The sequence below is a fragment of the Tinamus guttatus genome, unplaced genomic scaffold (genome assembly GCF_059628265.1).
Source record: "Tinamus guttatus ecotype Peru unplaced genomic scaffold, ASM5962826v1 Tinamus_guttatus_pri_ptg000048l, whole genome shotgun sequence".
Classification (NCBI taxonomy): domain Eukaryota; kingdom Metazoa; phylum Chordata; class Aves; order Tinamiformes; family Tinamidae; genus Tinamus; species Tinamus guttatus.
In genome coordinates, this window is record NW_028288582.1 from 3214510 (window position 1) to 3285336 (window position 70827).

Genomic DNA, 70827 nt, shown 5'->3' on the forward strand with positions numbered 1-70827 from the left:
GCACTTCTTATATAAGCCACTCATCTCTTGTAGCTGAGGCTCTGAGGAAAGCATGAACACCTACAAAATTCAGCAAAGCCACGAATGTTAGCAACAGTGCCTGGATATTGCCCTTGCTTTCAGTGTAGCCTTCTGGGCCCAGCCAGACACTGGGATCCTGTTGTTTGCAGAGTGCGAGTCCATCATATGATGGAAGGAGGATTAGTTTGATGTTTGTTCATGCACAAGGTAGAGAAAAGATAGGTAACGTGGGTGCAGTGTGACAAGATAGTGAACTGGCTTTCACCAACAACATGAAAAGTCAGAAAGACAAGAATGTACTGCTCTGAAGGTATACAGGTGTGGTTATTTGAGAGCTTGGTTATATATATGTGGTCTTTTCTAACACTGACACCAAGTATCCGGTAGTCTTGGGCTTTGTTGTCCTTGCCAAGGTGCAGATTGAATATGAGTCTGCGTTTTCCATGTCTCCTAGCTGGGGCAGGTAGCTCAGCCAGGGTGTTCCATGGAGGGAGTGAGATGAGCTCCTGAAATGGAAGATTGCAAGTGCCAAATGAAGCTGTTTTTCTAAACCATCTTCTCTTTCTATTGCTTTTGTTGAGGCTTTCAGTAAAAGCGGTTCATGGATATGAGATCATGTGAATGTTGCTGTTGATGCCTGCCCAAGAGAGTCTAGTTAGAAACAAGAAAGAACGAATTAAAGATTAGAGCAGCTTTGGGAACAGTTGCTGGACCGGTTTTATGGCTCCTGCTGCTTTTTAAACCATTTGAAAGTAGACCTATCTTTACCAGTGACCCCCCAGTCTCCCAGCACGGCCAGCTGAACTCGTGGTTGACCTTGCAGAAGTGAAAGGATCTGGGAAGTATGGACCTATCTATGCATATACACAAGCACAGCAAGGGTATCCAGGCCTAGCCACATCATTGCCACATCGTTACCATTACCACAAAGGATAACAAGGAGGGGATGGTTTGCTTAGTTTGGCACTGAGCACTGTGCTTCCCAAACCACATGCTCTGCACCACTTGCTGATGGTCCATGCAGAGCCGTTTGTGCAGACTCCATCATAATGGAGTATGTGGGGGAAGGAGGAATAACAGGAACCGGATGACTCCTCAAAATGTTTCTAAAATAACTCCATTGTGTTAAGCAGCTAGATGTGCTCTCCCACTGCTAGTTTCCATGCGAGTAATTGCTGTGATTGACCCTGGCTCCCTTGGCTGCTGCAGACAGGGTGGCAGGATTGCAGGAGGAGTGGGGCCTCCATCTACTGGGTCTGCTCCATGAGAAGGGCTTGACAGCATTGGTGGGTGAGTTCCTGTGTGGTGTGAACTGCTGTTTCTCCAGCCTTTTGAACTTGTGGTTTCCTTTTGGCTCCTCTTGTCTTCATGCAAGCCAATGAATGGCAGCAGCTCAATTACAGAATGTGCTGTAATTTCTGACTGCAGGTTTATACATTCATTCCCCTAATCCAATAATTACAGATGTTTTTCACGCCTCTGCCTTCAGAGAACCCGGTTGCTGCTACTAATACTACTTTTCTAAGACTCCAACCATCTGTGAGTTTCCTTATGCCCTCTTTGTAACCCTCAGTTTAAGAAATGCAAATATAAGCAGTAAAAGTTATTCATTAGTGGCTTATTGTGCCACTGCTCATCACAGAGCTGTGGCTTGTGAGCCTGTTGTGGCATGTGGCTGTTTAATTGCCAAGGACCTTATTTTGATTGGGAGGATTTTACTGGCTTCAGGGGAGTGACCCTGGAGTTAGAGGTGTGCCAAGACAGAATCGAGCTCTCTGATACATCCAGGGCAGATATTCTGGTCAAGGAAGGAGTTTCCATTTCTCCTTCCCGAAAATTCCCTCAAGATGGGAACCGAAAGAGGCAAAAGCATCTATGCATGAAGCCCCAGGTTCCCAGTTTTGCGAGCTCTGGATGTATGTGAAGAAACCACACTTCCAAATTCAAGACTTTTTTTGAAAGAGGCTCAGCTGTTTTAAGCAACTAGCATCAAGCACACGTAGTAACTTCTGTTGCTGCCCCTTTCTGCTTCTTCCAGCTTCCCTGAAACTGTGGGGATCCATAATTAATTGCTGCAATTTTTGTAGCAAAAGGAGAGCATGCAACAAAGGACTGGGAAGAACAGAGAAAACAGCATGGGGTTAAATACCCTGACCACAACCATTTCTGTCATTTGGAAATCAGTTTTTACAACTAATTTGGCACAACATCAGGAACAGTGAGCTGCCTGCAAAGACATGAGGGAATTATGTTAGGGAAGGAGGAATAAACCTGCAGGCCTCCCCAGCACACACTCAGCCCTGTGAAGCAGGGTGCGTCGCTGTCTGTTTGATCCCATCTTCAGTTTTACGTCACCCTTTCAGGGGATACAGGATCAGAGCTTTGCAGCAGTGGGTTTATAACCCTTCCGTTTGTAACCCATGAATGTTTTCCAGTGAGATGTATATACTTTATTGACATAAACTGCTAGGTCTTCCTCTCTTTCCCCGGGAGTTTTTGAATCACCAGCTGCAAACTATTATGACAAAACACATGAGCACTTGGAAAGTGCCTTTCTGTTCCTTTTTTTGTTTATAATTCAGCTGTGTAAGTAACATTTTTATAGCATGTAGGCCAAAAAAGTACCAACACGTTGTGTATTTTTGTTTTGTTTTACCGTACGGAAACTGGGTCAGCAGCAAAGCTTGCAAATGACGTGAACCTTGAGCACCCTCGGTGAACTTTTCCAATAACGTGTCCATATGAGCCACAGATCAGCAGAACAGCTCCGAGTGCACTTGAACTGGCAAAGGGGTTTCGTCGTAGCAGCCCATGCTTATCCTTTGCGATGAGAGTGGAAGAGCTTTATTAGCATTTTATTAAGCATGATTCTGGCAGCCGCAGGAGGAGCCGGGTGTTGAGAGTGTTCCCAGAATTAGGATGGAGGATTCCTTGGCCCAGTGCTCCCACTCCCGCCTTCACTGGAGGCTGTTTGGCTTCTCTGTTTTACACAGGAGCTAATTGGACTGAAGAGAAAATCAAGTTTATGGTGATATTTCGTTATCTCAGAGAAAGCTCATAATCATCATACTCTTCCAAGCCCTTCTTTCCTCATTTCATGGGCTTGCCTTTGCACTGACCCTTGATGATCCGGGCATCAGCTTGGACTCCAGCTTTACTCCTGGCTTAAGAGCCAGGCTTTATGGCGTGTCCGTAGTACAGCATTTCCTACGTGCCCCCCACAAATACAGCTCCTGTGCATGGATCAGAGGTCCTCCAAGTGGGAATGAAAGGCTGGGTGCTCTCTTTATGACATCAGGAAATTAAATAATTATCAGTGGTTTAATTAAAATTTGAGACAGGTGGAAGGCAGGAATCAACCTCTCCTGGTTGTATGGTGTGTCTAAAAGGTAACATAGTGCCAGCTGAGTTTTTGTTGTAGGAGACTGAATTTGGCAAACTTCCCAAGCTGCTAATAAAGCTTTTTGGTATCATTTTTTTAACAGTGACAGAAGGGCTGCATCTTTCTAAGCTGGTGAGATGCAAAGATGTCTTCTGATCATCAGAAGCTTGGGAGCTCTCTGCGTTTCCATGCTGGATAGTACGTTTCCAAGCTCGGAGGTGAGGCTGGCATTTTACTCATTTAGTGTTTCAGTTATTATATGCCTGAACACTGTTTTTAACCTCTGGTCTACAAGACTTTACAGGGCCTGGAAGTCGTTTGGCCCATATTAGGGGACTTAAATTTGGAATTTCATGCATATACCTGAATAAAGGAAATCTCTGTAGGGAAGCACATTTAATGGCAATTTTTTAGGGACCTGCCCATCGAGAAGATTCAAGCATGTTGCTAATATGATAAGCCTATGCCTTCTTGTAGTTCTTGAAATTCGGCTCATAGTTGTCTTTCTCTTTTTTTGCTATGCTGTAATTGCACCTCTCATTGGGAACGCTGCTCAAGTAGTAATGGTTCTATAAAGAAAAGGGCGTATAGATTGTAGCTGGCATATAGTAAAGGTTATGATGGTTTCTGTGAGAGGCCTAACATTGATTCTTTTAGCTATCTGATTTTCCAAGGGAAGAAAAAACAACTCTGAGTTAAGCAAGCTATTCTGTTTGAAAATTCTTGTGGTTAGTTTTAGAAGATGAAATTTGAAGTGGATCCACTAAATTGTTTTTTTTTTTTTTTCTCTCTCTCTCTTTTTTGGATGACTGCTTTTAAAAAGAAATGGATTTTCCTTTCCCACACATTTCAAATGCTCTCTCAGTTCTTTTTTTCCCCCCCTAATGCAAGCTGAAATTGTTAAAGTATTTAAAAGTAAAAATCTGTAATATTGAAAAGGCTGTGTTGTGAAGTGTATGATAAACACCCCGTTAAAGCAGTGCCTGCTAATTAAGGGAGAGAGCTCCTGGGAAGCAGCAAGCCTTTAACGCAGATCAACCTTCTTTGACCCTCTCTAGAGCTTGTAAAAAATGTTGCCCGACTAAACTTGTCTGCAGCTCGTTACACACTTTATCCATCTGCTGCGAGACCAGAATTAAGCAATTTATAGCTCGATGGAACTCCAGTTGTTCAGTGTGTCTCTGACTGCAGCATCTTGAGTAAAAGAGGTCACGGGAGCAAAGGGAAAGACTTGGCAGAGTTGGGCACTGTTCAAATTCTGTTACTTCTGTTACTCTGGTCAGTGGTTGGATCATGTGTTGGGCAGATACAGTGATGAAAAGATTCAGATTCTTGTGGTGATATTGCATCAATGTCTGCCCGTTGCCTACCTGCTGAAATCAAAAGATTTGTTTTGGACATCCAGCTTTAATTTAGGTTTAATCCAAGGTTCCCAGGTCTTGGTTAGAATTACGGATGTGCGTATGTGTCATTTTTGCCCCCAGTACTGATAGGAAGATATTCAGGACCTTCACCTGATACGTAAAAGATGGCAGTTCAACTCCCAGCTTATTGAGATGACTTGGGTGATCACATTCTAGCCCTACACGTGATTTAAAATCACTGCATTAAATCTGTTCCAAAACTGGAATCTCACTTGGAAAACTCTCTCAGCCTTTGCGATCAGGACAACCAGCTCCCGATCATGGGGACTGTTGTGCTGCACTGTGATATTTGTGGGAGGAAGTGGGCATAGTTCTGTTGAACCTGAAGAGCATTACTTGGAAATATAATAACAAAACAAGCTAATGATTCCCTAAGAAAAAGATCAGAACCCCGTTCGGTTTCTTGGGTTACTTTTTTTTGATCATGCTTCATTTTAGCTCCCATACATTATATTTACATTGGTTAGCTATCACTCATGCTTGCATCCCTCCAAGCATCACTGCTGTCATGATGGAGGTAGAAGGTTAAGTTCTGTTTTCATGTGAGCTCAAAGATCCCGTTGCTGCTGCCTCTATAAAGTGAGAGGTTGAAAATTTATCCTATATGCAGTACTTAGACCAAATTACCTCCCTCCATGCCTGGGTGAATCTCAGTGTCCAAAGTATCATTTCCTCCCAGTGACTTTTATGGTGCTGGGGACTTTGCAATAACAAATCTGCACTGTCCTGAAAACATGTCATTTGGCAGGTGTAATAAGCTTAGGTCTGCGAGAAAATAACCAAATTACACAAAGCAGAGAGGTTGGACAAGGGCAGAGCTGGAAAGAGGCAGGTCAGTGAAGGGAACAGCTCACCTGGGAGGTTATGCCATGACATGGTTCTTTGCCAAAGATTTAATGCGTAGCAGGGTCCTCAGGCTGAGCCAGCGGCCAGTGGTTGACAGATGGAGACTGGAACAACATGTGCCCTGAGCCAGAAAGGTTTGTTACAGTCATCAGCATTTAAAACGGCTTTAATCACCTAAATTCATTTATTGCCTTTGTTAGGACTGTAATTTTAACTACTTATTGGAGCTGATAATGACCTTCTTGAAAGTGTCTGCAGAATACACAGGAGGAAGGTCAATGTTGCTGAGCAAAATTATTCAGCACGGGTGGTTCAAAAGGGAAAGACCTTCTGGTATCACCTGGTCTGCTGCCCCTCTGCCCCCAGAGGTGAGATCTCCTTAGTCCGTGCTCATTTAAATACCCAAAACAGGGAGGTTTTCACTACATTTCTCTGGAAGCTGTTTCACAAGGTAATAGACTTTGCTGCTGAGGTTATTTTCTTTCCTGCCATACTGTATTTTTCCTTTTATAGTTTAATTACTCCTAGCTAAGCTTTTGTCTTTGTGCTGAATAGTTGTTTCTTGGGGAGTGAAACATTGACAGTGTAGAATCCTCTAAATTCAGCAAGACACAGATTAACAGTAGTATTGACTATTTTTGTTTCTTTTCAGTTGCCTTTTAGCCCCAAATCTGCATGTATTTAATTCTTTCCTTCAAAAAGCATTATTCTATTTTAGGTTTTGTCCTCCTTCTATAAGTTCATCAAAGAAATTCTCATCTTATTGGGGAAGAGAGAATGTGGGAAGATATATACTAGACCCCAGAAAAAAATAAATTTCTATGGGTTATGAAAACAAAAAGACTGGTATTCCTATTTAGGATTAGATGAGATTTTTAAAAAAGCAAGATACTGTTAATCCATCTCCATCCCCAACTTTAGAAAAATCACATACCACAGTTTATCTCAGTCCAAAATGTTAATACTCACTATTCTACAAATATGTACTTAGTCCAGATATAAAACTACTTTAATAACAATTAAAATACACCAATTTATAATTGTCTTATGATTAAGAGGTGCTATAAAGATCTGGGTTGTGTCTACTTTCATAGTAACTTACTCCAGCCACCGAGAGTTATAACAAATATATGGACATCATACATCATTTGCTAACTCTCCTGTTTCTAGTAATCTCCTATCTCCAATATTCTACCTCCTACGTTTTGTTCACTCTGTGAAGGGAAAAAGAAGTTTGAGTTGTGTTATAGCTCTGTTAGACAGAGAGGGCTTCTTAGATGGTTTTTTTTGGAGCATTAGAAATAATTGTCTGCCATGGGCCCATTCTGCTAACTTCAGGCCTGTCACTTTAACCAAGCTAAACCTAATTCTCTCCTAACTCCCCCCACCTGGCTGTGATAAGGATAAGGACGTGGTGGAAGTTGAGGCCAGGAAGTTCTTTTGCTTTTTGGCCGCGGGTTGTTTTGTATTTTGGTTGACAGCTGTAAGCAGAACATGTGTGTGCTTTGAAGAGGTACTTTTGCTCGGATGCCCTATGTTTACGTATTTACTTAAGGTGATAGCAATCGAATGAAAGCTTTCCAGAGTTCTGCTAGAATATATATAGAATTTGTCCATAATTTCTGGATTTCTAGTGGGATTCTGAAATGGATAGAAGTCTTTTTTTTTTTTTTTTTCCGACTTTCCTCTTTCATTTGAACATCTTAGGTACATAGTGTGTTGACATAGCATTGATGGACAAGCCATTTACAGTAATCTCTTATGATGCTTATTCTATAGCTTCCTGCATTGTAAGTGACATGCTGGCAAAGCTGAGCAACTGATCATCAGATCCCGGCATGGTGTTAGACATGGCTTCTGAGGCTGCTCAAAATTTCCTTCAGCCGCTGTCTTCTTGGATCTCTCAAATATATGAAGCTATCCAACAAGCAGGAGACTCTATCTCCGCGTCACTGCTGAGCCTGAGCGGAGCAGGTCGTAAGTCAGAGGGTGAGAAGAGGAACCAGGACTTGGAGGATAACGCAGGCATTGGTGAGCTTTACTCTGAGGACTCGGACGATGAAAGGCACCTGGACTTGTGGGATGAGGAGTACTTGCATCCTGGAGTAGATGGCCACGTTCCACACACGGGTCCAGGTTCTGCTGCTCAAGGCCTCCCTTGTGGCTCTGATGTGGCTCTGCAGAGGCAAAAACGGGTTAAAGTTGCCACCAGCTTGACAGAGCAGCGTGCTGAAAGCCCCAGGCCTTTGGCAGCCAGTGGATCGGACCGGGCTGGTGAGGATGTCCAGCCGCTCGAGGAGCTTCCTACCACTGCAGAGGACAAAGGTCTGCCCCACGTGAGGACAAGTGACCAGCAGCCCAGCATCAGCACGGGTGGCTCCTTAAACCATCATAAGGGCAAGGCAAGCTTAGCAGGTAAGCAGCTAGCCAGCACCCTGGCAATCTTATCCAGGCCTCTTGGGCATTAATTTGATTTACTTGTTAATCTGCTTATTTCCTTCTCTGTCATCTCTGTTTCTCACAGCTAAGGAAAAACCCCAGCAAAAACCCCAAAGAAAAATCCAACCCTTCTGTGTTGTGTTTCTGATTTTCCTCTTTCCTGCAACTAATCTCACTGAAATAAATGGCAATCTCCAGGGTGGAACACCATGTGTTTAAAAGGCAATCAGGCCCCATTGCACTAGCAAAGAGTAGTTTGTTCCCCTCGTGTTTGGCTTAAGGTATAGGGACCCTTCAGTGGGGGTGTTTAGCCTTAAGCCTTTGCTTAGAGAACCATCTGCCTTTGCGTCATTGCTATTAAAGATATATATAATCTCAAACCTTGTTTCGTTGTGCCAGGAATCTCAAGATATTACTGTGCCATGTGCTGTGAAATGCTGTACTAAAAAGCTAGCCGTATCTCATGATTTTATGGATGAAAGGTTCCCAAATTGCTTTCTTCTCCTCCCACCTCCCCCACAGCGTTTCAAATAAGTCTGAAGAGGACAGTAGGCAGGAGGCTGGGAATGAGAACCAGTTTTGATTTTAGTTTGAAACAATTTAACTTCGGTTCAGGATAACTAAGTGACATGAATTAATTGTGTAGGACTCGGTCTCAGCCACCTGACTCCTACTCAGCAGATATTGCAAGTGTGGCTTGAGGATCCTCAAGTCCCAGAGGGACTGGGGAAGGTGCATGTCCCAACAGCGTGATGCAGGACAGCAGGGAGCCCCAGCTGATCCCACCTTTGCATTGTCATGGGTTTAAGCCACTCTTAACTCTTTTAAGCTATAAAGTTGTTTCTGCAAAGGAGGAAGGGGGAGGGGGATATGAAGCTAGTAAAAAGCTCCCTAAAGATCTCCAGAGCTTGGTTTCAAGTATCTGCATAATTTTCTTTGGAAATAAGAGGTAGATGCTCTTGAAAAGATTTGCCTTAAAAGAGTTTTTCATGGCTTTTGGTTTCTGGAGAAGTCCTGTTTACCTAGCCTTGCTGTGCAGCCAGCAGAAAATCAGCCTGTTTGTTTTTGTATTTAATAGTAATCCCGGACTGAGGGGGTATAAACCTTGCGGGTGTTCCATGCTGAATGTTAAAATTAGCTCCTTTCTTTATTACTGTTCCTCTCATTGTTATGGCCAGGCAAATAATTGGGAAGTGCTTTGGGACAGGCTGTTCCGTCTCCCAGACTGGGGCTGCTCGTGTCATGTCCCACAGGAGTCATTGTGGATTCTCAGGTGAAGACCCCAGAGCTGCATCTGTTAGAGCAGAGAGTCCAACCTTCCACCTGCCTCGTTTCTTACCTTTTGGTCTTCACAGACCCCTTCCCTACGCCCTGCTTGACTGGTATCTTGATGCCAGGGTGCGTGCACAAGCACGGAGGCAGAGCTGAAGGGCCGGATTAGCTGTGTGTGTGTGGATCCCGTGTACATGGACTTGGTGGAGCTGAGCATCCATCCATGTTGCTGCTCGGCTCTCTTATTATCAGCTTTCCTTGGCACTAGCCTGTCTGGAAGCACCACGGACAGACAGGCTGCGCTTGCAGAGCTTCCTGCACCTGCATCACTGGTGCCAGGAGCTTTCTGCTTCCACACAAGGATCTTTAGAGGCCTTTTTTACACCAGAGGGAATGTCATTCCAGATGCTTCCATGTGATGTTTTGTCTCTTTCTCTCTGCAGTGCACTGCGCAAAGGGCCCTCCAGAGCTCTCGAGACTTGGTAGTCACAAAGTTGCCAGCTTGAGGGTCTGAGGGCTGGGACCTGACTCCTTTTTTCTCGTAACTAAGTTGTATAATACAGGGAGAAACACTGAGCTGTGGCTTGAAAACATCTTCCATGAGAACGCTGATGTGGAAGAACAGATTTTGCTCTTGTCAGTGCTGCTTCTCTTCCAAAACACACGCGTGCTCTTTCTCTTTCGTTTTCACTCCTTTGGATTCGTGCTCTAAAATGAGGAGTATGAACTGTTCTGGTGATAACCTAGACACAGAGAGAGGTTGTAATACCCTGACAGCCTAAAATTTCAGTCATGGATAAAAATCAAGAGAAGGTATTCGAGGCATTCTTATATCTGTTAGCCTTGTTACCTAATCCCAAGTGACAATGTAAGGGAACATATGGACTTGCTGACATTCAGCAAAGGCACTCAGTAGCATCAATAATAGCTTTAAACTTTTTTTTTTTCTCCTTGCCTTTGGCATTTTTTCCCCATTTCTGCAAAATACATGTTTCCTGTTTATATTCTTTTCAGAACATTGCATCTTGACTTTATTTCACTTAATGTACTGTATTTCTCTCCACAATGGAATATTTTAAAGCGAGATTTGCACAAAACAGTAGAAATACTGAATGCTTTTTGTTGCCATGGAAATATTTCGGGGCACTTACTGAAGACCTGGTTGCCAATAGTAATGTAACAGAGAAAATAGACATGCTTCATTTAGCAACCACTGGTGATTAAAGAGCCACAGAAACCTGTTACAAGGTCATTCCAATATATGGTTTATTGGGTTTAGGGATGGAGAAAAAAGACCCAAATGAGAAGTTTCTTCTTTTTTTTTTTTTTTTTAAAGAAAAAAAAAAAGGAAAAAGACACAAAATCCAGTTGTCATCCCTTGTCTTAAACTTACAGCATGCTTCTAAGATGAAAGAAAATAGAATTGTAGTTAAAAACCATCATTATCCATTCTCTGTTTTATCAAATATGTTTTTGATGACTTTTTTGCCTCTTAGGAAATGTTTCCTCACTCCCAGAGTAATCTGCCCGAGATCCCAAAGCAGCACACATGTTACTGAAAACCATTTTTTGGCATAGGGATCTAATAAGGTGTTTGAGGAATGAAATCCTTGGGTCAAGTCAAATGCCTGTCGGGTGGTGCAGGGCCTGTTAATCAGCATGACTCAGGTTTGGCTGCTCTGAAAACTTAAGTCTGTGCTTAAAAGATGCTGGTGAAACTGTGCCAGGTTTTCAAACAAATGCAGGGAAAAGTTCTTCACCTCAGGTGCTTTTGATCTGCAGTTGAGAAGCGAGGAGGTAGTTGAGCAGCAGATACTGCAAGGTTGTCTGGATGGTCTGAGAGGAACACAGAGCTCTCCATCCATGCAGTCCCCTGTTGCTGTTTGCTAATTGTGTCTTTGCACATTTGGCAATTGCAGATTTTGCAAATACAGATGAACTTGTTCCTGCAGCTTCTTTGAGACCCTCCTTTGTCATCTCATCTCAGTGTTACCTAAAGAGCAAGTCTTTGGCCTTAGCAGGAATGGAGAGAAAGGAGCCTTTGCCTCCCCCGGTGGCTAAGATGTTGCTAATCAGGTGGCTGGTGGTGGCCACAGAGTGTGGCTGCCAAACCTACTTTTGGCTTAAAAATTGGAGGGGGAAAAAACCCCACAAAAAACAGTGGAGCAATAAGTCACTTCTAAAAGTAATGCCCTGACAGCAAAGGGGAAGAGCTGGCCAGGCTGCCTGTTTCCAGGCCCACATCCTTTGCAAGCAAAAAGTCCGAGGGACCATTGAGCTAGTGATTTCAGCAGACAGGAGAAAGGTCTGGAGACAGGAGGAAGCAGAGCTGAGTCCTTTGGGTCAGGAGAATTTTTGCCCAGCATACTCGGTGATTGAAGAGTCTCCGGAGCTGTCTGACAGCATTTTCAATGCAATTTCAGATGTGATTTTTCAATTAAACAATGTCAATACTAGCCAAAGATTGCATTTTGATCATCCTAAAATATTTTTTTTTTTTAGACCTTGGAATGCCAGGAGGTTTGACATCCTGATAGGAGTCTTGCCTGGGTGACTACATGGTCATCCTCATTGCATGTGCAAGAGGAGGCACGTGGAGGCTCTGCGAGTGTTAAAAACCAGCAAGTGCTATTGCATTTACTTACTTTGGCCTCCAGCTTAAGAGGGGTCATTGAATTTTGCCAATAATTGCTGTAATAGAGGGAATTATTCTTTCTGCTGTATGTGAGCACTCCTGACCTCAGGAAATGATCATTTATACAGCCAGGAATCCTTAGGCAAGAAGCGAGTTTTCATTAGCTCCTCAAACCGTTGCAACAAAATGCACATGTAATGAAAAGACATTGTATATGTGATAAATCAGATTTCTTCTTGAACTTGAGCCTGAAATAGAGGGCCAGTTTCTACTTAAAGATCTTAAGAGGTGGTGACTTTTATCACCATGTGGTTAAGGAGTCAGCCAGCCCTCCAGCGAGGATGTGTGTTTGGGAGCCCTGCAAGGACCCCGTGCTCCTCACTGGTTGGGATGTTCAAAGAGGCTGCACGGAGTCAGTAGCACCACTAGGACCGAGTGAAGGAGAGCAGAGAAAGGCAATGGAGAAAAGCAGCTTCACAGGCTGTGTTCCTGGCTGCTGGAGCGGGAGGAAGCGCTGACGTGCCTGGGATGTGCATCTGGGCTCCGCAGAGTGCGGGAAGAGCCCGCAGCTCCCTGGAGCGAAGCCCAGGCGCGAGCCTGCCCTGGGCGCTGCTCTCTTCCTGGGAAGTTGCGCTGGAATGGGATTGTGCACATGCTTTTGTCCTTGCGGATGTGGCACCGTATTTCTTTCTTTTTTTTTCCTTCCTCTTTAAAATACTCCTGTCTTTTCCAAGTCTGATGTTGTAAGGAATTGTCATCCAGAATGCCAAAATGAAGCAGCAGTGAGAGCCCGTGATGGCCCCGGGTGGAGGATGCACTGCAGGATGTCACCTTCATGGCTAGAGGAGTGATGGCAAGGAGAGGGTCAGGACAGAAGTTAGCAAAGGTGATGCCATTAAGAGAGGTTCATCTTCACCTCCCAGGGGAAAATCTGTGATTTTACACACGGGTCTTCACAAGCTCCCAGTGGATTTTCATGGGGTTCCTTGTCTGGCCGGCAAAGCCCAGCACTCTAAGGAGCCTGAGGAAGAATGTTCTGTTCAGGAGTGTCTATCACATGTGCTTGCCATCTAGAAGGTTGCATAAGCTAAATGGAGCAAATCTAGAGAAAGGTTTATTTAAGAGGCAGAAATGGATGTTACTATTCAGCACAGTAACAGAACAAATTGCGTGTGTGAGCGTGTGTGTGTTTGTGCCTGTATTTTCTGATCCACTTTTGCTAAGTGGCATCCTCTTCCCACTCCCCATATGGCAGTTGCAACTCTGTCTTCCTCTGGGAAGACTGTTTAGGACTCAAGAGGCTTCATTTACCAATAAACAGCATCTTGGCAGCAGCTGGGAAGTGCTGCATCCCTCCGAGAAACCTCCCCCTCACCTTTCCTCTCCTACTACAGTGAGGCAGGTGTGAATGATCTCACTGCATCGTGGTGGCGCTTGCATGCGCTCATACTCGCAGCACCCGCTGCAGACCTGGAGCGTAGTATTTGTGTGCTGGTGCAAACTGTTGTCCTTTGGTCTCTTTTATTTTTGCAGTTCCTCTGCAGATGCTCTTTGCGGGCTTCTGAAGCAGTTTCTTCAGATTGAGTTAGGGAGATGACATTAATGCCCATTTGTAGGCTGAGGATAGATGGTTTAGAAAGGTTGCATGCCAAAGCAGTCCTCAGCAAAATCTGCAGATCCTGTCTTAGGGTTGTGCAAACAGCTCATGTTCTTATGAGCTCAACATTCCCTGACATCCAGCCCATGGCTCAAGAGCTCAACATCGAGATGTGAGCTACGTAAGTGATGTAGCCATAAAACTACTGACCCCGAGGATGCACTTATGTAGCCGTCAGTAGCTGATCTTGCCACTGAAATAGGTTGTCCTGCCCTGGTGACAGCGCTGTGCTGCTTTCCCTGCCAGACCCATCCGGTGTGCCGCCACATGGAGAAGGATCCGCTCATTGCTTTGGCTGGGAGTCAGCTACCTGTTACTTTTTGATTGTATGAGTTGGCCACACGATTGCTAAACATGGAAGAAAGGAGGGCAAGGAGGGCAGCACTGCCTCTGCTGGTGGCAGTGATCCTGGATGCGTGTGTGCCTTGCTGCGCTACAACCTGTGCTGCCCAAGCCTGTGATTTTCCACGCGTCCCTTGGAAACGCGCTGGCGTAGGGAGGCTGCGCTGAATCAACCCGCGGCAGCAAACGGAAAGTTCCAATTAGGAAAATCAGTGGGGATGTAAATATGTGTCTCGTTGCAATGCGGTAGTTATCCGCAGCAACCCCAAACAAATACCTTTGCGAGGGAGTCGATTGCCACCCTGCTAATCGGTGAACAACGATGCGTGGGAGCGAAGCTGCTGGTTACGGCCCCGCGCGTCGCCTGCGATCAGCGCCCTGGGCGGGCTGGTGCTCCCCATGGGGGAACTGCACTGCTGGGGTAGCAGGAGGGCATGTCCTGGGCAACTTCCTTCACCAGCTTGAATCCTGCTGGGAGGGAGGCGTTCTCCGGGAGAAGCTGGTGCAGGGTCAGGGAACCTTCTTTGTATGTGTTGGAAGGAGCTGGGATAGGGAGCTGAGCAGTGGAGCTGGGTGAACTTGGGGAAAGGAGAGTCTGCAGAGAGACTCGCTTGTGTTAGAAGGAGAGATGAGTGTCTGAACCAAGCAGGTGAGTAAAAGCGATGGCTGATAGGGGGAACCTGAAGGGATTCAACCCATCGTGGTATAAAGTCTGCCAGAAAAAGTGTGATGGAAATAACGCTTATGAAGTGAAAGTTGTTTTTCATGAGGAGGAAAGACAACGTGGCAAAATGTGGCCATGGGGCGATGCAGCGATCCGTGCAGTTTTGTGGTCCGTGAGCATCCGTGCTCCTGCACTGCAGAGCATGGGCAGCGGCTCCGGTGCCCACCGAGCACCCAGCCTGGGCACTGGATCTGCTGCTGGAAGGTGCTTTTCTGCCCGTGCAGCTGCAGTTTCCTCAGGCAACCCAACCTAACCTGGCAAAAGGCTGTGGGCTGATTCACGGGTATGACTGTGTCCACACCAGGGATTTTCCTGGCTTAGCAGTGTCTCCTACAGTGTAATCTCTTTTATTCGCCTTCTCTGCCTATCTTGAGGCTCTGCTAATACAACCCATGGGCATAAATGATGCCTGACTCATGCTTAATCCACATGCAAAATGTAAAGTAGGTGATGGGGAAAATTAGAGAGGATTTTGCTTCTGCAAAAGTTATTGGCTGTCCTGTCCTTTGGAAGAACCATAGGTAGCAAAATGAAAGCCAATTTGAATCTGAACCCTATGTGCCTATTTTAAAAATCCAAATTCATCAGTACGAATTTTCATGCTGTTTTTTGTGGGCAGTTCCCTAAATATTTGCACAGCAGCTTGCAGAATTGGACTTTATTTTTCTAGGTGGGTAGCTTGGATTTTGCTCTTTTGTTCTAAAAAGGAGACTTTTTGGTCATCAGTTTGTACCTCCAAATAGTTTTGAGCATAAAGCCCTGGGCGCTCTCTTTCCTGGTGGAACCCATGGATCAGGGAGCTGGGTTACCTGGGGCTTCCTGCCCGCTCCAGTGCTTGGCAGGCAGTGGGAAGACGACTCCAGGCTGGAGACCCTGTGCAGATCAGAGGCAGGATTGGGAGCAGCAGCACCACCTGCGTCTCCTTCCATTCCCTTCAGAAAATGCTCCTCCTTTCTGAGGAGTGTTGGTTATATGATCAAATACACTTTTTATGTGTGTGTGAGTGTGTAAAACTTCTGCTTCTTTCACAGCCTGATCGTCCTCCCATCGAAACCAGTGAAGGTTTCAATGAAGTCAGTGAGAGGTCCTCGCGCTGACTTAAGAAGAATCAAAGTCCTTAGCAAGAACCTGGATACATGAGGGGAGAATTAGGAAAGCAGAAGTTTGGCATTTGCTAACTTTTTATTACTGGGCTAAAATGACCATTTTTTTAGCATGCAGCAGGCAGGATGCATGCAGTACATCTGTATATTACACTGCACAGTATGATTTAATTAGATATTTTTTATAAGCTTTGAGTAAATGATAACTTATTCCGTATAGTTAGTACTGCTGAAGCACATTATTAAATTATTTATTTCATACATTTTCGCTAAGTGTCTTTGGATGCCTGCAGACTAACCTTATTTTGGTTTTTGAGACTTCCTTATAAATAGTGGTAGTTTTTAAATATCTTGCCATAAAATGAGGTCACCCTTCTTCTTCCCCTGGGAGAGGGAAGAAAAATCCCACGTGCCCCTCTGATCGGTAGGAAGTTGATTTGCAAAACAGATGCCGCGTACAAGTAATTGAGTTGAAGTTGCTAGAAATATGTATATTCTACACAACATCTGCAGATCTCAAGATGTATTCATTATCTTTCCAGAATTTAGATTGTAATTACGGCTCCTTTATTTAAGTTTCCATGGTGATGTGGGAAATGTTTCCCTCTTGTCCTTTTCTAATCAGGACACTTGTATATTTGAATGGTGAGCGTTTTTTCACTCCCCTGGGTGAAGTTAGTTGTGTTAACACAGAGATATTAGCTTGATGTGGAGCTGTCTGCTCCTCGGAAGGAGGTTCGGGCGCATGGAGCGTTCCTGCACATTCCCTGGTGCTGCTGTTTAATTAGCCGGCGTGTTTCCAAATGCGGGTAGGAAATAGCATCCCGTGTCGTAACTAGTGATGCTGTCACGCTCTGGGGACTTGCAAAGTTGAACTCAAAGTCAAGAGGCCAGAATAACCGCGTCCAGCTCTTCCCCTTCACCCGGGCAACTTTCGGGAGATGAATTCAATAGATGGGACAGAGACGTAATGTGGTTTAGACTTTGGTTCAATGTGAATCGATGTAATCTTACATGTAAAAATGCTTCTAAGCACCACAGAAATGGAGAACAAAGCAGCAGTAACCCCATCTCTGTTTAAAGGCTGTCATTGAATTACTAATTTTAGGTGTTTGCTACGTTTAATGTACAAAAGAGTCCCCGTGGTAGTAATGCAAGCAGAGCTGGCACTGGTATCTGTCAGCTCTCCTGCGCCACTTACTTTTAAATGAGTCTAATGAGGTATTTCTCAGTGAGCTGGCCAAAAAAATGGTGAGATTTTCACATGCACTCAGAGATTCAAAGGGAAACTGATGCTGGGGGAGCACAGGCTGCACGGCCTGCTCTATCTATGTGCCATAGAGCAGGTGGGTTTGGAAATAGCTGTAGGAGCTGCAACGCTTGGCCTTTTTCCTCACACTTTTAGTCAAGGAGGTCCTTGGTTCATTCTTGGTGTACGTTCAACTTGGTGCATCTCAGGAGCAGCTGCACAGCCCCAGAGCCGTTCTGGTGCCGGCTCTCCACATGGCTGCCATGCTAAAAAAGCTCCAGACGAACCCCTGCTTCCCAGAAGACAGCAAATTGGCTGGAATTTTTCCAAACAGTTCCTTTAACTTTCAGTTATGACCTGAATTTTTGGCAGTTGTGAAACAGACCTCCCATACTGACTGCCCCGAAAAAGGGCCCTGCTCTTCGTTACAGGTTGTCCCGGCAGCATTTGTCCATAAGCATTCCCAGGAGTCCGGAGACACAGAGCTCTTGGGATATCTCTTTTTATAACCACATTTCCATACTGTGTTACTGCATGTTTATTTACATATACAGCCTCATGTACATGCATGCAGGATATTAATGTTGCAGATTGTTTTTAGAAAATGGTGAAAGACATGTCTCATTTACCAAAGATGATGTTTTACTTAGGATTTTTGGCAAGCTGTTTGAGTGAAAAGTTTGTATAAACTGGAATAATTTTTATTTTCTATCTTACATGCCTAGAGTACATATACATATAAGTAAAACTGATAGCGTTTGCTGACCATTTAAATTAATTCTGTGGATGTTGCATGGGCTGCAGGTAGTGAATTGACAACACAGTTGGCTGAAAAGGATTTGGTTTTATGTGTTTTTGGTTTTATGTGTTTTGATTGTTTGAATAGATTGGAGCACATATAGGCCATTGGGTGGTTATAGCCTGAAATAATTTTTATTTAAAATATTTTTAAACCTTTTATTTTTATAGCTTGTGTAAAAGTAATCAATTTTTATGATAGCCAGTCACTGACCATTACAAACTAATCTCTAAAAAATCTTTGTCTTTTTTATCAGTGTGGAAGCATTTATCTCTCTCTTCCATCTGAAATCACTATTTTTAAGAAGGAACAACGTGGTTACTGTTAAACTGTGCCAAGGGAGACCCGAGTGCCAAGTCCACCAGCATGGCAATGCAGAAGAAGTCACCTTCTGCTGGGGACAGTTTCCTTAGGTGCTGACAACCCTCTTGCTCCGTCCTTTGCTTGGCTTTGTCTTGGCATATGGTAGTCATTTTATAAATGGTTTTCTAAGTATGCATTGTCTTATTTTGTGGTTTTCCACTCTCTAAAAATCTCTGAAAAGTTGATATGCAGAATTGGGCAAGGTTTGATAATATGGAGCTGTTGCTGATGCCACATGACATCCACAGGCCTTCCAGAGGTTTGAAGAAACCGGTGATCCTCACCTTTGTTTTCTGTTTTTTCCCAGTTCTCATGTTTTCTTCCCCAAAGTTCCCTGGGAAAGCTGCAAGGGTGACCTACCTTCTCAGCCAGGGTTGTCTAAAGCCTGGTTGTGTTTTTCTCCCAGTAAACAGTTACGGGGAGGATGAAGAATTGACAACACCCTCCGAGAGCGACGATGAGGTGATCAAGCACTTTGGCATCTCTATGTCACCTCCACAGAAATCTGTACAAGTGGCCTCGGAACGTAGAGCCAAACTCAGCCACTTGCCCTCCAGCCATGGGGAGTACAGTACAGAGGCATCCGAATGTGAAGGTATTGCTTACAAAAACCTAAGATTGATGAAGCTCGCTTCATTAAGTGCTGTTGCCCTCCACCTGGAAAGGGATCCTTTGTTATGGAGAACAAGTCCTGAATCTTGTTTTAGCTCTTGAAATATTTGGTTTCCGAATTCATTACCTGCAGCTAATTTCTAAAATACTTGTGGAGGGAGAGTCTGGATCCAAGCTCTGCTGAAGTCCATGGAGGTCATTCCATGAACTGTCCATTGATTTCAAATTTTGGCTTCTAATTCACAGGGTTTTTCATGGATTTTATTGGCAATTTTGCCAGAATAAGACTGCAGGACTTGGTTCTGGTAGTTTTAAATGATATTACTTCATTTCTTTAGCAGGCCTTTTAGCAAAAGCTGAATGTCTCCTTTTATAGCAGCTTTGCAAACACAAGGTGAACAGTGAATGAATTATGCTGTATCATTTACCAGCACATATGCCAAATGTCAGGCAATGACAGAAACTAAAAATTTATGGCACAGAAGGGAAGAATTTTATGATCTTCTATAGACTAATGTAATGACTCTTTTATACAAACAAAGATGAAATGCTTTTAAAAAAGTAGCTACTTAGAAAATTGGCCCGAACGGATTCTAAAATCTAGAGAAATTCATTAGGGAAGAATCATGAAAGTGCCCTTTGTTTTTTGTTCCATAAAATGTTTTAATTTTGAAATACGGTTGTTTGATTTTAATGCTCTCTTTTATTAATGTGATCATTTTGAGTTACAGCTCTCTGTTGAACTGTTCTTCTGTCACAGCATGGTGCAGAGTTGCTTTTACTTTTTATTTCAGAGGTAACATTGATATAACATTAGCTATTCAGAAACTAGATGAAACCAGAAGTTGAAGCCTGCTTTCACTGAAGGTATTTGGTTCTCTGCACCATTGGCTTCATTGGGCTCAAGGTTAGACCCTTCATTACAAATATGTCCATAAAAGCAAATCTGTAGGCATGTCAGATGCCCTTCAAACCCAAAGGGGTCTCTGAGGAGCATTGAACTGCTGTTGGCAGGTGTACTATGATGGTTGCACCTACTCACAACAGCTGATAGAGGATTTCTGTATGATCAAAAAGCACAGTGGATAATTCCCAAACAAACCCCACATCTTGCCAGCCCCCAGTTACTGGTCGGAGAATTTCACATATATGAGAACTCAGTCCAGTCCCTGGCAGGTGCAATGATCAGGAAAGCAGAAAGGTTCATGTGTCCAAAGCTGGGATTGATCCCCTGATAGTGCCTCAAACACTGCTTCACCTGAGCAGATCCCTCAGGACTTCTGGATGGGGTGTTGAAGGATCTTCTGGAAGTGCTGAGCCTGGACTGAGATCAACGCACTTTCACCAACATCTGACTCTGCCTGAACTCTTATGGACTTGTCCTCCCCTAACAGATATTTTATCATATAGCTGGTAGTTTGTTTTCTTTGGAGAAAAGTCGTCTACAACCAACTTAGGGATATGGCAAACTGAGCATCTCAGAGGGCCCTTAATGTCTGCTTCCTCCTTCAGCCTTGACATACTGCAAAGTCTCCTCACATCATCATCGTGCACAGGACTTTTGTTGGCACTCTGTTTCTGGTATCCATGTCATGGCAATCTGCACTTTAGATTCATTCAGCTTTAACTTTTCACTCATGGAAAAAATCTTTGTAGTACCCTGCGTAGAGGCTGGAAAGAGGAGTTCACGTTGCAGGAAGGAAGCGCTCGGAGGATGCTCTGGGGAGCTGAGTGGCTGGGGTGGCAGCTCTGCCACAGCCTGTCTGCAAATCACCCAGCTAATAAAGAGCCTATTTCAGTTCTGGAAACATGGAGTCTTCTCGTGCTATTACACAGCGTGTGGTAAATTAAACAATCTTGGCCTGATTGCATGATGTCACTTAAAATTTAAGATCCTTTTTCTCTTTAACCCCTAAAATTTACAAGCCATTTTTGTTTAGATTTATTGTAATTAGATAATGATTTTGCTCTTAGGAGGCTCTTTGGGGAAGTTTCCGTAGCACTTTTTACTGGGCTAATCACAAAATAACCAGGAGCAGGAGCACTGCTCACTGCCCGCTGCTTGGCTTGTTTGGTTGTGTGTCAGGGAGCAGCTGGTGCCAGAGCGCTGAAGAGTGCTTTGAAACCAGACCTATAGCAAGGCAAAGCAAGAGAGTTACTGCTATATGAGGGCTAACATCCCTCATTTCCACTACTCCGTGTGTCTGCTGCTTTTCCTGGCTTTTGGGACGAGGGACTTGCTGGGAGCTAGTAGGATTTCATGTCAAGAAGTATCCTCATCCATCTGGAAATCCTTCCTCCTTGAAAGAGGAATTGAAGAGGTATAGAAAACTGCCTTGAAGAGGTGTTGAAGTAAGCTCTTAACTTTCCACGTATGTATTGATGTGGAGTCAGGAGGTAGGAATCAGTTTTCCTTCCTTTTGGAAAATCACGTTCTTGTTAAAGCACTTTGGTTCTCTGCAGTCGTCAGAGCAGACACCCCCCAGTCAGCGCAGGTTTCTTGTGTTAAGCAAGAAACCTCTGAGTGTTTCTTGCTGCTCAATGAACAGTGCAGTGTTAATGTAGCTGGAGGTACCTGGCTTCATCTTTTGACTTTGTGATGCCTCCAAAGAATTGATGAGGCCTCTCTATTGGTTTCTTTAGCACCTAGTAATGCTTTAAAGAGAGAGAGTGTTCATCACTGAAAAAGAGAGGTAATTTGGGTTAACCATTTACCTGCCAGTGTGAGAGAGGGGTATTTTCCAGCCTAATTTTCAATGTTGAATGTGCTGAAAGTTTCCCCCTGTCTTGGAGAGATGCTTCATTAGCCCAGGACCTGTGAGGAGTCTGTTCCCTCATGTTGCAAATGAGATTCATCCTTTCACCTTACAGAAGTTGTAGTTTCTTCCTAGCAATTCATCAATCTGGAAAACAGGCTTTCCTGATTTATCTTCAGTGTTCCCATTGCCTGCTGGTGTGACATAGCAAAAACAACATTGCGGGGTGCAGAATGTAAAAACACTCTCGTACGTAGTCTGTGGTGCTTTCTGTCCTTAAGTCTCGACTTGGCTGCTACTGCTCTGTGGGTCTCCTGGCTAATTACAGTTCAGATATTTAGATAATGCTGTTTCTGCATATGCCTGATACTGTGCTGTTTATTCACGTCAGTTATTCATAAGACAGTTGACATTTTCTTCCTTAAGCGCTCTCAGGTAAATTATAGGCTTTTAATGCTATGACCTTTTCCCTTTCATGAAGCACTTCTGGTTTGACTGTTTTTTTTTTTTCTTTTCCTTTTTTTCTTCTTTTTTTTTTTTTTTGTGACTGTAGTGCTAGAATGGATGTAATTGGAGAGGTATAGTTGTCTTTGTGTAGTTGAGCCATTACCTGTAATGATTCTCTAATGGGCGCATTTATAAGTGATTATCACTTACCAAACTGCCTTAAATTTAAAGAAAAAGGACTGTTTTACTAAATGGTTTTGGTGAATCACTTTTTCCGTTCCTTTCCCTATATATCATATTTGCTTTCCGAACACATTCATTTTGTGTCTGAGTCTTAGGGAAATGGCTTGCTCTATTAATATAATTCTGGAGTTTTCCCGTTATGAATAGCCTGTTATGGCTTTAATGCAGTTTTTGAAAATTCCTGTCTTATTGATCTAGATATTATCCCAGCAGGAGTCAAAACCACAAGACAATTGCATGAGGATAATTTCTTACTACGGTAGCTTTTTATTCGGAAAGCCTGCTGTGTGGTGTGTGCTTTGATGGATGACCCACTGTTTAAAATGTATATTAGATATTGCCTTGCTAATTAAATGCCTTAAGGAGAGCCTGTACCCATTCAGTCTCCATAAATTTGTATACTTGGATGTTCCGTTATTTTATTTCTTGCTTGTGCTCTTATATTTACTTGTTTCTCTTTTCTGACTCTGTAGAGTTGCTGGCAACAGCAAAAATCAACTTACTTTCTACCTTAGCTCAAGAGTTTCAGCTCAGGGCAGCAGGGCAGAATGGGGGCTCTCAGTTTCAGAGTTGGGTCTACCAAATGCAAGGTGAAAGAGGTGGATTTTTACATTATAAACCTGAGAAGAGCACTCACCTGGAAACTGAGAAATCCAAATTCAGATTCTCATTTTCTGAAGGACCGTCTGCTGTGTCTCCGAAGAGCACCAGAATTATAACGCTGTGAGGTGTCTCAGATTTTTCTCTTGAAGGTCCCATCGTTGAGGCATTTTACTGGGCAGTGAGACCCTTCCCAGGAGGAGGAAAGAGGCGCAGGCTGCTGGTGCTTCTCTTCATCGCTGAACTTAAAAACATATAAATTGAATTAAAGGGAGAGAAGCAGAGACTTCTGCCCATCTTGTCAAATGATACCCAAGTACCGTTTATGTGATTCCATATTGCAACCCCTTTCATTATTTTTACTGATCAGATATGAATGAGAAACACTGTGTTTGCTTAACAAACTAATTGCTTTCTGTTAAATGCAGTCTTTTTTGTTTGTCTTTGTTTTCATTGTTGTGGTTTTTTAAGTTTTGGATTGGTAGCCGAATTTTTAAAACAGAATGTTTTATAACAATATCCTTGTTGAGAGCAAACTTTTCAATCCCCAAGTGAAGGAAACCATTCTAATATCATTACTTTCACCAGCTGCCTGGGAGCACAACTTATTTAATAGCTCTCCTTGCTTGCTTGAAAGTGCTGGAGGCAGAGTTGGGTTCTTTCTGTGCCTAAAGCAACATCTGTCATCAGATTCATTAGACGTCACAAGGTCTCTCTTTTCTTCTCTTCGTAAAGTGTTGGCAGAATGTTCCTGCCCTTTTCTCCTCCTCCTCCTGGATAAAAGGAAGACATCAGGCCTATATATGCTGTGCTTTTCTGTACTTTTTCTGATCTGTGCTTTCATGGAAGTGAGTGCTTTGGGACCGCAAAGTAGCTCCAAGACGCTTTGAACATCCCCAACACTCCTTGATTTTTTTTTTCAAGTAAAAACAGATAGTTTTGCTGTTCAGGACGTGGAAAGTGAGAGACAGTCATGTCTATTCCATTCAAATGTTGGTTTGTACACGAGGTTATTCACAAGTCCAGGGCTGGAGAGCTCATAAGTAGCAATCTGCCTGTCATACACTAGGTAAGAGGGTAAAAAGGAGAAAGAAACATTTGGGGAGGGAGGAGAGCAAGAATTCCTTCTAATCCCTCTGAAATTATTTTCTTGCTGAAAATTATTAGATTTGGATGGATTAAGCCAACTGAGTTGCCAAGACAACCTGTCGTATCGCGAAGATGACCGTGCATCCGCTGATTCAAGCGCAGCGACAGAGAGCAGGGGCTCCGGGCAGCGCGGAGGACGCGGGATGGAGTCCAGCCTTCCCGGTGGCGTTAGCCGGCCGGCCGCGGAAGCGCGCATGGAAACGGCCGCGGCGTTCCCCAACCAGGGCCTGCAAGGAAATGATGCTACCGACAGCTCGTCGGCGTGGAGCGCTGAGGTACGCTGAGTTGTTCCGTGTTGCACACATGAGCCCTTTTCTGAGGGGAAGAGTAATGGGGATGGAGATACTGGAGCTCAAAATATTAGGGAAGAAATGAAGCGAAAAAATGAACTGCACAGCGTGAGATAATGGTACTCCTGTGCATGAGTGCACACACCTCTGTTCACTCTTTTCCTTATGCTTTTGCCTCTTAATAGTGATGAAGCTGTTTTATCCTGTGATTTCTGACTGCAATCTCTGCTCTGAATCGGAGCCGTTTGCTGCCTGACAGCGTTTGCTCTCAGTTACCAACAAACATCCCGGGATGCCCTGCAGGGCACGGGCCAGGCTGTGCAGCCAGGGAGGTACCGTGGGATCGCTGGGTCACATCTGTGCCTCTTTTTCTGGGTAGTTTCTATGGCTCAGATAACGGGAAGCGTCTGGAAAGCTGGAGGCAACTGGTGGTGGGGGATGTCTATGACTTAGCCAAGTGGCCATCGCTCTGGTCTCCTTTGACACAGAATCTCAGAATGGCTGAGGTTGGAAGGGACCTCTAGAGATCATCTAGTCCAACCGTCTGCTCCAGCAGGGACACCCAGAGCACGGGGCACAGGGTGGCATCCAGGGGAGTTGGAAGATCTCCAGAGAAGGAGACTCTGCAGCCTCTCTGGGCAGCCTGTGCCAGGGCTCTGGCACCCTCACAGGAAAGAAGTTCTTCCTCATATGGAGATGGAACTTTCTGTGTTTTCATTTGTACCCATTCCTCTTGTTCTGTTCCTGCGTATTTTTGAAGGAGGATGGGGTTGTGGGGATGGGTCTGAGGTTGGAGCACCTCTGTCCTCCATGAGTTAGTTCTGTGCTTTTGTTTTGAAGCCTCAGGAAACCATTACAGATTTTAAGATGCCATAAGTGTCTGATGATTTAGCATCCCCTTTTTCCATCCTACTCTTTCTGTGTGATATGTCCAATTTCATTATTATCTTACCACAAGATTTAATTTCTGAAGAAAAATATCAGCCTGCAGCAGATATATTGAAAGAACGGCACAAAGGTCACATCTTCCTGAGTCACAAGAGACCACTCATCTGCTGCAGAAATGATTACCTCCATACCCTGAGCTGCAGGGTTTGATGGAAATGCTCCTTTCCTCAGAGCATGTTGCCCTGAGCCAAGTAAGTAGATGGCAAGCAACTCCTTAGCACGTACGAGCCAGCCCTAGGGGACATTTTGAACAGCATTTTGTGTTGCTGTACAAACCAGTCCCCAGCGATGCTCCAGGACACACTGAAACGCTGTGCAGTGGCCATCCTTACCTCTCTGCTGTTTTTCCCTGACATGCTGTTTCTTGACCTACCTGAGGCTCCTTTCTCCTTCCCTGTGTCCAGTTGACATGGCACATGCCTGCTGCAAAATCCCAAGTGTCCTCCCCTTGTGCGTCTTCAGAGTATATCCCTCATTTTGCTCCTGCCACGTGCAATTTAAAAATGCCAACAATGGTTTTTGCAGGGGGCAGGTCTGCCCAAATCCCAGTTTATCTACTATAAGTAGCTTCTCATCCAAAGGTATTGTGTGGTTTAATGAAAGACTTTTTATTGTGGGAACTAAATGTTCTGACATGCCAGAAATGTCCATGTGCTATTATGCTCCATTCAAAAGACCTCTCTTCAGAGACAAAAATGGCAATTTTATGCCCCTGCAGTGGAACTGCAAGTACCATTTCAAGCCCAGTCCATAATTAGCTACTCTCCCAGGTGTCTGCAGCAGAAACAGACACATTTTACCTTGTGAAATAGATATCGGCTCTATCCTAAACGACTGGGTTAGACATACAGTATCCATCAGTATACTTGGCATGACGTAACAGCAACACTGCTAGGAAAAGGGAAGGAAATAAAATCAGATGGAAGCATCCAAACCCCACGCTTCCCGTGGCAACAAGTTTGTCTGAAGAGCTAGTTAATTCACAAAGCATTTTCAGCCCCAGCTGAGCTCAGAAAGACAACGGGAATTCTGGCGATGGTTCCAGTAGAGAGAAGACCAAGTGTAAACGCTGTGTGCTGAAGCCTGAGCAGCAGCGGGTTCCCAGTAGCTCAGTTCTCCCTGAAAGGGCCAACCCATGGCAACTGGATTTTCATTATTGTTTGCCCAAGGAAGGGTCACTGCCATGGAGTTTAATGTTTCTTTTTTGCTCCCCTTTTCACATATGTGCAGTTGTCTCTGAGGTGGGTGCGTCCATAGCTCTTGTAGTACAACAGAAGATTTCCTGAAATGCAGATCCTTCCTAGCTAGCATGTCAAAGACCTGGCCTTCAGTCTGCTCTGTGCTCTGTGAGAAGAGGAGATGCTCAACTCTGCTGGGACACGGAGGTGCCTCTTGGCTCCCTGTACCCATGGCTTTACCCTGATGTACAGAAGTTCTCGTTCTGCAGCCCGGACGTGTAGATGAAAGCAAAGTTATGCTGTGAGCAGTTCCCTCCCTGCTTCAGCAGCAATTCTCCAGTGTGCCTTGCTTCTGTCTCCTCAATAGCAATTGCACAGATGAAAGTCGGGAGCGATGAACAGTGGAGGGAGACATGAATCAAGTATAATCCCATTACATATCCTTCTTAAATATTATTTCAGCAACCAGACAAGAATAACTTGACAGCTACACAGCATCACTTACATTTGCATAACTTCACGCTCTCTCCAGGCAGCCTGGCCTGCCTTGCATTTCTGTCTTTGAAGCCTGATGTTCATACAGAAAGACACTTTTATGGGCAACCAAGTCATTTTGTGCGCTGCCCAGTAGAGGTGATTGCTGTCTCTCTGGCATCACTTCTGCAAGGTGTACAGCAGATCTTCTGCATAATGTGCACACGCTGACTCTTGTATTCACGTGCACAATCCCATGAGTATTCCTGTAAATGTGAAGAGATGGAGCTTTGCACTTAAGGGGAGGTGAATGAGAACAACTAAAAATAGATTAACAGGAGGGAGGTGTGGATTTCAGTGCTTGTCCAGCGTCTCATTTGAGACAAGGGCTACTTTAGGTACTTCTCAGGGTTACTCTATCAGAATCCCTATTACGACTCATTTTCTGTGCTCTAAACTATGAGATTGCTATGTTGAAAGACGTGTTACTTGAAATGCAAAAGAAGATAAATGTTTGAGGAGGAGGGTGACTCAGACTGCTAGTGACAGGCCTTAATTCACCTTCTGGCTATTAACTGAAAATCTTTCCCTAGTACAGTGTATACTCATGTTTAAATACAAATCATTGATCACTATAGCAACCCCTTTATCACATGAAGCACATTCTTGCTCCGAGATAAAAAGCACTTTTGAACAGAAATGCGCACGCCCACTCATCAAAAGGCAAGGTGAGCATCCATGGTTTTTGTCTTGTTTTATCAAGATTTTTGTTTAAAAAGTAGGTAAAAGATTGTGTGTGAATAGGTTTTGCATCTGTTTTCGTTGTATATTTTGAAATTTTATTCTGAGTGTATTAGTATCCAAACTAAATAGAAGGAACAGATGCATCTCTTGGGAGATTTACAAAGGGAAAATGGAATCAATATATATTTGATCAGACTGTTTTTTGCTATTATCGTTCCTTTAACTTTGGGGAAAAATATTGAATTGTAGGGTAGCATTTAGAAATGGAATTTCCATTCTGCAGGAAGTTCTGACATTATGATTTCAGCCCCTCATCAAACTGAACGTAGCGCTGAAATTTGCCAATGCTCTAACAAAACAAGGCATCCAAAGAGTTACCACATTTGATTAGGTTTCAGTAATGTAAATGATTCAGCTTTGGGTGGAGAAAAAAAAAAAAAAGCCAAGTATATATTCAAAGTAATAGTTTAAGCCATTTTTGTAACAAGATCACAAAAGTTTTTAATAACCCCTCAAAACTGATAAAAATGAAGTAAAAAAATAAGATATTTGTGTTTCAGGTTTTCGCTATGTAGGATTTTTGCCAAATTATCAGCCTCATGCAAAACATTTAAATGTTGGTGAAACTTTTTGTTAGAAACATTTCAACAAGTGCTGTTACTTAGTGCTGTATGGGAAACATTACACAAAATCAGGCAATTAACTAGCATCAAGCTCTCTAGAAACAGTGGAACCCTTGTTTTGCAGAGCAGCTACCTACACTTGCAAGCACGAGTGAGAATAACATTTTATTTATTTATTTATTTATTTATTTATTTATTTATTTTAGCAGAGTTTGGGTCACAAAGGGCAGCTGAACTCCAGTGTGGGCTTTTAGCTCCAGAAGGTTATTTCTTCTTTCTCCTCCCAGGAACGAGATGAAATGAACAGTCTCCTGGTTCCTCACAGTGTTCGTGAGCCCATCTGCAAGTGTGGTGATCTAGATGTCACCTTCAGTTATAAGGCCTCAAGTCAGAAGCTGGTAGTGACTATCCTGGAGGCCAGGGATATCCCGGACAAAGACCGCAGCGGTGTGAACACCTGGCAAGTGCACACAGTCCTGATGCCCAGCAAGAAACAGAGGGGGAGGACGAGTGTTCAGAGAGGACCCATCCCCGTGTTCAAGGATAAAATTACCTTTAGCAAGCTGGAGCCCGAGGAGCTCGGCGGCCACGCAATCCGCTTCCGCCTCTATGCCGTGCACAAGATGGTTGGCGAGAGGATGATGGGAGAGCGGTTGTTCTGCCTGAGCAACGTCAGCCAGGAGGAGGAGGTGAAGGTGACGCTGGTCTTGGAGCCCAGGAGCAATCTGAGTGTAAGTCTAATGACGTGTGGAGCCCTTAAAGTTGTGTGCTTGGTGAACAAGAGCTAGCTGAGTCTGACTTCGTTTGGGGCTGTTAGGCTGCGACTCATGTGTCTCTCACCTACTATCGCAGAAATGGTCTGAAGTAAAAGGAAGCACAGGTTGTGCCTACCCCACACAAAACAGTGCCTCCTTAACGATGGCTTAAGTAGTAAGCTTGTAATTGCACACAGCTCATCAAATGATGTGGCAAGCAGAATTAGTACCTTGGGTCCCAGAACCATCAATTAAATCTTCATCTCAGCACAGGTAGCGGTTCCTGTGTAGCGTGATGTTTGTGGAGCTGTACAGTTCAAGAGCTGCCTTGTTTAGTTTAGTACCAGCCTGTGGATCTCTGTTTCGTGCAGTGAAGTATCTTCAGGGCTCAGTTTCCATCTTACAAGAGATACTCAGCAGTGTTATTTTCTATAGAAGATTGAAGTGGAGAGGTGAGTCATGTGATGAGGAGCTGGCTGTGCTGCCTCAGAGCCTTCCATCCACAGCACAGTTGCATCCAGCTCTGACTCTGCCAATCAATTTGTGTAGACAAGCCCTGAGATTATTCACTGTCTATAAGAAGCTCGGTGTGAGGTTTTGTATGCAAAATGAATAAAACATCATACTCTGGGTGAGTAGGGGGTGAGGAGAACATCCTGATAGCAAGGAAAGAAAGCGAAAAGAAAAGACAGTGTGTGACCAAGAAAAAAAAAATGTGCTAAATGCATTCCTCAAATATATTTTTCAAGGAGATTTACTCTGCATTTAATGTACTAGGATGCATGCTTATCTTGGAGAGTTTGATTTACACTAGTAATAACACATTAGACAGAGATCCTCATCTTTAAAGAGAGAGTTCAGAAATGTGTTTTCACAAAGTGATGCTCTGATTCTCTTTGCACCCCATCGTAATTCATGCAGATGATTCTTAGTCATTGTCATCTCTGAAGGCAGATCTTTCCTAACCCAGGCTCCAAGACATAAATTAAAGGGAGGGTGGTAGTGAGTGTCCTGATGAGACTTCCAGTGCTCTTTCCCTGCAGAGCGGAGACTCGCAGCTTAGTCTGTCAACAATCTCTCACAGTGATAGCGCTTCCTCAACACAGTCCCTGGCGCATGGAGGGGTGCCAGAGCTGCTCGTGGGCTTGTCGTATAATGCCACTACGGGGCGGCTGGCAGTGGAGATGATCAAAGGCAGCCACTTCCGAAACCTGGCAATTAACAGGCCACCTGGTAAGTACTTTCACTGTTATTAAATAACACCATTGAGTCACATCTTTTTTGTTATTTTATTATTTTTGTTTTTTATTTTCTTCTTCGAGACATCTAATTACTGATTCCTGATTTGACTTTCCTTCCAGAGTATCTGATTGAAAATTAAAAGCATTATTTTGAACGCGTATATCAGTAAGTCTTACATTGTAAATGGAGGAAATCATGCAAGGACAGCTAACAGGACAGTAATATCTCAATACCTTCTTTATTGCATTTACCTCTAAAACATATGATGATGGGGAAACGTGCTAGAATACTTCCCTTTTATAGATGCAGACCCAAAGCACAAGAAATTCTCAGCAGGTTTGTAATAAGAAAACAATTTGCAAATGTTTATATGTTAGCATGTGACCTGCAGAAGACCTGCCTCATGCTGTAAGGTTTTCTCTGGGAAATACTTGGCTTATTCCCACTTGCTCTCCTGCTGAGCGTTGACCTAGTGCTTCGTGCCCTTTGGTGCTCCTGCAGCTGTAAGTTCCCCACAGCGACACAGGAAAAATTTCCAGAGGAAAAAGATTTGAAATTGGTTCTCCTGGGTCCCAGTAATTGAGTGCACTTCCTCCAAAATTTGGAGAATAATATATATATATATATATATATGTTATATGTAATGGCTTGTGCCAGATGCTGTGTTCTTTGACCTAGGTATAGCAACATTTCAGTATACGGATATGAAAACTTACACATAAGTAATTCAACATAAATTTATTACAGGAATCTGTGTGGTCAGCCAGTCCCTCAAGAATTAAGGGCAAGTGTTTTACCAGACAGAGACAAGACCAAGATCTGATCTGGTATTAGCCATGGCAACTTAGGTTTCCTTGTGGATTGCTTAAACATTTGTTCTTACTGGTGTTTGTGTATTCAGGCCTGTGGTGAGGATGGGGTTTGACAAATCAAGCACATGCACGTGGGTTAGGAGGTTTAGCTGCCTTCATTAAACATCTCATCCAACTTCTATAGCCAATGGGCACACAGGGGGTGCAGTAGTTTTGTTGAAAGCATCTTTCAACTTGCTGAGCACTTGGTATGTTTATTGATGAGAAGAGAGCAGCAACAATATGTGAGAAAAGGAGGCATCTGAAAGGGTTCTCATTTTAAGTACTATTTGAATTTGCTGTTTTCTGTGTTTGAGGGGTTCAGATACGCCTAGTTAAATCAGCTTGACAGGCTAGGCCAAGTCTGTGTCAGTCGCCCAAACTCATAGTCCTGACATTGCTTCGTATCAGTTCTGGGCTGCCAAGGCTGTCTTGAGTTGATTCTTCCTATCCTTTCTGCAACCAGTCCAACTGTGCTGCCCATCCAGTAATAATGGTCTGTGTTAGACCATTATTAAGTAAAACACAGGGATTCATCATTTTTTACAGGAAAGTTTTCAATCTGCCACAACCTGCTTTTTTCACTCAGGCCCTTTATTTTTCTACACTGTTCTTATGAACTTGCAAAATTCCCAGTCGTGTAGTGAGCAGAAGAAGGCCCAGTGAAGCAGAAACTTGAAGCAGTTAAAAAGGAGGAGGAGAAACCCAACAGCACTTGTCTGTGGTGCTGGGGGACGGTTTGGCTGCTAAGTCCTGCACAAGGCCGGGGTGCTGCGTGGTCTGTCTGCTACCGGTCGAACTGTGCGGGTGGCCAAATGAGGTGCTCAATAAGAGCTTGTCACTAGGTGAAAGCTAGAAGTGCCCTCTTCCTTTCTAGAGGGCAAGAAAATAGCTCTTGTGTTTTCCCCAATACTTCCAACTTCAGGTTCTGTTGTTTGAGGGGGATGGTTTATTTCTTTGAAAGGCTTAATAGAGCTTTGGGACACCCACAGACCAAGCCCAAACTGCTGCTCAGAGCAGTCATTTATAGGAAGATGGGTAGCAGAACACCAAGATTTTTTGCTTTACACTCTGTGCCTTGTCCAGAGTGCATTTGACTCCATCCATGTTGGTAGAAGCGTGTAGTAGTTACGGCTGTGTGGCACCATGCAGGCATGGAGCTCAGCATCTCCTGCAGCATGTAGGCTCCCTCCTCAGCCCTCACACCCTGACGCAGGGTTTGCCTTGTGTAGGAGCAAGAGCTGGGCTTGGACGTTGGCAATTTACTGTGGTAAAAACTGCAGAGGCTAAACCACGTGCTTTTCTGGAAAGGAAAAGAAAGATGGGACATAGTGGGGTTGTGTGTGTGTGGAAGTCTTTTTCCTTTAGCTTTTTAAATGGCTTGCAGAAAGTTGAACTGAGACTGTGAAATATCAAAGTCATCAGTGCTTACTTGTTAAGGGTTAGAGTTAGGAAACAACTAAGCAGTTTACAGAGACCTGAATCTTTCAGGCTGTGTCTTCTCTTTAGGTCTTGTGTGTGATATTTAAGGGTAGTTTGGTCAAAGCCAGGTACCTAGGAGATGTCTGGGGAATATGCCGCATTATAGGCCTGAGTCTGCAATCCCTGATCACACAAATAGGTCCATTATCACTCAAAGTACTTAAGAGCACTCAAAAGTATGGCTGCAGCATCAGACAGTAAATTATCATTATGTGCCAAAAAGCTTCATGCAGAAAAGCATCTACAGTTTTGTTAAATGAGGACACCGTGGCTATTTCAGCACTAATGACTTGCGTTGTGTGCACTCAGCTCTCTTCAGTTCTTGTGAAAATCATGAGCCTGTGTTGGATTTTGTAAGGGTTCATATTCTGTTCTGCGTTACTGTCTCTTCTTAGAAAAACAAAACCCAGTGTGTTCATTTAAACGATGTTTACTCTAAGAAGGTAACAAGAGAAGCCTACAACTCTGGCAGCTATATCTTTAAAAATTTATAACCAATTACGTACTATTTGCATGGTAGTAGTACCTTGAGACTGCGGTTATGCACCAGGAATCATTGTGCTGTTCAGTGTATAAACACACAGCAGAGATGGTCTCTGCCCTGAGGGTGTTTAACCTTCATCTGCTGTTCTGCTGGGTGCAGCTCTCCAGCCTCTGATCCACAGTCTCCATTCTTCCCCCTTTTCCATTTCTTTTGGGGGCTATGTCTGTGTGTAATGCAATTTGAGAAGGACTATTCTAAAGATATTCCCTCGCCTAAGAAAAATCCTCCAAGCTTTTCAGCAGCTGCAGAATTAATCGCACATAATAATTACATCCGTACATGATCATTATTATACCAGCAGCATATTAACCCCATTAAACAAATACAATAGCATTAACATTGAAAAAGACAGGAGGGAGAGAGCAGGCTATCAGAATTGCTTCTGGAAACAGGAGAAATTCTTGAAGTAAAGACTTATCTGAAAACAAACAACTACCTGAGCCAACCATAGCAAGGCCAAGGAGCGCAGGAGGCGCTTACGTGGAAAAAAGCAGGGTACTTGTGGTGTTTGTGCTTGAGAGTCATTAGAGGATTTTATCTCGTCAATGTGTTTGTGGGTGTAGGAAAGTTTTATTATCCTTGTTTCGTACCTGGAGAGCTAAGGCACAGGTTTGTGTAATTTGTGTAATTTGTGTAATTGCCCACATACAGACCAGAAAGCTGAATTTAAAAAGATAATAATAATAACTTTTAACCAGCATAGCTGGCACTAAACAGGGGCCTACAACTAAACAAGCTTGTTTGAGCTCCTGAAGCTTTTTAATTCATACCCTCATCAGTTGTAAAAGGGGAGCCAGTGCCAGGATGAGCTGGGATGGGTTCAGCCTCAAGAGCTTGGTTAGCAGAGCAGTGGAGATGCTGTAGCAATTACTCACTGCTGAGTAATTGTCAGTGTGCCACCGTGAGCTTGTGCAGGACCGCTTCTCCTTCGGTATCTCTTTATTTCCCATCCTTGAATGTGCCTTGAATAAACTTAGAATAAGATAAGCTGAAAAGGTTTTGTTCAGGATTGTGAAGATGAGGCCAGCTGCGAGGGATGTCACAGTGCTGAAATGGAAGATGAAGTGCAGATAAATGCTCGCGTGGAGGTAGGGATGGAATTAAAAGTTAATGTGATGGGCTCTGAGCCTACCAAGAGTGAGATCCTAGACTTACAGTAGATATGTTCAGGAAAAGGATCGGCAGCAGTAGTAAAAAGGCAAATCCAATATTAGCAATGAACAGAGAACAAAATGAAAAATACCACTGAGTCACTATAAATGTCTGTGCATCTGCATAATGAATACCATATACACTTCTGGCTTCCTCCGTTCGAAGGGAAAATAGGGCAGAACTGGAAAGATACAGTGAAGAACAACAGAGACAGCTGGGGGCACTGGAACAGCTTCCGTGCAAGCAACAACTGAATAACAGACTGTGCCCCCTGCCATGCTGTGACACAGGGAGGTGCGGGAGGGTTTCACAGAGGTCTGTGGAATCCTAAGAAGTGTCACTGCGAAAGTGAATTGGGAATGATTATTCATCATCTCCCAGAACAAAAGGTCATGCAAAAACATACAAAAACGAAGGGTCGTAAAACGAAATCAGGAGGTGGCAGCTGCAAGATGAGGAGACAGCTCTTCACACAGCACATGCTTAAGCTGTCAAGGTCCTCCCTGCAGAACATCAGGGATACTAAATGTCTGCCTGAGTGCAGTACCGTCCTGAACAGATTTCTGAAGAAGGTTACAGTGAGGCTAGACTTACTAAGGCACCTAGTGTTGGTTGCTGCTGGGCTGGTTGGACTGACTTGCTGCAGCTCGTCCTGTCGTATGTGAGACCCAAGATTGATGAGGCTCCTAAAACTGACTCACAAAACAGTGCACTTGCTTTAAGGAGCAATGGTGAGATTTCTGTGGGAGATGTTCCATAGTAATTGTACATCCAGCAATAAGCTTGCAGTTTTCCGGTATTTTTTCTCATTTCTGAAAGTCTATGAAAAGTGTGTATTTGCAGTGTATAAAGTTGAAGGTATTTCTGAATCAAAGGAGTGCATTTTGAAGCAGGGTGTATGGTTGTGCTTCCCCCATCTCATTGCAGTAAACAAGAATCTCCCCCAAATAAGCAGAAGACAAAGCAAATGCTCTCAAGCGGGCACTCCACTAATCCCAAATTTCCATCAGAGCTCCAGGTTTAGTGCAAATCTGCAGTGCCTCTGAGGAACAGCATTTGCAGGGGCCCTGATGCCAGGCTGTGCGATGGCTCCGTGCCCTTACGGTGGGTGAGGAAGGCCGGGCTCGAGCACCCTGTGCACAGCCGTGCCGCTGTCCCCGTCACCGCATTAATGCTTTTTGCTGTGCTCTCAGTTACCATTTCCAGGCCTCTCCCAGACTAGCAGCCAAGCGAGGAGCCCGCTGTGCCGTGTGTGAAGTGCTGCAAATGGTTTGCCCTCGTTGGAGCACAGGCACCTCGTACATCTGGAGACGTGTTTGTATTCGCTTTAGCTGCGTTAAGTGCAGATAGCGATGGGGCCACGTGTCCTCGCGCCGGAGGGTGCAGCGAGGGCAGCGTGTTCTGTGACACGTGTCCCGGTGAAGTCGCATGAGGCTGTGCTGGTAGTTTCCTTCCCGGAGCCCAAGTGGGGCTCCCAGGGAGCCAAGCACTCCTCTCTGCTGCCTTTGAAATTAAAGGCACTGCTGGTCGTTTCTGCTATGACTCATGTTGCAAAGTCTGCCAGGTCGCAGCCTTCCCCAGGAGCTGCCAGCCAAGGGAGAGGAGACCCAGGTGGAGGAGACTTGGTGAAGTGAGGGGGAAAAAAGTTGGCTACCACCAACAGTGGGTGGTAGGCAGCTGCCAGCTTTTAAACAGTAAATAGAGGAAGCCACAAGCTGCCTCTGGCCTAATCCCAGATTTTCACAACGTGGGGTTGAAGACAAAAGCTTGAGTTTAATTCTCCTTTGTGTTCTTTTCTACGTGCACACCTGTGGCTATGGTTAAGTGATTTCAAAGGACTTTTGAACTGGGCAAGAAAAGTCATGCGTTGATTGAGCGGCAATCTCAGGTCTGAGGTCAGAATAGATGAAGCATTTCTCTACCTTGCATGGAATTGTGCTGTAAAGAATAAAGCAGAATCTAGATCTGGGCCTGGCTTGCCAAGCCATGCTGCTATTTATTAGGTAGGCTGGGAGTGTGGGCCTGCCAGCTGGGTGAAATTAAGCTGTAGGCCCAAGGCTGTGTTTTATTGCAGGTCTTATTAGTCTGGATTGCAGCATGCTGACATGGTTGTACTGCTTTTGGAAATGAGCTCGCTGGCCTCGAACGAGAGCCTGGGAGTCTCAGCACTGCCTTATACCCTGCAGGCCCCAGACCAAGAGGTCGAGAGGCTTTGGTGGTTTATTTCCTTTCTAAATATAAAATCAAGCAGGGGTTTGGACACTTTTGTATTACCGTGTTTTTATTCACGGGTCAACTTTATTGATAACTGTGGAGCTCAGGGTAAATGAAAGCAGAACTCACGCTATGCTCCTTGCTCCAAAAACAGGAACACATAAATTATAGTTGATTATTCCCCTGAGTTGTCATTATGAGTTAGTTCCCTTCGAAGGATGAAGACCGAAATGGGTCATTAGAAGAATTGCAGATAAACTGATTGCCTTTGCAGATGGGCTCTCAAGGGATGGTTTATGGTTGGGGCAGTGCTGATGGAGACAAAGCAGTTTGCATGAGAAGACGTTTGGCCAAACCTCTGGAATAAGATTATGCAGCACCAGCCCAAAATGTGTCTGGCTTCTTGCAGAATTCCTTAATTTAGTGCTTTTTTCTCTGGTATTAAATATAGAGGTGTTGATATTTTATGTATGCATGAATTTTCATCTGGCCTCTCGTCCCAGAGACGAAAGATGAGTTTATAGCAAAAACGATCTGTAACAAGAACTTCTATTGCAAAGTCTATCTAGAAAGGGAGAGCTCGGAGAACGTGGTGCTAAAATTGGTCTTGGCAAAATTAGACTTCGTTGCAGCTGGTTTCCAAACTTTTTTGTAACTGTAGGCAAGTTTTATAGTCTCAGACACCCCTAGATATTTAGAGGGCAGGCTCTTTTTTTGTGTGTGTCAGCAAGATAGGCGCCTAACTGGAGGGTGAGCACTTTGCATTTTAAGGAATATAAGCCTTAGTCTCACTTCTTTTGTACTTGACAGAGGTGGCATAAAAGTAAACACACCGAAGAGTGTAAAGTGCTGAGATGCCACAGTAATGAGGCCATTACTGAATCTGAGCATGTAATTAAATGCAAAATGTTTGCCTTTGTAATGAGTAGATGCTCTCACACATACATTCCTCAGCAGATATGCAAGTTCATCGCTGCTGTATGTCCCCTGATCTTCCCATGCATCCAAGGATGGGTTTTGTACAGCCAACCAAAGCTGGAATGCTCTGTCCTAGAGGACCAAGCTGGAACACAAGGTGAGCTAGGGAGCATTTGCCAGTGAGACGCTTAGAAAGATGCTGCAGGAGCACAAGGGGTGAGCCACAATTTAAAAATGCAGTTAGTGAAGCAGAATAACAGCTCTGCCTCATACGCACCAGCTCTGCAAAGTAAATTTCAGCTGCTAAATATATTACCCACACCTACTCTTTTATTTCTGTTCAGGCAAGATTGATTCTTTTGGCTGGTAAAATACACCCAGTGTATTTGACAAGAAAGGCAGCCTGGTTCTGCTGTAACCTGCACCAGTTTTGTGTCTATGTTTACACAGGGATGACCAAGACTCCTGCTACATGCTCTACAAGGAGCTTAGTCTCCTTCCAGCATGCGTGTTCTACCCTACTGACCTTGATGCTTTGCAGGCAGGGTCTTGGCACAGCATTGCATAACAGATTCTGATATATATTAAAGAAAAAAAATCCTGATTTTTATTTCTATTGGTTTAAATTTTCATCTGTGCAATCCTTGGGTTTCTTTTATGATGGTTGTGTTACTCTCTGCTTGCTAAAGTTGAAGCCTCTGTTAGGGATGGGACATTCAAGACTTTATGGCTGCAAGAAATCAATCTGTTCATCACCTGAAAGACTGATGGGGCCATCCTGAAACATATATCCTATGAGGTTTGTGCTGTGGTACTCTAATGTTAAAGTCTAAATCATCTGAAGTGATGGTGTAGCCTGGTATACTAGATCACTGCTGATGCCATATGCTTCATTGGTGGTATTTGCTATGTTTTGGTTCACTCTATAGGGGAACTGTTGAAGTGTGTGCGTCTGTGGTTAGGAGTGATGAATCCCACCAGAGCTCTCAACGCTGACAGCAGCAGGAAGGATGGATAACAGGAGGATTTACTTAGGGGGAAGTTTGGACTTCAGTGCTCTCGACCTCTTCTCAGAAAAACAGATAGAGGTGTGTGTAGGTTCCCTCAAGTGGCATGGGAAGGTGAGCCCAAGAAGCACTTCATCTGTGTTGGGGAAGTCCCATGCTCACGTGGGTGACACGCTCTGCTGGGAGCTGGGAAGGGGGTCAGGAGTTCCTGGTACCTGTGATCTGACCTTATAAACTCTTCTCAGCCACGTTTCCTCCTCTGGTCCCAACAAAAAATCCATTCAAGCCTCGTGTTCAACAAAGCAGCTCTCAGAGAGTGGTGAGGAAAGGGAAAAAAGACCAAGGACGTATCTAGAGAATAGCTGAGGTATTGGGCCAGAAGCAAATGGAGAGGTCCTCCTCCCATGAATTCCCATATTCCGGAACTCGCCTCTCGTGTGTCAGCAGAAACAAACTCTTTCAGCTCTCTGCCTGCAAATGATTTGGAAAATGCATTCAAATTATGCAGAAAATGTGAGATTTCAATTTGAAAGAAACAAGCTGTGAAATTTAAAGAGGGAATTGTCCTAATTTAGCTGATTGTGTTTCGAAATCAACCTGTCTGAAAATTTTCAGTAATTTGAAACCCCCCTCCTCACCAAAAAAAGGAGCTGAATATGTTAAAATTTCATAAACTCTGTATTCTTTACTTAATTTTAATTCCAGGAAGCTCTGCAGTAACCTCTGACCAAAACTGCCCCATGAAGAATACTTGTAATGCGCATTACAGATTGTCAGTGCAAAGCATCATGTCTACAAGTATTGCAGGAAATTGCCTCTGTTAGTTATCTTGCTTGGCTTCACATTCGGTTGAGCTTGGAGAGTCCTCTATTGTGTTTTTCATTTCTGTGGTCTGAAGCTGTAACAGAAATCAATCCCTCAGTGTCACCCAAATTGAATATTACTGTGGGAGCTGGGTCTACGTCTTGGTAAAGTGCCTAGAGCCTGAATTCTACTTTGGGTTTGAAGTTGTCTTTTCCTTCCCAGCTACAATCAGCAAAATATTTCATGTCAGAGTGAAGCCTGAAATTGCTTTGCTTTTCTGTCTAACGAGTAGGTCTTTGTTGGCAAGATTTGCTTCGACTCTGATGTTACTTTGGGTGCCAAATTGGCACCACTAGCTAATGACTGGGCTGAACTTTCCCCGCAGTAACTCGATAGCTGTACAGCTGTGCAGGCTCTCAATTTGCTCCTCGATTGTCAGTCTCCTGACAGCTTTTTCAGGGGAACAGTTTGAAGAGCGGAGAGCCCTGCTTTTGAGACACAGAAGTGTTTTCACACCTGAAGTGTAATTTCACACCTTGTGTTGCTCAGCAGATAAGTGCGTAAAATAGCACATCAATCGGGAACAGAAAAGGATAGACATGCTGCAGACAAGAGACGGTGGCTTGTTATTTATTTCCTATCTTCAGCATGCTCTGAAATAGTAATCACTCTCAAACTCGGGCGCAGATTTACAGAGGGGTAGAATGGGGCTTCTCAAGTCAAATCACCTGCTACAACTATGCACGGGGCAAAGCTGCCACAAGGCTTTGCCTGCAAAGACGCTGTTAACAGTAAAGATGAGATAGTTAATAAAGGAGGCAGCAAGACTTTCGCGGGTGGATTTACTGGAAGTCTGAAATGGACCATCCCTTCCTTGTATCGCTTAATCACTGTTACCGCTTTCATTGGCTCAAATTGTGAATAAAATCAACCTCCAGTCCAACAAAAGAGTAAGATGAGAATTCGGAATATGCCCTGAAGCCTTAGTGTGTGATCAGATCATTTCACACTCGGGTTTCCTTCTCGTCTTTTTCAGGCCTTTTTTTTTGTTTACTGTTCCAAATAGCAGGTCATAAAGGCAAGGAAAATGCTGAGAGGTAAGTGCAGCTAAGGGAAGCCCTGGTAAAACAGCTCCCGTGAAGCTGTGTTGTGAGGAGGAGTAGGAGAAGGTGCAGATAAGCCATTTGATGTGAAGAATCCACAGAGATGCTCGTAGTTTTGACTAGTTTTTGACAGATTTGCTGGGTTTGGGAGCCAAAATTCTTGTTTATTTATTTATTTATATGCAAGAAAGTAGGGGCAAATCACACATTTCCTGCCTTTCTTCTCCCTAGCTAAATATGAGGAAATCCAAGAGGTGTTTCACCTGTTGCTCCTCATTGCATAGTTTTCCCACAAAGGGGAGTCCAGGCCTGTTCTCATTTAGTGCTTATACAGACAGAACTGTTTTGCTTGGATTTCTGAGGGTAGTTTCTTGACTGCTTGGTGCTTTCCTTGAGTCTGTGGCCCATGCCAGAAATTTTAATTCCTCTGTTTTGTCTTGTTTTGTCCAAGACACCTACGGAAAGCTCTGTCTGCTCAACTCGGTGGGCCAGGAGATGTCTCGCTGCAAGACCTCCATCCGTCGAGGACAACCCAACCCCGTCTACAAGGAAACTTTCATTTTCCAGGTTGCTCTCTTCCAGCTCTCCGACGTCACGCTCATGATTTCCATATACAACAGACGCAGCATGAAGCGCAAGGAGATGATCGGCTGGATTTCTATGGGTCAGAACAGCAGTGGAGAAGAAGAACAAGATCATTGGCAAGAAATGAAGGAGACGAAGGGGATGCAGGTGTGCAGGTGGCACACACTGCTGGAGTCCTAATGGTTACCAGGAGACCCTGCAGGTCCCGAGACTGTGGGCTGCTCTTCCCTCTTCTCAGCCAGCTGGAACAACCGCTGAGCTCCGGCAGGTCGTGTCCCCTTCAGCCTGACTTTTTAGCCTCAGCAGTTGTGGTCATTGTAGGTTGCAAGGCCTGGGGGGGCACGTTTAGTTCTTGTCCTTCCAGGTGCTCCTGCCTTCTCCACATCCAAATAATTAACCACTGAGAAAAGCAATGGGAAAATCTACAAAATCCCCTCTCTGGTCATTATCTTACTCATTTTGTTCTAGGCTCAGTCATCACAGACTGATGGTGTTTTCTTCTGGAATAAATTCTCTTCCCTTTTTACTCATATATTAATGATGTTTGCAAATATTCTTGACATGCAGATAGCTCATTAGTCTAGCCTGCATGCAGATCACACTTCCTCTCCCTTACTATTGTGTTTCTAGGTCCTAGAAATAAGCATTTGATACCACTGCAGACTGGATAATATAATGTTCAGGCAGCATGGGGAAGCACTACAGAATTCTCTGTCCACTTTTAAGTGCCTAGGCATTACTACTGTTCTCCTATACTGGTAATGGATATTATTCATTAGGATTAAACAGTGTTTTCAGGTAGGTATCCTGTGCACTTGTTAGCCTGTACTACCATAGGTTTGCATGAGAGAGAGCTACTTCAATTTTGTGTTACGAACATACAGTGCATGTTTAGTTGCATACCTGAAGTCCATGACTTCTGTCATCATGAAGACCAAAAAAGAGAAAAAACACTAGAACAAGCTGCACGTCTACCTTTGTGCCTAAATCACTTTTTTCTGCATTGTTGTTCTGACCACGCATTATCTTAGTGAAAGTTAAGTTCATTCAGAAGAGCATTTCTGAATAACACAGAGAGGTTTTAAATATTTTTTTCTCAGTGATTTGGGACCAAATTCTTCTCTGTGGTGGCCAATGACAGGACGAGGGTAACGGGTACAAATTGAAACCCAGGCAGTTCCATCTCCATATGAGGAAGAACTTCTTTCCTGTGAGGGTGCCAGAGCCCTGGCCCAGGCTGCCCAGAGAGGCTGTGGAGGCTCCTTCTCTGGAGATCTCCCAACCTGCCTGGATGCCGCCCTGTGCCCCTGCTCTGGGTGTCCCTGCTGGAGCAGGGGCTGGACTAGATGATCTCTAGAGGTCCCTGCCAACCTCAACCATTCTGAGATTCAGCCCAGCTCAGTTTGCTGAGGGCTTTTCTTTGAATATCCTATGCTCTAAAATCTCCTGAGGATCTGAATGGGGAATATATTTGGCACTGAGCAGTAAAGAGTGCCAGGCTGTGTTATCCTGTCTTCTGGGTGAGCTCTTCTACAGGCAACAATAGGATCCAAGGGACCATGTCCTAGAGGGACTGGCTGTCTTGGTCCAACATGAGAGAAGAATAGTGCTCTTCCTGCCTTTACCTGGACACAGCGCAAGGAGCAGGCCAGCTGGATGAGGTGATGACATTTTTATATGGTTACTCTTTGGACTATGATGCCTTTTTCTATTCTATTTTTTTTTCCTGCCTGTACAAGTTGAAGTCATGGAGTCAAGAGACATGTAGGGAAGTGGCCTGCTGGTTGGCTACTAAATATATAGCAGTTGTTTGCTGTAGTGAGGCTGAAGGTGACACAGCAGAAGACATGAATCTTCTGGTGCAGTGAATGATTGTAGGTAGGCAGGAAGGTGCCAAGGTCTGCCAATACCATTAGCTGCTCAGTTTTCCATGCCCCACATTTTCTAGGAGGGGACTGGCATTTTGTCATTGATACAGACGATAGCAAGGCACAAGAAACACCTGGCTGAAAAGCTCCCTCTGTATCGGACCATTTCTTGGTTTGGTTTTTCTGTTTCCTGAGACCAGGCACCAATTCTACTTCTCGCTCTACCACAACAGCCTTGTCACCTTCTTCACTGCTGTTCTTTTCACTTACCCATTTGAATCCAACATCATCTTTTGCAGTGAAACTGGTGGGATCCTGTGCAGGAGGGTTGTCCTCCACTGCTGGGTAAGCTGGTAAAATATCTGCTGTGCACTGCTGGAGCTTTGCACCACAAAGCAGGGTTTATCCCAAATGTAACTGCACAAACAAATTCGTGTTTGACTGCACTGTTAAAGCTGCTAAATTACCAACAGGAAAGAAAATGAGTACTTGGGGCATAACTAGCAGAATAGGTCTGATTATATGTTTCTTTATCATGTACTTTTATTCTAGGAAAAAAAAAAACCACAACACAGGAAACTACCCTATTCAGAAGGTTCATTGGCTGATTTCTGCTGTGTTTTCCAATTTCTGCATCTTTTTTCCCTGAAATTCACAAAATGTATATGCAAGGGTTTATAAGTAATTTTTATTATCACAGATAATATATGAGGTATCTATGTATAATAAAATAATTGAAATTCACTTCGTAACTTCTTGCATCTGCAAAGTGTTGCTTGTGCTTAATTTGGTGATTAACTGAAGGAGAGGTATACGTTGATAAGGTGTTTCCAAAATGAGCTGGAGAAAACCCAATTTTTAAAAAAAATCCTGGAAAAGATCATTTTAAAAGCAATGAGGTAAACTGTTTTTTAATTTCCATACCATTTTTGTATCCGGATCTGTTCTGAAGATGCAGCATAAGGGAACCGAATCTTCAAAAAATATATTTTCAGTGTAGAAAGTAGAAAGTCAAAGGAAAGCCGGAGAAAATAGCTCACTTAAAGCAAGTCAGTGTCTGAGCACATGTTCTAACTTCGCTCCCAGATGGAAGCAGGTTACTGCATCATTGCAACAACTTTTTGGCCCGATGTTTTATGAGAGAAATTTGGAGGGAAAGGGGATGAGGCAGGGAGGGGACTGTTGCTTTTCCAGAGCTGTTGTTAAACCTGTTAGCTCATGCGAGCCTCGAGCACTGTGTTATTCAGGTTCATTAAGTTTCCACCAAAGCACAGTGGAATTTAGGAGCACTGGCGTGGGTGCAGGATTGGGCAGCTTGCGCCTGCTGGCTGCGTTTGGGGATTTTTGTGGCTTTTGTGATCTATTTTTCTTCACAGTTTGGACAATTTGCGAAACAAGACGGTTTTCCAGCAGCTCTCCTGTATTCTAGAGCTCCCATTGATGGACTGAATTAGTCACTGCTAATATTGATTTAGGCTGGGCTTGTGCTCATGGTCTTATTATGTAAATACCGCTGTCCTATCAGTCCCTGCTTTAACCCTTTGCTTCCCTTAGAGAAGCCGAGAAGACTGATTTTCCAGGAATATTCTTTGGGGTCCCTGTGCTGTGCCGGCCTCCATCCGCAGGGATGCAATGCCCGATCCCGTCTTCCGCGGTGTTCCAGATTGGGGAATTGCCGTGGGCAGCAGCGTGGGATGTTCCCAGAGCCAGAAGTCAAAGGCTGGGAGTGCTTGGCCATGTGCTAATGCAGATTTCTTAAGGCGCTCGTGTTTTCAAGGGTAACTCATCCCCTGCCTGGGATCCCTTGTTGGCTTATTTGAATTTTCTTCTCTTGAGGGGAAAAGAAACCCCCCTGAACCCACAAAACCAATGTGTGGGAAGGAACCAATTGCACTGACACAGTCTTCCCAGCCAGAATATTGTGGGAAAATGCTCTGGAAACATCTCCGGATCTCAAGCAGCATCTTTTAGCTAGTTGCAGTCTGTTCCTGCCTTGGTCTCTCTGCAGCCCACACACCCCTGTCCTGCTAAGCACTCTGCTGTTTTATTTTTTGTTTTAAATGCATACTGACAACAGAACAGGATGATCTCACAGTGTCTATTTTCTCTGTAATGGTGCTGATTTTCAAGTGATGCCCACAGAAACGAGTACTTTTTAGCCCAGTGAGCTGTAGCTATAGCTAACTCAACCGTCCACTTGAAAAGGCTTCCTCTGGGCCTGATCCATGATTTGTTGGGGTTCCTTTTACCTAGCGTTCCTAATTGTGTGGACCTTGGAACAGGCTGCCCAGAGAGGTTGTGGAGTCTCCTTCTCTGGAGATCTTCAAAACCCGCTTGGACGCAGTCCTGTGCCACGTGCTCTAGGTGACCCTGCGTGTGCAGGGGTGTGGACTAGATGATCTCTAGAGGTCCCTTCCAACCTTGAGCACTCTGTGATTCTGTGGCCTTGCCGTGGCCTGCCTCACCCCTTTGGCCGGTGTGTCCTGGCGTGGACACGCAGAGCTCGCGGGTATTTTCATCCTGAGGAGCAGCTTGGTGCTTTACATCATCGACTGATCTTCAGTCGGGAGCGTTTTTAGCTGTTCTTGAACTCACAGAACTGGATGCTGCCAGCTGCTATTGATCGCTTCTGCAGCGAGAAACCGAAGGTGTCAGCTTGGCAGAGGAGCAGGCGTTTCCTCTGGTGGCAGTTCATTTTCTCCTTCATTTAAAGCCGGCGATGACCTTGGAGCCCCTGTGCCTGGAGAGTTTTCTTTCCACTCCCATATTTTTCATGGTCTTTAATCTGTGTGATGTCTGTGCTTCGTCCCTCCCGGCTACCTCCTGCCCTTCAGCACGGAAGATGGACAGAAAGGCAGAGCAAATGTCTTTCCCTAATGCATTATCCCGGTGTTCAAGGGGAGCCAGCTTCTCCTGGAGTCATTTCCAGGGTCTGATGTCTATTTTCAAGCCCTTGCCTTTGTGCTCTCTCGTCCCACTGCAGAGTGTGAACGTTGCTGGCAGGCTGCGAGACGTGATTGTTTACAAAACAGTGACACCCGTTCAACTCGGTGTGGAGAGAGGCTGGATGCAAGGAACAACCTGCCTTTTATCTGCTGCTTTGTCTTCTTTCCCGTGATCAATGAAAGCGCTTTAGAGCCTGAAGGAATTAACAGCAATTAATATGCAGGAGCATTCCCTTTCCAGTTTGCTAAGTGTGATGCTTGTAACTACAGTTTGAGGAAGGAAAAAAAAAATAGTTGGGGTTTGTAGAGCTCATACTTGGAGCAAGGCAGGTTTTCCCGTTCAGCCTGCGCTCCCCGACGTGTACATCCTCGTACCCCTGACAGCGATGCTGTCTTCAGGCTGCTCCTTGGTGACAAAAGCAGCCAGAAGGTGAGAGATTCGAAAGCTTGGAAGGATAGACGGGATATCTCAGTAGAGCTGGTGAGGTGTATTTGCAATTTACTGCAGGTTTAACAAGCTGTTGTGCAATAAACAGGAGCGAGCGGCGGCGGTGGGGCCAGCCCGGTGCATTGGCGCTGCTGCGGAGCCGGGTGTTTGCTGTGTCCGTGCCCCAGAAGGGAGCACAGCTGGTTTCAGTGGCATCGGGCCGAGCTGAAACCCAGCTTCTCAGTATGATTTCCTCACTCCAGATCCGCTGAAGTCATCCAGCTTTTTTTTTTCCTGTGTGTTTTTTTTAATCCCTTCAACGCAGAGCGAGCTCATGTCTTCCTGCAGCCTACGCTGAGGGCCTGAAGAAATGAATGTGTAAATATTTTGTCTCTCGCAGCAGCCCAAGGTCATCTTTCTGGAACAGCAAACAGGCACAGAATCCAAAGAAGATCAGTCCGTCATGTGAGTAAGGTTAGCATCTGCAGTTACAAATGACAAAGGCTATTAATCCTCATGCTGTAATCCCCAAGCTGTTTGCCAGCTGGCAGCAGGAAGATGTTCCTGCTCAACCCACGCAGTTATCCGTGTTTTTTCACCTTTATGAAGCAGATACAGGTCAATACTGCAGCCTGGATAAAGAAGTCGGTAGATACCATTCATCTCTTCTGGTATTATGATCCCTCTCTTCTCCCCGCAGTACAAAAGGGGATGTAACAGGAGAGCTGCAGGCTGTGCTCTCCCTGCTGCTCCCCCAAAATAGAACCTGGAAGGTGTGATTTGTTCCCCCTCATTCTGGGTTTCTCATGGGAGGATGAATTTTGAGGTCTGGCCGCAGACCCAAACATCGTAAATAACGCTGAACCGCTACGGAGATTTTACACGCTGAGCAGAGGAAACCCAAAGCTTGCACAGGGCAGATCAAAGCCTAGTGTTCACATGTTTTTCATCCTCCTTTGTGAACCTGCATAGGGATTTGGGCCCTTGCCTTGTCACAAGGACATGCAAAACCTGAATCCTACAGTTTGGCCCTGATGAAGAAGGAAGAAGATGGTGCCAGCTGGCAGTGAGACAGGTAGGCTGTGGTAACTGGTGTGATCCTGCACGGCAAAGAGCTGAAGAGCTGCCCCATTGCATCTCATAAGTGATTAGGCAGCTGAGCCTAATGTGACAGAGAGCCAAAAGCCGCTGAGAGGAACCAGGAAGATCAATTTAAACTTGCCTATTGCTCGTTGCTTTGGAAAATTGGAAGTGGTGCCTTGGGTCTTATTTAGCAAAAATGCAGTTAAACAGAAATCATGGCTCCTGGAGAACCTGCGGGTGCCAAGAAGTGAGGATGTAGCATCTTGGCTCATAAATTTCCTCACGATCATAGCAGATGAGCATCAAACAGAAAGCAGGTCCTCTGGAGGCACCTCAAGCCCAGTGTGGCCTGACCTAGTGGAGCAGTGAGAGATGACGACCCGTTCTTGACTTGTCAGTTTTGCACAGCAGTGTTCAAAGCTGGACAGTGCCCTTGATGGACTGTAACCAAAAGGCCAGGCCTGTGGGTCCAGCCCTCCTGGGATGGAGACGTACGAGTGTGGGTCCAACTAGAGGCAAAAGCACCGCCTCTCAGCGTCACCAAACTAGAGCTGGTGGTGGTTGGTAAATTAGGCACAACTGCACCATCTTTCCTGAAGTTTGACCCCAGGGACAGCTTGGGCTTCTCATTGCTACTGTGGTTGAAACCTTGCTCCAAACAGTGCTTGGGGGACTTTTCTTTAGTGCTTTTCAGTAGATCGTAGCGCTCCTGAGACATTTTACCAAGACCTGTATCCTAACCAAGATACCCTGACAAATTTGTCATGGTTCTTAAGTGCATGAGGAGATGCAGAAGCCAAAAAAAAAAAAAGAGAGAAGGAAGCTACCATCCCTAAAAGAGCTTATGGAGGAACATTGTGTGCAACTTACAGCAAATATAATACTTCATGTTGTAACCAACACACACCCAAACTTCCTACTCCCTTGGCTTCCATGAACTAAAAAAAGAAAGCTGAATCTTTCCTGAATCCCACTAGCGTGAGTCTCAAACTCCAGTGAAGACATTTTATTGTGCCAAATAATTCCTTTTCCATTTCTCAGACTCCTGAGAATATTACAAATTTCTTTCCTCACTAGCACCAGGGAGAAAAATCAGTTAATTTTGCCAGCTATCCCCATCTCAGTTGTGTCTCGTTAACACTTGCCAGGTGCTTTCCTTTTCACTATCTCCTCCATCATGTCTCCTATATCCTTTCATTAGTATCTGTAGAGATCTGCTCCAAGTCAGGTTGGTGCCTGGTAGCAATATTTTCTGTTCATGGTGCTCAGGATAAAACCTGTTCTTCGGTCTCTTGCTGTCACTATGTGGCCTCTCAAGCACTAGTTTTCCAGTTAGACCAGTTCCACATCCTTACCGTAAGCCTCTGTTGTCACTGATGGGTCTTTTGGTGGCCTGCAATCTCTACAGTGACTTCATTGACTTGGAGAAATCATCCCAGTAGGAAATTTTGTCTCCTGTTCCTCATGAAGAGAACTCATGAAGAAGTAATCATTTGGTAGACTTAGCATTTAAATACTGTGCTGCATTTATATGTGTATATACAAAAATCTTTTTTTATGTACAGTGCCCCCAGGCATTTGCATGAAGCACATTTCAATGCCTATTTGACTGTTGGTTTGAATATTCTATGTATAATAAGTGTTTTTTAGGGCATATTGGCCTACTACTACACTGGAACAACATACTGTTTCATGGCAGGTGTTTTTATTGTCTCACTGTTACACTTACAGCTGGACAATGGAGATGCCCTGGTGTGTGTGTGTGTGTGTGTGTGTGTATGGGGACAGTTTTTCTTCTGTACAGTCCCTGGCTTGTCTGGGACATGTTACAGGGCTTCATCTCCACCACCTAGCTGGTGGTGCACATCCCTACAGGGCAGCACTATAAATGCCTTTAGAGCATCTTCTGGTGTTTAGAAGAATGATGAGCCTCCACAATTTTTATTCTTTCATTGCCATCATGTCCTTAACCCAGACCACAAGCAGGTAGCTTGATTGGCATTCTCAGTATTTTGGAGACCTGCCTTCAGCTAAGGATGCATCAAGAGTAATACAGATCTTGGTAGTCCCTTCCTAAGCTGAGCTATACAAGCACACGATATGTCTTTAAACCAATTGCTTTAAATAATAACAATGCAAACAGCTTAATAAAGATGTCAGGTCTCTAACTTCCATTTATGTAAAAGGCAACTCTTGTAGAGCTTGAATTTATTGCTGAATTATTTCTACAATAAACATGTCTACAAAAGGAAAATTGTTCATACTGTGAATATTGTAAGAAGTAAATTCAGATACCCTTTCACTTTTGTAAAGCTCAAAAGATTGCACTGAAAATTGTACCTTCTATCTAGTTAATAAATGATTGGTATTGACGGATAAGGCTACTGGAATGGCATGAGCATCATTTTGCTTGCTGTGTGCATGACTGAAAGAGATACCCAAAGTGCAAAACTGTGTTAAAAATATGAAGATAAAAAATGTGATGAAATGATATTTGGACATTCAACAAGAAGAGTGATATGGGTTTATTCTTAGCCTTTCATGTACTTGACAATGAAATATTTTTATTCTACTTAAGTGCTAACATGCATGATCATACAATATATTGCCTCTTGCTAATTATATGCTGCGTTAGGAATACTAATGTCTAGATGATATCTGACTGGGAAAAAAAAGCATTAAACTCAGCTTCTGAAGCGTTTTGGGCTGAAATTATCCATACGTGCATACAACCATCCACACCTTGGCACAGTCTTATTTTGTAATGGTGAATGACGTTGTTAACGTTTTTTATCAATAAAATGGAAGCAGGTGGCTCATGCCAACACGCAGAAACAGCGTATCTTAATTTTTGTTCCTATTGTGGCAGAATGGAGTGAATATGCATCTAGGAGAGACAGATTTGTTTTGTTCAGGACAGAGATGCAGGCGGCTGGTGCCTCATACATAAGTGCAAGGAGTGGGGAAATATCAACCCTCTCCCCGTCCTCCTGTCTGTCTGCGCTGAAAGAGAAACTGCTGACCCCCAGTGCTGCGGCAAGGCAGAGCTTCCTCCTCCCCAGAAGATACCAACATTTCAACCAGCTCAGCGTGGGTGTACTTGTCACTGCTCTGTCTCCTGTGTGTAGGTGTTCATGTCCTGGACGTGCGTGTGCTGCTGAGAGGTGCCTGGATCCCCCCCAGCACAACTCGGGGGCTGTGTGGCTCATGTGTCCTGCTCAGGAAACGAAGGTAGGAGCTGAAACGTTGCAGTTGGCTTTCCAAGGAGGGCTGTTCCCAATGACCTGGGCTGTCACTCAGCACGTGGTCACTTGCCCTTGGAAGCTGAAGTCCAGCTGGCACGATGCTGCTCACATCACACCATTGAGTATCCTGACGTTGTCCCGCGGGATGTTAATACTTGCATATACCTTTGATCTTGGTATGTTAGTCTGTACATAGCACACTTTCTGCCAGGGAGGTGGTGTAATCAATGCCAGCATTAAGAGAGCAAAGGACGAAAGATAAAATGATCAAATTCACTGTGGTTTTGAACTGTGGGTAATTCATGCCTTTGAGATGAGCACTGCCATAGTCGACAGGCTGGCAACTTGCAGCCGGGAAAAATCACAATTTCTGAATCCCTGCTCGAATCCTCAGGGCTGGCTTTCCAAGATCAGCCTAGAAATAGAGTTTCTTTTTCTGGCAGCAGTTGGTAGTTTCAGACTCTGGAAGTCTCAGCAATAGCAATAGGTGCGAGCCCGAGGCGCGGGCTCAAACACCCTCCAGCTCCGAGTGCTTTGTCAGGAAGGTGGCTGGGACATGAGGGAGGCTGGGAGGCTCCAAGGGGAGGGAGTTCAGAGAAAATTGCCCTACTTGGTATAAATCTGTGATGAAAAATGTGTTTTGGGTAATGCTGGGTGAGATTACTTCCTCCAGGCCCAGGATGAGGGGGAAGGAAAGCGCTGGCAAAGTTTTATGTGTGTCTCATCTTAGTAGTTCCTGTGGAGATAAAACTCGTGTATGTTCTAGAGCCAGCCCCAGCCAAAAGCTCCTGTGAATGTTGGCAGCAGCAGAGCAAATGGGGGATTTTCAAAAACAGCTGCTGTTCATGGGTTGTTGCTGGATTTGGGACCGCATCAGGGTGCCACGATGGTGGGATCCAGAGTCAATATGGGGAACGCTTTCCCCTATTGCAATCCGGCCTGCTCATTCCAGAAGACTGGAATAGAGGCCGTATTGCAAGACGATCAGACCACGCCACACATGACCAGCTCGTGGGTAACGCCATTTTTTGTGTGTGTTTTCCTGAAGTCAGTTCAAAAGCCTCTCGGCCTGCAGCATGGGGCTCTCCCACAGCCCCATGTCCGTGTGGGATGTCCTTGGCCTCCTCGTGGGGCCAGGCCGGCCATCAGCCTTCCACCGCATGCAGGCCTTGCCAAGGCCGTGTCGCCACCACCGCACGGGCCGTGGTGACCTCCTCGCTCCCGTTTGTCCCGCGTGGCCCAAGTGAAGCCTTGGGTTTTGTCAAAGGAGCGATATAATTTTTCGTGAGAGGAGGGACGCCTTCCTGCTTCTCAGTCAGTGTGGTTTAGGCTGAGGAAACGGAGCTGTCTGCCATCTGTCTCCGTGCCAGCCTCTCCCCCACCTTCATCAATTCCAAACAGTTTGGCCAATTTCTATCACGTTTGAAAGAAGAGCAAATGTCTCAAAGGCAAATATATATATATATATATATATATATATATATATATATATATATATATATATATGTATATTTTGCTCCCTCGCAGAGGAATGTTCACAGTGAGGGAGAAGCAGAGCATGCTGTGGTCACTCCTGGTAGCTCAGCTGGCCCCTCATGATGGTCATGCAGCTCTTGGGCTGCCTCTGGGTGAGCTGGAGACATCCCAGGGGAAGTGGGGGAATCTGGTTGGTGGTGGGAAGGGCACAAATGTATAAGGAAAAGGGGTTAATTCCCAAAACAGTTTGCTTCTCCCTCACCATACAAAACCCAGCGCCTGGGCTGCAGGTGTAGCCTCCCAGAGAACTCGGTTCTCCTGGGGGTTTGGGCAGCTGTTCAGAGCTGTGCACAGGAGCGCAGCGTTACCCGATCAATTTGCCGTTGACAAGCCAACACCTGGGAAAGCCTCCAAGGGTTTCTGCCTGCCACAAGCTGCTGAGCCAGCAATGGGATAACAAGTCCGGGCTGTGACTCCTTGTACCTGAGACAACTCAGCATTGCAGGTACAAATTCTAAAAAATTCTGGCATGTTTGGTCTTTCAAAAATACATTTGGCAGGTGGTTGTGCCTTTATGCCAATTGGTTTCGTCATCTGTCTTTAGAAATACTGCACATACACTAGCTGCTTGGGAGTACTGGTGCTTTTATACATGTATCTTGCATATTTGGGGCTTACATTCAAAAGGGCATATTAATTCTCTTTTAACAGTTGGTTTGAGGAGACGTGAGTGCTTAGAGATGAACTGATTTTCTCTAAGTCTGTGAAGCAGTTAAAGTAAATGCTAATCTCTTGGTTTTATATAATCCCAGTAGCTCTAAACCATTTAAAATATATATTTATTATTGTATTTACTAAGCGAGGCAATCTTCCTTTCAAAAGCCCAAAAAAAAATCCTCTTCTATTGTGTGCCTGTCTAGGTTTTATCTTGTGCAGTGCACATTTTAAGGTCTTATCTTTTCAAATAATATCACTGTCAATAGAGACTTTGGTCCCCGTTCTGGGTACTGTTTAATTTCCATCGCGCTGGAACAAGGTGCTCATCAGCTGGGCCGTGATCGCCTGCACCGAAGTCCCTGGCAGAGAGGAGAGGTCCTCTTCACATGGGAGTGGAAGGGGATGCTTTAACTTCATGCTGGTGCCTCCATGTCGGACCATGAGATTCCAAGGTGCTTTGCGTGTTTGTGGGCATATTGGTGCCAACACTTGGGCATCCCTCTGCTGTCAGGGGTCCCTTTAGGTGGAAGAGAGATGAGAAGCATCTTGGCTTCTCTGAAGCTGGAGCTTGAGCCCATAGGTGATCTTGAGTGTTCAGATAGCGCTGTGGCTAATGCAACTTGGGGGAGTTCCTTGCAAGACAAGGATGTAATGCTGATTTTTATCAGCAGGGGATCTGTTTCCCTGCCCCCTCAGCCTGGGGACCAAGAGAAGCAACTAAATGTGGATTTCAAACAAATGTGCTCCAGGCTGAGCAGGGAATGGAAATGCTTCTTGGAGCCAGCTGGGGAAAGAAGAGCTGACCTTTTGGCTGTAAATTATTGCCAGGTAATAAGTCCTGCTTGTGAGCTGACACGAGAGGGGAAGATGTGTCTCTGCAGCAGAAATTATATTGAGTATTTTTTAAAAAAATACAATCAATTTCAGGAAGCCTTGATAACTCGAGTTATTCTCAACACAACAACTCAGTCTGGTGTTCATTCAGCTCTCAGATGCAGAGTAGGTTCTTCTGTGTCTCCCTTTTCTATCTCCTAGTGCAGAAGTGATATTACTGAATTAATTATGTCATCTTTGTGAAGAACTGAAGAATCACTGAAGTCCTCTATTTACTGGCAGAGAAATGTCAGCTACATCTCACAGTAAATTTGAAATTACACCAACCTAAACTATTGCTACTAGCAGCATAATAATAAGGCAGGTAATCAAAATCAATTAAATTGCAGTGCCTTCCTATTGTCCTAGAAAATTCAGATTTGAAATTAGTTTGAGATGGTTTGACTTTCAATAAAAGAAGCAGCGCTTCAGAAGTAGTTTTAAATAAGAATATGGTCACGTATGCTCTTTTCTCAAACCAAAAAGACCGGAGGAGACCTGTGTACCCACACGTGTGTCAGTGTGTACTCAGTGCCAACTACAGCCGGATGCTCGGAGTCAACCGAGTGGCTGCGGTGAGACTGCAGTGACAGTTTTTACCATCTGGGAGCTTGGCCTGAGTCTTAACTCAGTTTGTTAAAATATGGATGAGGTGTCAACCAGGTGAGTGTCAAATGAAGCCTGACACTGTACAAGAGCAGGGAATTTCCACTGTACAAGAGCAGGGAATAGAGCCTGGTGTGCCCTGCTGGGCAGGACCTCCATGGAGACCATGGAGACGCCAGAACTTTGTGTGTCCTGGGACAGCAGTGACATGGCCAGATACAACGTTCCCTGGGCACCCATCATCCCAGTCACTGGAGACAAGGGCATCAACTGGCTGATGAAGGAAGCTAAGGCAACTGCTGTCACCTTGCCTCATTTTTGGCACTGGCGTGAGTCACCTCCATGGGGCCTGGAGAGGATGGGGCATGGGACAGATGCTGGGATGAGAGTGGCTATGGCACAAGCAGGGAGCCGTGGGGAGCAGCTGTGGCATCCACGGCCACTGCCGTGTGTGGACACAAAAAAGGACATAGGAGGAAATTTGCTGTCAGAGCAGATTTTCTCAGACAAAGGTGCTGAGCGGAGCCCAGGCGGGCGCTGGGGTGAGCGTTGCTGTCACTGCTCCCTCAGCAGCAGTGCCACAGCAGCACGGGCCCTGGTGTGCCGGGAAAGACGCATCTTGTGTGACCCCTCTTTTAAAATCTGGGAGGTTTTTTTGTTTGTTTGTTTTTGTGATCTCCTCTCTGCCAGCATCTACTCCGGAGTTACGATCTTTGGGAAAGGAATCACCTTCCTGGATTTTACTTTAAACTCTTTTTGAGCTTTGCCAGCTGGAGCTGTGCTAATGTGTGCACTCGATATCCTACCTATAGCTTAAAAGTGCTCAGTGGCAGGATGCACCCACCGGGCTGAGACAAGCAGCGTGTCCCACGCTGACCTGCTGGCTGGAAGAGAGGGAGGTTTGGGCTGTTTGGCTGGGTGACACTTCTGCCTGCATCAATCCCTATTTGCATTCCCTTTTCCCTGGAGACTCCAGCCTAGCTGTTCCTGTGGCTGGGACTGGAGAGCACCGTGGTGCCTCTTTGGGGTCCCAGGGGGATGAGCCACCATGGAGAGATGTGACGGAGCATCCCAGATGCTCTGGGGATGGCCCGTGGTTTTGGCAAGGGACACTTGGGAAGGGACTGAGGTAAGTTGGGAGGGGGGGAAGGAGAAAAGCAGGACCCAGAAGGACAGCAAAAGGCCTCCCTCCATCTCTGGGTTGTGTTTCTCATGGTCTGACCCTGAAACTTGTCTCTCGTCGGTGCTTCAGCAGGCAGGCTGCACCCCTCGGCTCTTCCCTGTCCCCGCAGCACGGTGTCTCCTCACATGTGCTGAGGGGACACCTGGATTTATGTCCTCCCTGTTCCCCTCTCCCCTTCTCCAGGGCTCTTGGCACTGTTGGGATGTCCTGGGTGTCTCCTCGCGCCTCTCAGCTCGCAGAGCCCCTGCATCACCCAGCCCTCACTGCTGCCCTGGGACAACCGCAGGCAGGTCCTGTGTGCCCCGTCCCCGACCTGGGGCAATGCCACCAGCCTCCGTAGCACCCCCAAGCCGGACCCGCTCCCTAGCCCTGCCTTCCCGCAGGAAACTCCAGCCTCCCCTCGAGCGGCTCCGAGATGGAGAGAGCGTCACTGCCTCCTAGCAACGCTCCTAGCAACCGGCTAACATCTGCTCCCGCTGGACCAATCCGCGGCGCCAACATCTGGCCACCCACCTCCGGCTTCTCCTCGGCCGGGAGGTGATGAGCGCCTCAGTGGCTGCGGGGACCTGCCGGAGCTGCAGCCGCCAGCAGCGCGCGGGGCACGCGGAGCAGCGCGGGGCGCCTGCGGGGACGGCGCCGTGGGGCAGCGCGCGGAGCAGCCGGCCCACGCTCCATCGGTGAGTGCCGCTACCCGCGCGCTGCCGGCTCGCGGTCCACGGGGGTCGTGGCGGTGGGATGGGGGGTTCCTCGGCACCCGGCATCTCCCCGAGCGGCCGGCAGCTGCTGCCGTGCCCGGAGGAAGTTTTTTCTCCCGCTGTTTTGCCGCCCCGGAGCATCCTCGGCAGCTTTGCTGCATCACGAGCAGGGGGGTGTGCGCGGGGCTGCCTGCGCTCCCGGGTACCGGCGTGTTCCCAGAAAGTTCATTTTGATCAGAGCCGGCTTTCTTACAGCCAAAGCCGAACTTGGAAAAGTAACCGTAGCCGCTCCTGCCTGTTGGCTAAGTGTCATCCTCCAGGATGAGATAGCTGCCTAAATATAGATGTCTTATAGCCCGGATACAGGCACGCACACACACACTCCTTCCTCCTCTCACTCTTGCAGGGTTTAGGGCTGTTTTTTTCCTTCATTTATATACATTAAAAGCATGCATGCCCCTGTGCAGCCGCAGAGCTGGGGCTCGCACACATGTGTCTGTTTTCCCCCCGGGATGAGGAGCGCTCGTGCTCCAGCAGCACCCACAGGCTGCCCTCCGCCGCAGCTATTTGCAGCCTGGAAACCGCGTCACACCGAAGGCTGCAACTGCATTAAACTGAAAGGACCACCTGGCTCCCCCAGACCTGGGTCCCTCCGCAGGCGGAGGGTCCCGCTGCTTCTACCTCTGGAAATTCAGGCTGCTCCAGTTAATGCTGTGGTCTGGGTAGCCCCTCTTTAGCCTCCCTCTGAGGCTGAGCAGAGCACATGAATGAAGTAGTATAATAGACAAATGCAGTTTTAAATACAGTTTTGAAAGGTGGTGCTCAGCACAAGGATCTCATTTTGAGCTCAGGAAACTTCTGGTGATTTAGAGGAGCAAGCTGTATTTTTGCAGCATTTGCTCTGAAGGGCTTACAGATATACCACCGAGAGACTGGCAGAGTTTTCATTAAAGCTGAGATTGCCTTTTCTGCTGTTGGAAAGGGAGCCCTGGAATTCAGGTCCAAGTTAGGGGCCTGGATGTGACAGCAAAGTCCGTTTTGCCCTGACTGAACTCCGTGGGTCTGCTGAGACGCCGCTGTCCTCTCCCGCAGCCCCAGCTCCCTGCTTTGCAGGCTGCTTCTCCCCCGACACACGTGTGTTTCTCCTTGCTCCACCACGGCAGGTAACGCTTCAGCAGTGCGGCGCGGCCAGAAATGCTAGCTGAGCCCGTGCGAGGAGGAAGCCTTACCGGAATTGCTGAAATTCTCCCCGAGAGACCCTTTGCAGATTGACTCAGCATCCACAGGTAACCCACACGCTGGCAGATGCAGCCGGTTGGCTCCCCTCCGGGGCGAGGGAGAGGACTTGGATCGATGCTGAAAGGGGCTGAGGCTGCAATTTCCATGTGATGCCGTTTTCTTCACCGTGCGTGGCCCGAGCTGTAGAGGTTTTCAGGGGCTGGTGCACACACCAGCCCGGGGCGGCGCGGGAAGCCTCTTTCCATGGGCTGCCTGCAATCGATAGCCGGGCGGGGGCAAATCCTGAGGCTGCCGCGGGTTTCCAATGCACGCGTTCGTCTGCCTGCGGTTTGGTAGCTTTGCCTTATCCAGTGGGAATTCTGCAGGAGGGGGCAGCTGCTTCTCCTACCCCGGGAAGGAGGGAAGCTTGGCAGGATAGTGTGTGAAACCAGAGAGATCCCAGCCCAGTGCTCCTTAATCACTGGTGCTGCTAAGGTTACAGCCCCAGGAATTCATCCCTGCGGCTTGACAGCAGCCACAAGGACGTTAGGATATTTTCCTGCGTGACCAAGTCACGTCTCCAGCTGGTAAGAAATGCCAAGCTCTGCTCGCCTCGGAGCTGGCGGTTCCCTGCACAAGGGAGGCTCCGACGTGGTTCCTGTCTCGGCTGCGTGGAGTTTGCTCGATGCCACTCGCCCCCCTTGCCCGTGGGGAGTCCCTGCAGGAGGCCGGGCTGAGCATCCTCGGCGCAGCGGGAGGCTGGTTGGCCCCTGCAGCTGTGGTCACCCACCCACGGTCTCCAAGTTGGGGGGCAGAGGCAGGGGGAAGCCCCAGGGCTTGCAGGTCCCTCTGCATGGCAAAGCTTTGCTGCATCCCCAGAGGTTCCTTCATGTATTGAACCCCTCTTGCCTCCTGCCCAAGCCGCTTTGCAGCCCTGCGGGCACCAACCCCTGCCGAGGAGCCCGTCCCATCGCTGGGGCGCTCTGCGGCCAGATGAAGGGAACCTCTTGGGATTAGACCAGCAAGCTGCCGTGTTATGGATCTATTTCCAAGCCAATTTAGGTAAGATAACCCTTTAGATGAGGTGACCAAACATGCCTAGCAGCTCTGTGGATGTCACCCCATTTAGTGCTATTATTATTACCAGAGAAGTGAATGAAAAGCGGTTTTCATCCTGAAGAGGCAATTAAGGACCCGGCAAAGCTGTGTTTGAAAGGTCCAGGCTTGAGACAGAGGCACCGGGTCCCTTGCTGCCGTGAGAGATTTATGCTGCAAACTTCCATTAGCGCTAATGGCCGCTGGAGCCGCGGTGCCCGGCGCGTCCGGAGCAGCGGACACCGCGAGCGGCACGAGCTGCCCCTGAGCTCTGCTCCGAGCGCCGGCAGGGTCGCTGCAAACTCTCCTGAGCGCTCGGGGCAGAGCAGGAGGCTCCAGAGCCGATGCCAGCACTTTGCTGCGCGCGCTCGGCCCCGTTTCATCCGGGCTGGAAGGACAAACCACCTGCTAGAGCCGGGGCGGGAGCTTGGCCCTGTGCCTTGAACCGTGCTGGGGAAATGTAACGTGATTAAGATCTATCTGTCTGTGCGCTTGCCTGGATGGTGACTCATGCCACCTTGATGCAACTGTCAAAACACTTGGCTCAGGAGAATAGCCTTCCGCGCAGAGAGCCTGATTCGGTATGTTTGTGTTTAAACAAAACGCCGCGGGGCTGATTCACTGCGGCGCCGCTCCAGCTCGGAGCGCGCGGAGCCCGGCCGAGCCGCCCCGAGGAGAGCGCGGGGCCGGCCCGCGCTGAGGGTCGAGGTAAGGACCGGAGGAGGGCTCGGCTCCCGGGAGCCTCCGCGGGAAGCAGCGATCCCTTCGGCCCTGGAGCTGCGGGGGCTGCAAGACGGGGGACGGGGGCTGCCGGAATGTGTGGCAGTACTGGTGTGCCCTCTGCTTTTTGTCTGTGTCCATGTCCCTGAGCGTGGTGGCACTGCAGGACCGTCCCCCCAGGAGTCGTTCCCAGCAAGCACCCATGTGGTTTTGGGGAGCAGGTTTGGAGGACAGCACACCAGCTCTTGGTGGCCATGGCAGGGCAGGTGGTGACCTCGGTCACTGCTGCCTTCATGGGGCTTTGAAGCAGGGAATGGCAAGAAGAGCTGTAGACCTCCCCCACCTCCAAACAGGAAAGGAGCCCCTTTCCCTTTGTCAGTGATCCTTTTTGCAGCTTGCTCTACATTTTTCCCCATTACCAGTTCCCAAACCACCTCATCCCATGGGTCAGTATTCCACCAGCCTTAGATAAAGGCAGCCATGGTCTCATTTCTGGGGGAAGATACAGGTGACCTCTGCTTTCATGCCCTTTTTGTCACCAGTCCTGGTGCCCAGGACACAGTGCAAGGATACAGTTCATCCCCATCCCCTTTCGCCGACAGGGGGATGTGTGGACATCACCTGCCACCCCAAAGATGACGATGACCATGATTCTGGTGGTGGTGCATTGAGCACAAGAGCAAACCTTGAGCTACCATGAAACAATCCTGCATGGGACTTGTTTGCTTTACATATTGTCAGGTGTTCCGTTGCAGGTCATTTTGCTTCTTCATTACCAAAGCAAATTGATGACACATTAATGCTGGCAGGTTCTTTAGGACATGAAGACAGCCGACCACTTAGTCACCAAGGGTTATGTCGCAGGCTGGTGGTGCTGTTGGGTGAGGAGGGCTCTAATGTTCTCACAGACTGAGCTGGCAGAGAGCCAGCGCCAGGTAGATGCTGAACAAAACCACTGCCACGATGGTCGGTCATGTCCATCTGCAAAATACAGCTTCCACCTGCTTCTGCTGGCAAGAAGCAGCCTCCATCCTACTAAAACCAGCCCTTCCTTGCCGGGACTGTCTGGATGCCCTGGCAGCCCAATCCTTAGGCAGGAGAGCTGCAGGTTATTCCCTGCCGCAGTGATGTGGGGCAGTACTGCTTGGAGGAGCTTGTGTCCTCAAGAGCTTCATATGACTCTCTGCATTTGGCGTGGCTCCTTGGAGCTCTTTGCTGGTATTTCTCCAGCACCTTCATTTCCCAGCAAGAGACACATGGACAGCACCACCCATGCTCAAGGGGCATTGAATGTCCTGTCACCCCCTGGGCCAGGGAGAGGCATTCCTGCCTCCAAGAGCAGCCAAGGAAAGGCTGACACGGAGCTGTCTCAGTAGAACTGATGGGCTGAGATGTCTGTGCTTTTCATGCGGTGATTTTCTGTCTTCTCCCATGTCCAGGGGCTAACTCTCTGCTTGAAAACTTCCCTGTAGTGGAAGTTTTCAGCCTGTTCACTGAAAATGGTCAGCATTTTGAGCCTTTAGCATCTTGAGGCTTGGTTTGAAGAGAAGGAATGGGCCCAGGGTTGGCTTATCAGCCTGTAGACTTGGTTTGGTTTCCTTCCCATCTCTGACAGCTTGTGCAGCTGCAGGGAAGTCCCTTTGTTTTTCCACACCTCAAGGTAGTCTAAGAAAAGCTGTGCATTCTCCTCCCGTCCCAAGGCACAGGGAGGATAAATGCAGTGGAGCTCAGCATAGGAGAATCAAATGTAGGAATGGGTAAATGTCCAGGGTGTCCATTCTCCCATGTAATTTGCCTGCTTCTCCTAGGCTTGATTTAGAAGGAAAATAGAGCCTATTATTCCTTCCTTGCAGTGAAGGAGAGGTGCTAGCAGCCCCTGCAATAGCAGTGTGAATATCTTCAACCTACAGACAGATTCCAGGAGCTTCCCTAGCCCCATGGCAGGATCCTTCCAGTAACATGAAGTCAGCACTTTACTCACATCATGCTTTTTGGCTTTGCTGTTGTAGAGAATCAGTCAAGAACCAACTCCTTTGTCTTCTCAGAGAGTCTGAGTTTTACAACAGTCCAATCCTGAGTTTTGGAGAAGAAAATTTATTGTGTAAGACCTGATGTTGAGGTATGCTAAAAAGCGACTCCAGGCACTTTCTTTTGCTGGACTGCCCTTAAAAGACACTGTAGTCTGCTTTAAAAATAGCACATTTAAAAGCAAACCACAGAAAATTCTTAGAGAGGGTTTAGGAGGTAACAGAGCCACAAATGTGCATACCTCCTATTAATAACTCATGAATAGTAAAATGAAAGCAAGTGTCATTCTATTCTGAGTGTCCTTTATTTTGTTTTGTATATATATATGTGTATATTTTCTTTGATTTTGAACCTCCTACCATAAGCGAGGCTTCTGGCCCACCCTTTCTGGGAACCCCTTGATAAAAACCTTTCTGGAGTGTGACTGTGACACTCCTGCTGGCAGCCACAGCCACTGCTGGGGTCTTTATCTCGACTGTTTCTCACTCTTCCAGCGTGGAGGAAGCCTGAAGATAATTTAAAACCACCATCCCCCCTTTCTGCTTTGCTCTGGGCAAGCATGGGGAGAGGCAGCCTGGGTTTAGGATGTTTATAGTGGTATGTTTAGTCCATGCAGTTCTCGTTGATGTTGACAGTGTGACTTCTGCCCCATGGAGCCAGTGTCCGATGGGGCTGGGAGCACCATGCAGTGCAGACCTGCTGCTGGGCCCAGGCTGGTGTCACCTCCTGCTGGCTCCTGAGTCGGAGCTCAAAGGCACATCTGTACAAGCATCTCAGGGCTCTCGCAGGGACCTGGCATCCACGAGACTGAATACTAGCAAAGTTATGGATCTCATTAAGATGCTGGGATCACCTCTCCACAGAGATGAAAGAGTTCAGAAGAGAGAGCCAGTCCCAGCTGGTGCTGTGCAGAGAACCCTGATCCTCTCCAGAGCTCTCCGCGTGAGCAAACACCCGAGCCCAGCTCCTCTGAAACGCTTCATTTCGCCTCCTGCCTATAATCCCCGCTGGATTGTCACAGGACAAAAGTGAAGTCCCTTCTCTTTCCAGATACTGAGCCTCAGTCTGTTAGGCCCTTAAAAGCTGAAGCAACCAGAGAGCAAACCCGCTGCCACCGCGGACCCCTCACGAGGGTGCTCCTGCTCCCTTGCACCAACACTACCATCTAGCGAATGCACCTTGCATTTGTTGCCAGAGAAGCCACACAAGTGTGTGCGTGTGCACGGTGTTAAATTTTAAATTAAAATTAAAAAATTAAAATTAAATTAAAATTAAATGAAAAATGCGTCCATTGCCCCAGTTCTTCTACATGCACTTCGGTGTGGCAGAGGGCCCCTCTGTTCCCCATCCCTCCTGCAGTCGCACGGAGACCTCCCAGCTCCGTGACTTCCTCGCCCTGCTCCGTGCAGTGGAGGTTGGTAGGGGCCCTGCTCCTTCTGCAGGACCCCCAGCTCCGTGGCTGGCGGCCACCTCGCCAGAGCAGGACGTGCTGCTCTCCTGCGTCTCGGGGCAGAGGGTTGGTAACCTCCTCACGTGTATTGGCACCTCGAATCTTTTCTGGGATGGTAGGGATGAGAACCACAGACGGTGAGCGCACGTTCAGTGCAGGCTGGATCCCACCTGGATGTCTCAGTTTATGCATCCGGGACAGGGACACTGCAGTGACGATGGCAGCAGGCATCACTGAGTCATTTTTCTTATTGTTTTATGCAGAGCTGATCTGATTGGGGGCCTACTAAATACATTAACGACGTCGAAAGTAGCCTATTTTAAGAGAAAATATGCAGAAGAAGAACATTTACATCAAGATTACCATGAGTATTGTCCAAAAGTGAGTAGGTTTCTCATTCCAGATCCCATCCTCCATTGCTGTTATTCCTCACTGCTAAAAGCCTCCTTGCTTTTTCTTTACTCCTTAGCACCTGATACTACCCGAGGACCGGACTTGCATCCTCAAACTTTCTCTCCAGAAACTCCGCTTCCTGGAAGACCCTGAAGCCTATCTCCGTAGGTCGGTATTAATTAACAATCTGTTGAGGAAGATTCACCTAGAGACAGAGAGGGAGAGCTATGAATACTTTAAGGAGGCTCCATGTTATAGGACTGCTTACTCTGATGCACGAAAACGGCTGAAGTTTATGGTACAAGAATGCTGTTCTCAGTCACTCTATTATGAAGAGCTGCATTCGTATCATATTGTGCCTTATTCTGCAGAGAACGCCATTTATGGAATGGGCTACACAAGCAGCCACTTGGAGCAAAATTCTCAATTGCTTATTTATAAAATGAATTAAAAGTAGCTGTTAGACCCACTGATGTTTGTTTCTGGATGCTTGAACTGCTTATGGAGGTGTTAAGATGAGGCACTGATTGCAGATGTCCTTGGGGTCAAAGCCGGGGTGCGTGCAGAGCGCGGTGGAAGGTTCTTTGAATCACGCTCTGCGGCCGCCCGTGTCAACCCCTTGGTCACAAAGTGCGTTGCCCAACACACAGAGCTGGTGCGATACAGAGGTTCTCACACGCAGAGACTGTGTGCAATGTGTTTTGTAGAAACAAAGCTGCATTTGAGTTACCTGTGTGTAGATACAGATGTTCAAAGCCACTTTGCAGTTCAATTTCGTCAGCCCCGGTGAAAGGGGAGCCCCAAAGTAGCAGAGCAGTCTAACAGTGAGGAGTAAAAAGCTCAGTATTTCCTGCAAAGGTGTAGGTAGAGAGTTTCTTTGACGATGAAGGAGTCAGTGCCAAAGGAAACAGCCTTTTGCTTAGGATTTTCAGAGACTAGCTCGCTTGCTACTTGCAAAACACACTACTGAGATTTCTAGGGTCTTATTTTTTTAAGTAATTGCATTCACCTTTTACATATCTCTTAGCTGGTTTCTACTTTGCTATTTTAGAGCAAAACAGAATGACTCACAGGAAAGACTGTTTCTGCAGCCAGTCACCAGTGATTCCTTAGCTTCATTTGATTCTTTCCCTAGTTGTTTCCCTGATCCTTTTTGCATGCTAATTTACTGTTTGGCCAGAGGTTCATATTGGTGCTAGGGAATAGACAGTCATTTCTTTTTATGTGGAATAAAAAAGGCAGAAAAACAACAAAAACTCGTATTGATAGAGAATGAATGTATCTGACAGATGCTAGTAAAACCTCAGAGGTTTTCTTGATGACAATACTCATCATTAGTAATAGTTTTTCAGGTTGAGTGAAATGTCTAATTTCAGTCTGGGAATTAACCTTACATTATGTAAATATATATTTCACAAGTGTGTGCAATGACCTGAGAGATGTTCAGCAAATTGAGGACTAGAATGGGCAAGTTTTATAGCTGCCAAAGCTATGTTATGAACATACCAAAGAGTAATATAAGGGAAAAGATGATGCTCCAGCCAGGGGGTTCAAAGCAAAGATTGCACTATAACCTGGGGAAATGTGACTATTGAGCCTATAAACTATCAGCTATGGATACATCTGCTGTTCACTTGAGAGTGACTTGCAACTCAGAGCTACTGAACAAATGCACAAACCGCTGCAAAATGGGCCAAAATCCTAGGGATCAGCTTGCAGGGAAGGAGCCAGCTTTGCACTGCTCGCTCTCCCCACGGCAACTTAAAGCGAAATAAAGGAGAACACCCTCTCAGCTGGAGGCAGAGACCTAGGAACCTAATTTTTATTATGGCTTCTCTCGTGCCGGGGCAGCTGATGCTATTTCTGAAGTGTTACACAGTACAAACGAATCCTGCTGGATGTGCTTAATCTATAGGATTCCTCCCGTAACCCTGCTTGCAACGTCGTGGTCCCGTGTGTTGCACGTACCAGCAAGGCTGCCAGGCGTGTTTCTGCAGGGGGAAAAACCGAGCAAGACGAGAGCAGCAAGTGCAAAGGGCAAAGCTAACTGATGCATCGACGGGTAGGAGCCGCTAGAGGTTTAGCAGACAGAAGGGAGCGGGGTGAAATCTGGTAACATTTTTAATAATAATAAGAAAAAGGCAACCGTCTAGTTCAAAAAAAGCGGATAACCTGCAAATCTGAGAACATAAACAGCACAGATACTGTGGGAAGGCTGGTAAAAAAACAAGGCAGGGCTGCTTGGGAAGTGCTATTAGTCAGAGTGAGTGTTGGGGCTGGAGAAGCTGCTTTCATTCTTTATTTGGCAGCCAAGCCCGTTTCTTGCCTCTCTGCAGCCTAGGCCAGGCTGGAGCCCTTGGGAAAGGCAGCAGCTAACAGGGACCTTGCCCATCACAGCGGGGCCACTGGGAAAGGCAGAGTGAATTTTTAGCCCTAATACAATGAGTCAGACTGTTGTGAGAGGTGGGTTATCCCCCCAAAGAGCATTTTTACCCCCAACATCACGCTGCGTGCGCAGGGGTTGGGGTAGGGACGGTAGAAGACAGCCAGGTGTCAAGGGAAAATTACTTCTGTCCTCTGATTTTTTTCCAAATCTGTAATTCCCAGCTCTACATCGATCTGATTTATGCACTTTGTGTCCATTTTCACCTGAATTTGTAATGATCGGGCAACTACATGAAGTGCTAAAATCCCTTTCTCTTTTTTTTTTTTTTTCCCCAACTCTCTGGCCTACTTTATTATGTTCATATAATATCTCTGGCCTGAAAAACAAAGCTTTTTACATAAAATTAGTATTGTTATTTTGTTATTTCCTTTATTTTGCCAAAACAGGGAATGAAAAAGCCTGGTAGGATTAACGCTTTTAAGCTCTCCTTAAAAAAAAAAAAAAAAAAGAAAAGAAAATCCCCATTTTGGAATCGCCTTTGAACAAAACCTTCTTTGACTGGTGAAGAAGGCAGGTGCTTTCTCACCCATTAAAAGCCTCTCTGATAATGTGTTACATCTCCCTGCACTTTATTGAACAGACAGAGAAACATCTGCATGTGCCTCAGGTAACACAAGTGTTTGCAATTCCCGAAGACAGGAGCTGTGAGTATCCTTGGGCTACCTGGGAGAGAGGACAAAATTTTACTAATGCTCTTCTCGCTTTTATTTTTCTGGAATTAAAAAAAAAAAAGTCAGATTTTTTTTGTTTGTTTGCTCTAGGAGATGTTGAATGCTATTTCTTTCTAGAAAATAAATTATTTTTATGGTTGACTTTTTAATATAAAATTGAATCAAAGGTACAGAGGTCTGAGTACTTTGAGTTTGCTCAAGTTTCTTCTGCCTTCCACTTTGCATGGTGATTTGAGCTGTCTAAAAGTGGGGCCGAAACATTCTGCTTTAGTGCTTAAAACATGCATTTTGCAGAGTGACAAATAACCACAAAGACGCAATAACATTGCAAGATAGTCCCAAAATACTGAATTTGGCACTTTTTGAATCATGGACTGTTATTAACATTTAGCTACCGAGTTGCCAGGTACCAGCACTTTGACCCAGCTACATACAGCGATTTTTCTTTTGCAGGTTTGTAGCAAATTCAGAGTTCAGTTTTCTTGCTTCTAACATGTGAACCTATCTGTAGGTGGTCACATTTCAGTGATAAATATATATATATATATTTATGTATGTTCTATTCTGACTGCAGTAGGCACTCCCACACATGGGCTATGTTTGCACTGGATGTAGAGTCCTTGCTTCCCTCCAGCACCAGTTGCCTTGGAGATGGTGCGTTCCTCAGCGAGGCTATAGCCAAGACGCGCGACAAGGACGGCCTCGGTTATGATAGCTGGTAATTTTGAAAATGTGACCATGCCTCGGTCAGCAGGAAATCATCTTTGCCTATATTACTTGGTGCAGCGATGGCAACACGACCGGTCGGGTGCTCGGTGTGCAGCATGTGCATGGGTGCTCCCAAACCGCCTCGTTTTCCGTGCAAGTGACTGTAGAGCTACCGCTTGAGTTCTTGACTGCGTCTATATTGCACTGTCGATGGAACTTCTGTTTTTTAATGAATGTGTTTAGTGTATATGGACTCTTGTGCCTTAAAGTCCCATCATCACGTGAGCCTTTGTATATGTTCTTGAAAAACTGCAAACCCCATAGAGCCCATCCTTCCGTGCGCTCCGATACTCAAGCGAGCCCTGGGAAACAGGACCCCAATCCCTATTGCCATGAACAGATCCCAATCCCTATTGCCACGAACGCCAAGGAGGGCTGGCAATTCCCTTTCCTCTTTTCTTTTTTTCCCATTGCTTTCTCTTCACAAGTTGTGAAAAATCCTTTTTTTCCAGCTCCTGTCACCCGTGGGTGCTGCATCACCTACAACATCAGAGGCCCCTCATGTGAACTCGGTTGGGAAGCTGTAACAAAAGTTGTCTCTAGCTTTTAAATCCCGTCTGTACAGCGCTCTCAGCAGGGAATCCCAGCTGCATATAATAGCTGGGGCAGGTGTCGTCAAGTATATCATCCTATATTTGACATGATTAACACAGCAGAAGAGGGAACATCTATTTCTCTTGAAATGCATGAGCCTGCGTTATGTTAACTACATGGTGATTATACACCACTTAATTGGAATAATGCTTACTGGTTCTGTACTTAAAATGGCTTTTTAATGTTTAAAATTACTTGAGGCCTGATAAAAGGTTTTTATGAGATTGTTTTCTAAAGTGAATAGTAGGAAAATGTATATGTATTTTAAATATATATATATAATGTGCATGGTATTAATAAAGATCTATTTCTATTGAAACAGATGGGCTCCCTTTGTAAATATACTGCTTGGTTTACAAGTTGTTGTGTCAAGTTACTAAAGAGAGGTTTCCAGAACTATCGATTCTCAGAAAATAAATAAAAACAACAGATTCTTTGAGGAACCCGATCCTCAGCCTGAAGCCACCGAGCATGCGCGGATGCAGAGCTGGGGTCACCCCTCTGCAGTGTGGAGCCAGCCCTGGCTTTGGCTCTGTTGTGCCCAGCCCCTCCTTTGCCTCCCAACTTGCCCGTGGGCTTGGGAGACCTTAATCTTGGCTTTGTTCATGTCACAGTATTTAAAGTTGAGCAAGGACCATTTTCCTGCAGGCTCGAGCTCTGCAGGGCACCTCCCAGATACGGCAGGAGGGTCAAAGAGAAAACATGTAACTGCTGGAGCACTTCGGGAAAACAGGCTTTTCCTATCAAAACTCTTGATACTAATTGAAGGACCCCCTTTCCCATGCTCAGACGTTTAGAGATCTTTTTTTCTTTTTTTTTTTTCTTGAAGAAACTGTAACCAAAGCCGTGGAAATACTTAAGGAATATCAAAAAGGTAAAACATTCACAAAAGTGCAGACTTACTCTTTTCCCCAACAAATTTAAGAAAAAATAAAGGCTGGGGGTGGAGAGGAGGGCAAGCAGGAGGTGCTGTAAAGTCGGGATGTGAAGGGCTGGTCATGTCGCTGATGGGTGCCCAGTGTGGCCGGGCCGGAACCTCAGCAACAGGAGGGAGACCTTGGGTCTGCTGTTGCAGGGATACTCAATCCCACCCAAATCCTGGCACCAACTTTTTCAGGCAATCCTCTTTGCCCATAGCTTAAACACTTCTCTTTTTAACCAAAAAGCAATACTTCGGTGTTGGCATTTGTGTGTACATGTCAGAGAAATGGGCTGCTTGGAAGAGGTAGGTTGCTTGGCTGCAGAAATGCCCTATTTGCACCCCCTGCCACATGACATGTGAGTGGCCTGGGCCGAAGACCTCAGGGTTTCACCCTTGGGATTTCAGACCTAAATTTCACCTTTCTGAACCAGAAACTTTGGAGCCATATAGCTTCTCACCAAGAGTGCAACTGCACTAAGTGTCCCACCGTGAATCCGTCCAAGCGACGGAGAGGGTCCCACCACAGGGCAAGACCTGCTGTGGACTCCATGTAGACTCCTCTACTAATTCCCCTGCTGCTGAAAGAGGAGGTGAAGCATCACGCCCAAGCTAGCATGGACTTACATGGCCTGTTTTTGTTTGTTTTTTTCTTTGTTTTTGCTCTTTATGGCCATCTACAGCCAATTTGAATCAAAGCAGCTGCAGGGCTGCCCTGCCTGGGCTTTGAGAGGCCAGAATCGCAGAGCAGCTGAGGCAGGAGCAGAGGAATCCAGAGGAAAGCTGGAATTCCCCATTACATCCCACACTCCCTGCACTTCAGGCCTTAACTAACTCAGGTTGTCCTTTGAAGTTAAGACCCTCAGGAGCATTTAGACCATGCTGAAGCTGCCCTGCTACAGTGTCCTGTGTGGTGTCCTCCAGCCCAAATGCCTCATGCTTTCAACATGCTCTGGGCATCCAGAGAGCCTCAGCACTTGCTGGGAGGCTGGGAAGAGCCACAGGAGCTCGATAGCAGCTCCCTGTGCATGGCTGGGATCTCTAGAGCCAGCAGGACTGGAGGGTATTTCCAGAGGCTGGGCACGGTGGTTTGCACAACTGCTGTGATCCTTGTTTTAGGCTGTCTGGACCTGCAGGTTTGGTTTTGTTCTGGGGAGCTGCTTGCAGAGTTGTGGCAGGAGCAGCTTGGAGGAAGATGGGAATTGCGAGACGGCATCATCCAGGAAAACCTCAGGACTCGGTAAGTGTGTGTAAAACTGGGTGTGATGTTGTGAGAATGTGGTCACCACATCATTACCACAAGGACCTATAAGGCCTTGCTGTGTTTTATTCAAGCGCTGCATGGCCAGTTCTAGAGCATGATCCTCACCAGCAACTTTTGCATTATGAAATTAGAGGCTCATCAGCAGCGGGGAGCCCATTCTTCACAGGATTAGTGTTAAAAAGTTGCTTTACCGTGGAAATTGGGGGACTAAAGCTGGGGGTGTTTCAGTGCTCTTTGGGGACACAGCTCCAGATGCAGGTAGAGGAGCCAAGTCCCTGTCTTAGTGGCATGAGTGCAGGGCAGGCGTTTTGCCTGAAGATGGCACTGATGTATTAGAAAACTGCTAGAAAATTACTGCTGTGCCTGAAACCAGGTCGAAAGACGTCGAGATGAGAGCTTATTTCTTGGTGGAGTGGTAGGTGCTCCTCGGGTGAAAGCTCCTTCCTGATCTGCCTTGCAACCTCATTTGGAGTTTTTGTTTCTATTTGACCCAAATCTAGCAAGTTTGGTGCAAACTCTTTCTCCTGGGCTCTCGCAACAAGCAGCGCAATGTGTGTTGGCTATTAGATGCTTCAGGTCTCTTACACAAGCACAACAAAACACAGGAAGATACTCCAGCTTCTTCCCACTGAGACCCCTCTGTGTTCTGGTGGCCAGAGGAAGGGAGATATCCTCGCTATGCTCTGAGCTTCCATCTGGGTGTCAACACGGTGTAAAATGTTGGTGCAAGAGCCACAAGGGAGTGAATGTTGTCATTTGCCCTGGACCTGGGCGTGAAGTAGCTCAGCAGCAGCGTCCAACGAGAGCTTGGAGGTTTGTGCCTTTAGGTGGGCTGCAAGAGGCCGAGCAGGCAGAATATGGGTAAATCAGGGTGGGAAGATGCCCTGATCGCCAGGTTTTGGTGCAGCTGACTGCTCGCACCTTGCCAGAGCATCCCGCTGCTCCCGTGAGGCTGCATCCAGAGAAACCTTGCCAATGGGATCACAAGGAAAGACGTTTACTGCGGCTCAGCCCCGTGCTTGCTGCTGTCCATCCTCCTTGTCTACAGGCCATGGTCCTCACAGGACACCACCATATTCCCACCTGGAGTGTGGTATGGATTGAATGACCTCCGGGCATTTGCGACCTCAGATGCCATCAAAAGAGAGATGCAGAGGGGGTAGCCC

The 70827-nt window shown here is 46.0% G+C and overlaps 1 protein-coding gene and 1 long non-coding RNA gene across 2 annotated transcripts; both read left to right on the forward strand.

The window, feature by feature from the left end:
* The first annotated feature begins 5769 nt into the window (after positions 1 to 5769).
* Positions 5770 to 41714, forward strand: SYT16 (synaptotagmin 16). The gene is made up of 7 exons (XM_088539551.1): positions 5770 to 5807; positions 7453 to 8088; positions 18663 to 18851; positions 24082 to 24338; positions 28608 to 29051; positions 30119 to 30308; positions 40844 to 41714. Exons 2-7 carry the CDS (start codon positions 7512 to 7514, stop codon positions 41155 to 41157), a joined length of 1971 nt encoding a protein of 656 aa, XP_088395677.1. The 5' UTR covers positions 5770 to 5807; positions 7453 to 7511; the 3' UTR covers positions 41158 to 41714.
* A 15520-nt stretch (positions 41715 to 57234) lies between these two features.
* On the forward strand, positions 57235 to 63467 carry LOC104567357 (uncharacterized). The gene is made up of 3 exons (XR_728503.2): positions 57235 to 57381; positions 62870 to 62987; positions 63076 to 63467. It is a non-coding gene; the product is annotated as an uncharacterized LOC104567357 (long non-coding RNA).
* The last annotated feature ends 7360 nt before the right edge of the window (positions 63468 to 70827 follow it).

What these genes read in the sequence shown, in the direction of transcription:
- SYT16 (XM_088539551.1), top strand. Translation starts at nt 7,512, where the DNA reads ATGGTGTTAGACATGGCTTCTGAGGCTGCTCAAAATTTCCTTCAGCCG. An exon ending in AGAGGCATCCGAATGTGAAG is followed by an intron (nt 18,852 to 24,081) that starts GTATTGCTTACA and finishes GAAAATTATTAG; the next exon opens with ATTTGGATGGATTAAGCCAA. An exon ending in AGCCCAGGAGCAATCTGAGT is followed by an intron (nt 29,052 to 30,118) that starts GTAAGTCTAATG and finishes CTTTCCCTGCAG; the next exon opens with AGCGGAGACTCGCAGCTTAG.